Source organism: Uloborus diversus, unplaced genomic scaffold, assembly GCF_026930045.1.
Source record: "Uloborus diversus isolate 005 unplaced genomic scaffold, Udiv.v.3.1 scaffold_602, whole genome shotgun sequence".
NCBI lineage: Eukaryota > Metazoa > Arthropoda > Arachnida > Araneae > Uloboridae > Uloborus > Uloborus diversus.
The window spans coordinates 29,868-101,956 of record NW_026558794.1 but is presented as its reverse complement, the minus strand read 5'-3'; the positions used below and the strand labels follow the sequence as shown (position 1 = coordinate 101,956).

General features: G+C 33.6%; 1 protein-coding gene and 1 long non-coding RNA gene across 2 annotated transcripts in view; both read right to left on the bottom strand.

Annotated features, from left to right (window-relative positions):
* Window positions 1-2,564, bottom strand: part of LOC129233667 (uncharacterized) — a 9,184-nt gene extending 6,620 nt beyond the window's left edge. Inside the window, exon 1 of the long non-coding RNA XR_008581476.1 lies at window positions 2,390-2,564. This is a non-coding gene — a long non-coding RNA (uncharacterized LOC129233667). The remainder of the gene's footprint in view (window positions 1-2,389) is intronic.
* Window positions 2,565-31,885: 29,321 nt separating this feature from the next.
* On the bottom strand, window positions 31,886-67,766 carry LOC129233666 (serine/threonine-protein phosphatase 4 regulatory subunit 4-like; the record flags this gene model as incomplete). Its single annotated transcript, XM_054867642.1, has 22 exons — window positions 31,886-31,919; window positions 33,717-33,783; window positions 34,713-34,958; window positions 36,683-36,773; window positions 37,934-38,020; window positions 39,708-39,749; window positions 41,338-41,504; window positions 43,232-43,357; window positions 43,516-43,621; window positions 44,626-44,816; window positions 51,727-51,787; window positions 52,299-52,376; window positions 53,562-53,681; window positions 54,081-54,158; window positions 55,768-55,868; window positions 57,032-57,154; window positions 57,861-57,982; window positions 58,350-58,457; window positions 59,676-59,782; window positions 61,294-61,367; window positions 62,501-62,645; window positions 67,697-67,766. Coding segments are annotated over 22 exons (2,344 nt in total), but the record flags the coding sequence as incomplete, so codon positions are not given.
* Window positions 67,767-72,089: the final 4,323 nt, after the last annotated feature.

Below are 72,089 nucleotides of genomic sequence, written 5' to 3'. Positions count from 1 at the left end.
ATAGTGCACAATAGACTATAACACCTATCGTTTGGACAAAATCAAGTTTTAGTACCTCAAAAAACATCGTCACAGAAAATTAAAAAAAAAAAAATAATACTTCGAAGCAAATAGTTATTTTTGACTTAAAAACATTGTATCTCAAAAAGTCCTTCAGCTTGTAAACACAATTCGACTTTTCCACCCTTTTGGAATTTTCAATTTACAGCAGTAAAATATAAGAAAATCTGATACTTGCTGATTAGTTGGAGGTGGTACAGATTTCTCAACATCAACTTCATTAGAATCTGCACAAATAGACTCTCAAAGAAAAGCTTCTATAATCACTCTGCAGAACAAGGACTCACACACCTATTTACTTCTTTCTCAATATTCAAGAAAACTTTCATGCCTGCCCAGTCCTCATCAACAAAGATGCCTCTTAATGATTAGCCAAACTTTGTCATTACACACAACAAAAAGGCGACTTTTGGCTACTTTTCCAGCAATCTAACTACACTGTGCGCATGAAATATTGTAAATAAACCCTTTCATACAAATTGATACGCAAAGCAATAAGTTCAAGGCAAAAAAACCTTTGACTTAAAGGAGTACATTCCAGATATGTAGAATTTTGTATTGAAAACATTAAATTATTTTAGAACCAAATGAAAAAGCTCTAATAAATACTAGAATCCCATGTTCAAGGAATTTCGTTGTTTTAATGATAATTTGAGAGATATTTGTTATATTAGAAAGTTGGGAGAAGGTATCAAACTCCAGGAATCTCCCCAACAAATTCGTAGTTTTGGCAGCTATGGCAATGAAATTTAGTTTTATGTGTAGCAAGATACTACAGTCGGTCAGATATATTGAAGTAGCAAATTGCCGAGGGAAATTCAATATATCGAAACAATCTTAGTTTATCATGAAAATCTGCTAAAGCATTAAAAATAAAGCTAATGGTTGTGTGATGCTCAATTTTTAATTGATACAAGCATCTGATTAAATGAAAGTTGATAATAAAAAAAATTCATTATCTACTGAGTATTTTACTGCATAGTTTCTAAAAAGCCACTTTAAAGCTATTATTACGGCTTTGCGATTTCTCATAATAGCAGGCCCTCTGCTTGCGGAAATACTAAATTTTCTAAGAATGACATTTCGGCCTCTTCATACATCCTCATTTTTTGGTAATTCAACTTGATGCGCAACATCAGGGGACTTTCGTTATGACAATGTAATGGAAGAAAAAATCAATTTACTTAACTTGAATGATTTTCACTGAAGCTAAAAGGACTAGGAATGATAATTAACAGACAAAAGGGGTAACTTAAAACTGAGTATACTGTATTACTGGTTGCAACTAAGATTTAAGATGAACTTGAGGGAATTTAAGAGAATGGAACAACGAGCTATCCACACAATCCCTGAACTTCAAATTCTTTCTGAGTTGCATATGAACTTATAGTGAACATAATTTTTTCCACCATCCTTCATTTTTTATAAGACAAACAGTCGGAACTGGAAAAAAAATCTACGAATATCTGAAGTTTTTTTGGATACTACATAGAGACTTTTTCGATGTATAGAAACAAACTTTCTATGTAATGGACATGGAAATTTGCTGGGATTTCGATATATAAAAGTTTGACTGTATTAGGGAAATTGATGAAAAATTCAGGGAAATAGCCATTTTTCAGGAAACTCTGGTTCTACGACATTAAAATTTAATAAAAACACAGGATACAAATATAAGCAATGCAAGATAAAAAAAAATTCTATACATGCTTAACTTGCACCATAACAAACAATCAGAAGCTTTAATCAGTCAATTTGTGCAGTGGACTTAAATGAAACATGATAAAATTTTGAACTAACTAGGAGCATTTTTATAAAAATTCCTAAATGGGTTCGTATTAACAATAAAAAACTAAAAGAGAAATGCAGCAAAAGAGAGCGCTAAATAAGCTCAACTGTACAAATAATTGCTAATCACATTACTTTTAAAAGTATAAATAATACTTAGTTTGGATCTACAATCTGTTATTTTCATAGAATATGCAGATCTCAGTTATAAGCGTTTGTATTATATAAAAGGAAAGGCACTAATAATAAAAACTTAGCAATCTACCTGCATGTATTACTTAAAACTACACACTTAGTATAAATTACTTAATTTTAATTCTTTTAATCAGATAGACTACACATCTATGCGGAACGAAATAAAATCATTCCCTGACAAAGTTTAAATCTGGAACAGTATTGAACGATTTATGAAGTCACATATAAAATCTTGCAAACAAATTAAATGTCAGCAAATAATTATCTTGCAAACAAATTCATTGAACATATTACTTACTAATCATGTTATCACAAATTAACAGCTAAAATACAAAATTTTACTTACACGGCGTAAATATCTCCACGGCATCCCACCTCAATATGATGAAATTTTTCGAAGAAAACTCAAAAAACATGTTAAACAATATAATTCATACAAGAAATTTAACTATTAAAAACGTAAAACTATAATCCTGTTTAATTATTCACAAAAGCAACTGCAAAATTCCACCCTTCGTGTCTTCGTCAACATCCAATCCAAATAGGCCTAACCTATCGGTATAATCCACACTACATCAGTAACACGTGCAAACTTGGCGAAAAAGTTAATATTGGCCTCTTCCTTCTTCCGTAAGCTAAAGGTTGCTATAGTGCTCAGATAACGAGCAGGGGGGGGGGGGGTAGGAACGGGGGAAAGAACGGCAGCCCCTCAGGCGTTCCTTCAATCGGCAAAAACCTAGAACGCTGGGGTTAGTAACCGGTCCACCGGTGAGGTTCGGCGAACTCAAGGAATGCTTGCGTTCGCCGAGCTCAACTGGTAGCTACCGGTTAATCGATCACGTGCTTCATATTAATATGGTAACCGGTTGATGATAGAACGCAGCGGTTAGCAACCGAATACTAAGTGGTCGACCGGTTAGCATCGCCGAACAAAACCAATTACAGTACATTGGCGAAATGAGAAATTAAAAACGAGCGCGTTCTATTAAACAGCATGGTAACCTGGATACATTAAAGCAACCCCGAGTAAAATGTGAACAGAGCCGCCCCTTTAAATTGTGATGTAGAAATTGCAATGCGAAATATTGCTGTTTAAAGTTTTAGTTCGTTTTAATTTCACGATTTACTGTTTTTTGTGTTGTGAAATATTTCCGTTTTCGTAGGATTTCTTCTGAATCTTAATTTACGTCTGTATTGTTGTTATGTTTGGAAAATTCTGCTTGCTGTAAACATTCGCAATAAACTCACATTGAAAGAGACGCAGAACAGATTTTAACATGGTAGATAATACATGCTGTTTCAAAATGAGTTTCTTTGACTGTTGATTTTTTTTTTTGTATTCTTGAGAATAGTAACTGAAATACAATCTGAGTGCGCTTCTCTTATGTTGTTGATGTTTTAATTTATTGGTTTTCTCTGAACAATATGTTGAAGATTTTGGTTATTTCATAAAGTTTTTTAACAATAAAAATGTCGTGAGAAAATCTGTAAAAAATACTACCATTTAATGATCTAAGAAATACATTTTATCTCAGGAAAGAATATAATCCTTTTCATTTAATTTAATTTCACCTTCATCTGTCTCAGTTTTTAGTTTTATAAAAAAAAAATAATAAAACGGGGAAAGGATAGGTGGGAAGATGTTGAGTCACTGCTCCTATGCTAGTGGGGCTCATGAGAATTTGAGCGACCAGGGTCATCCTTTGCACACTCCCCCCCCCCCCATTTCCTAGAAAAAATTAAAATGACACGTTTGGCTACCACCAACTACTCGCAATCAGTAGTCATTGGCCCCAGGAACTGTAAGCTTTTCCATTTCGATTGTTTTATGCTCCGAGCTTGTGTCACTCCTTAACTGTACTAAATCATTATAGTCTAATAGGTGTGAGTTCATTTGTATGCTAATGATAATGATATATTCAGAGCTCTGAAAAAAAAAATTTTTTTTTTCTTTGGCCTTGTTAATTTTGCCTGAATGAACTGATAATTGATAACAATTTGCAGATTGCACCAAAATCTTAATTATATTAAAATGTTCCCTATCAAAGGAGTTTACAGCAAATATAGTATAATTGACTTTGAATTAATAGCACCTGTGATAGTTAAGTTAGAGGGGAGAGGGGAGTCAAAGTGAGTGCCCTTGGCTAGTGCATTCTTGCACCCTTTGAACTTGTTCGTTTCCGTTTTTTTCCCTTACATTCATGGCATGCGAAAAATCCGGAAAACTTGCAGAAGGGGTTGCTATTCATATTGTATTGTAATTAACTCTGAATTTGTAGCACTTCAGAAGTGATTGGTAGTTGGGGGAGAGGGTTCCAAACATAACAACAATACAGACGTAAATTAAGATTCAGAAGAAACCCTACGAAAACGGAAATATTTCACAACACAAAAAACAGTAAATCGTGAAATTAAAACGAACTAAAACTTTAAACAGCAATATTTCGCATTGCAATTTCTACCTCACAATTTAAAGGGGCGGCTCTGTTTACATTTTACTCGGGGTTGCTTTAATGTAACCAGGTCACCATGCTGTTTAATAGAACGCACTCGTTTTTATTTCTCATTTCGCCAATGTAATTGGCTTTGTTCGGCGATCCTAACCGGTCGACCACTGAGTAACTGGTTGCTAACCGCTGCGTGATCATTAGATGTCACGTGGTTAACTAACCGGTAGTTACCGTAACGTAAGCATTGAGAGCGTTTCAAAATTCGCCGCCGGGAACATTGGGCGCCGAGCATTTTGGACGCCGGAAACATTGGGCGCCGAGCATTTTAGGCCCCGGGAATACTGGGCACAATATGCTCGGTGCCCAAAGTTCCCGGCGCCCAAAATGCTCGGCGCCCAAAGTTCCCGACGCCCAATATGCGGCGCCCAATAGTCGGCGCCCAATCTTCGGCGCCCAATCTTCCCATTTCGAGTTGCGAATAAGCGTAAATTAATTTCCAAAGGACTGAAATGAGATGCTTAATAAACTTGCTTTCGATGGGGGGGGGGGGGCTAATTATTATGACAATTTTCTTAATTTCTGCGTAATATTTATATACTAAATAGTAATAATTAAGTTAAATAGCCTTAAGGTATCTTAAGAAACATTTGAAAATTTCCAAGGTCCCCAGACATCTAACCCCAGGGGGCTAAAATCGCAAAACACGATGTAGTTCTGATTTCGTAATATTATGTTTGGGTCAGTTATGGTAGTGTAATAAGTTTACAGTTTTCAAAAACCTGTGCGTGTTGCGTGATTCGCGAAAAACTACGAAATTTTCGGACATTTTTAAAGTTTTTCCTTTTTAACTCCAAAACTATCCAAGTTTTGACAGTAAATGTGTATACTCGTTTTAAAGCACATAAAATTTTAAACAATTTAAGCTCAAGCAGTGTTCTTTACGACGAATAGTTTAGGAGATACCGTAATTCAAATATTGGCCATTTTTGGCGAAAAATAAAAAAATTATACTTCTATCACAATTCAGGACAAATATTGATATAAATTTCTACTCTGCAAGAAAAAAACTGGATATACCGTTACAAAAAATTTAATTGGCTTTCTTTTAAGCCAAAAACGAAGTCTGTAACACAGTAGTTCTTTTACAATCGCAAAACAAACAAATAATCAAAAAACTCGATTTTTGAAGAAATGAGAAAAAAAATGCTTCTCAAGACAATATGAAAGATTCTAATCTGAAAAAGGGGGCAAAGAATGATATAACAAGACTCCAGTGTGTGTTTATATAAGTTTTACCTGTGTTGGGGAAACATTGCGGTTATGAAAAATACAAAAATAAAATAGACCGATCGTCGACACCCCTATGCAGGTAACGCAAACGTTCCTTCCCTCCGTAACTGTACATACCTTTTACATTGATAGATTTTCAGCCGTATTTCGTTTTTCGACTTGAAAGTTACCTACCGAGCTTGATTTTGAATATATAATGTTTTTGATCAAAAGATTAAAAAAAATTCCTCTTGGAATAAGAGAGATCTGAGAATGAAAACAGAATTATTTCAAAAGGGTGAAACTGTGATTACATGTTACTTTTATTATTAAAACAATTTAACTACACATCATGTCTTGATTTTTATGGTGTCCTTGATGGTACGATCGTACTCTCGAGCAGGGGTGGATTTATAGTCTATTCAAGGGAGTGGCGGTCGATAACCGTAAAAGCCCTAGACCCACCTCTTCCCAGTAAGCAAAATATCTTGTCTCAGTATTGCATAAAGGTTGACATGCAAGAAAAATCATCTTGCATTAATGCTGCCTCAATATTGTTATGTTACTTCCATTTATGCTGTCAGCAGGCTGCCACAATATTGACTGACAAGGAGTATGCAGCATAATATCAGAAAAATATCAAGGTAGGCTGCTTTTGTAATATTGCATACGTATTGATATGACAGGATAATATCACGATGTTGTCATGACAGCATGAAATCAAGGTCTAGGCAAGATGATCTTGCTTTTGTAATCTTGCATACGTATTGATATGACAGGATAATATCAAGATGTTGTCGTGACAGCATGAAATCAAGGTCTAGGCAAGACGATCTTGTTTTTGTAATGTTGCATACGTATTGATATGACAGGAAAATGTCAGGATACATTGACATGACAGTATGAAATCAGCACGTTTGAAAGGTGTTTTATCCATTTATTTATTTGTATTATTTTCACTTTAAACTTGAGAATTAAATTTAATTCTTTAATTATTTCTGTTATTCTTCAAAATAGTTTTCTGGTCTAAGAATATTTTCTTAAAGCTGACATATGATTGGAAATTCATATAAAGGTATTAATAGTGTGGGATTCGATGGTTTCTGATCTTGACACTGTCACTCAACGAACGATTCGCATTAACACTCATAATGAAATTTTAATTAATACTAGAACCTATGTGCAACAGCTATTTACATTTATGAAATCAAATATCAGTTCTACATCTACAACTACGGCATTTTCACAGCGAACTATTCGGGCGGCCTTTTAGCGCGTCCGTCCATTCTCATTCCCTTGGCTCTTTTTTTCGCTCGTCGCGCAGACTCGTGGGATATGTTATGTCGTGGATACTCGGTGGCGGCGGATCTTCCAGCCATCTCAAGGTAGTCTGAGCGCCCCGGTCTGAGCTCCTACACTCGGCCGTGCTGACAGGCATTGCGCCCTCGCAATGGGCTTCCTACGACAGGGCCCATACGTCAGGATAATCTGAAAGAACAAAATAGAAAAAAAAAACAAAACAGGAGGGAAAAAAAAACAAGGTTTTTTTTTTTGTTGTTGTTGCAAGAAACTCGAGTCTCTGATGATGCATCTCATGACAGATGCTCTCGTCTGATAGAATGGCCTATCTAATTTTTACTTTCTTCTATATCTAATATATAGAAGAAAGTATTGGATTCGTGCAAATTTTCGAATTTCGAATTTTGACGGATTCGAACGTTTGAAGGTGTGCTGAGTCCATTTCGACTATTTTTGGAAAATGTCTGTCTGTCTGTGTGTGTGTGTGTGTGTCACGTCTGTGTGTGACCAGTTTTTTGTATCCGCTCTACAGCAAAAACTACCGCATGAAATCGAACGAAATTTGGTACACATATGTGCCCTTGAACTTGTGCCCATTGGTTTTTCGCATGAATTCCTCCAAGGGGGGTGGAGCAATGGGACGCTTTTTGAGTTTTGCGTGACTGCTATTCCCAAGGAAGTAAATGGCGGAATCAGACAAAATTTAGTCCATATGTTGTCCCTAACAGGTGCAGATCCTGATTCAATTTTGGTGTCAATAGCTCAAACGGGGGTTGAGCTATAGAACGCTTTTTGCCGTCAATTGTGACTGCTGTATCTCAATAAATAATGAACGTAATCAAACAAAAATTTATCGACAAGTAGCCCTTAGAGGGTATAAGAAATGATTCTATTTTGGTGTCAACAGCTGAAAAGGGGGTGGCGCAATCGAACGTTCTTTTTTTCCATTTTGAGTGCCATATCTCAAGAAGTAATGCTACGTTCTGGGTGAAATTTGGAATAAATATGAATCCATATGTAAACAGGCGTTGGTTTAATTTTGGCGCCAATCGCTCCATGGGGGGCTGATTTTTTTTTATTTGTGTGAATAAAAATAGCTTTTTAATTGCAACAATAAGAAAGATAAATCGTAACAGACTGTCGTCTGCGTTCAGCTCGTGCTTTTAATTGCATGGAAATGATCCGAAATTTTATCTCAATGATTTAAAATTTTAACTGTTGCCATCTTGATTTTGTTAACAGATAAATGTTGGTAATTATTTCAAGCAAGGCTTTTAAAATAATTTTCAATTTTCATTCTTTGCTTTGCTTTTGAGATAAATTAGGAATTGGGATGGTCATCAAGTTTTGGCATGTGTAATTTTGTTTTCGTTGGGAATATTTCTTCCTCGTTAAGCATGGGGAGGGATCAGAGTTATAAGAAAGATATAGAAGAAAGTTTCGTGATGGCCACAACATACTAGTTTTGGGTGTTTGGGTGACCTTTTTTTTTTTTAATCTTCCATGTCGAGATAACACGCTTCCTCCTCCTTTCTGTAAGACGATAATCGCCTTTATCTTCAGTGTCATGGTGACACTCTTGTTTTCCTCTTCAGTGCCGTGGTGACACTCTTTTTTCCCTCTTCAGTGTTGTGGTGACACTCTTTTTTATTCTTCAGTGTCGAGATGACAATCGTTTCTCTTCTTCAGTGTCGAGATGACACTCTTTTTCCTCTTCAGTGTCGTGGTGACACTCTTTTTTATTCTTCAGTGTCGAGATGACACTCGTTTCTCTTCTTCAGTGTCGAGATGACACTCTTTTTTTTCTTCAGTGTCGTGGTGACACTCGTTTCTCTTCTTCAGTGTCGAGATGACACTCTTTTTTCTTCTTCAGTGTCGTGGTGACATCCCTTTCTCTTCTTATAAAGTCAGTCGCATAGGGAAGGAAAGAAAAAAAAATCCGTAAACTTAAAAATCTTCTTTCAATTTGTGGTTCTTCAATTCAGATTGAGCTAGATTTCTTCCGTCCAAGCTTTCATGTATTCAGCACATGAGCTTGTATACATTGGACCGTCAGTGAAACCAATTTTTTGAACATTGTACGTGTCGTTTTTCTTCACTTTAATAATCTTGTAAGGTCCTAGAAATTTTGCTTTTGAAATTTTTCGTTAACTAAGAACAATGTAAATTATCTTTGCGATAAAATGAAAAAAAAAAATTTATACGATTTCCGGGATGTTTTTGTTCAATGTTGAACACATATCATACATTCTATAAATAAAATATTTCAAAACCAAAATCTTCAGTAACAAAATGTAAACAATTTTTTTTTAAATCTTCAACACTGATATTGGACATATCTAATATCTTCTCTAAACAAAATACTTCAATTTTAACGACAGCAAAACGAAATGTACTTTTCTTTAAAAGTTCAATGTTGAACCACACATCATAAATATTCTATCAATAAAATATTTCAAAACCAAAAGCTTCGGTTGCATAATGTAAGTAAAATGCTTTATCTTCAATACTATATTGAACATATCTCATATTTTCTACGAATAAAATTTTCAATTTTAACTAAAATGACATCAAAATTACAAAATGTACTTATCTTCTTTCCGTTCTAGCACCACTTCTGACACCACTTGTGAGATTCGATGGGATCTTGACACTGTCACTCAACGAACGATTCGCATTAACACTCATAATGAAATTTTAATTAATACTAGAACCTATGTACAACAGCTATTTACATTTATGAAATCAAATATCAATTCTATATCTACAACTACGGCATTTTCACAGCGAACTATTCGGGCGGCCTTTTAGCGCGTCCGTCCATTCTCGTTTCCTCGGCTCTTTTTTTCGCTCGTCGCGCAGACTCGTGGGATATGTAATATCGTGGATACTCGGTGGCACCGGCTCTTCCAGCCATCTCAAGGTAGTCTGAGCGCCCCGGTCTGGGCTCCTACAATAGTACTCGCAATTTAATTTAAAAAATGAAAGTTTCTTCGTTTTGCGTAATACTTGACTTATTTTTTAAATTCATGCTTCTAATTGTTTTATAAAGACATAAAACGCCTAGATAGGAGTAATTGCGGAAGTTTTTATTGCACATTTAAGAGTAAAGATAGCAAAATAATAAATAAATACAATAAATACAATAAAGTACATTTTCAACTGGATGTCAGCATTGAAAATATCCCATGGACAAAACATATGAATTTATCTTTAAGAATAACATAAATAACCATTGAATAAAATTAATCTTACGTGAGATTGAACTGATAATACGAAATTCTGGGCTTCACGTCCTTCGTTTCAAAGTCTAGGGACGAAAAAAGTAGTTTTCTGCCATTTCTAACATTGATCGCACATCGTCTGCGATATGACTTGTTTAGTACTATATTAATAAAAAAATACAGTTATCAGTCATTCATAAGTTTTTTCCTAAAACAATACTAATCCACACTAATAACTAAGTAACCAACTTAACGAAGCCTAAAGAATGCAACGCCACGTGTAGCTCCTCTGAACCGACTGAATCGAAGTACGAAGCAGGAAGATGTGCCAACAATGCGAGGGTAGAAAGAACTGTGCGCATGCGCAAGTATCAACGAAGGTCCACCTGTTCTATTGTGTATTAATTACCTCGACGGCGACAGCATGAAATCAATATCATCTTGACGGCGTCAACATGTATGCAATGTTGTTATTGTAAGGTAATATCAATATTGATATTTTAAGATGAATGCAATGTTGCATACGTGTTGTTATTGTAATATTGCTTTTTAATCTTTATGCAACTTTTATGCAGTATGAAACACGTCAATATTGACGCCATCAGTATAATATCAAGATCTGTCTAGGTTGATGCAAGAAATTTTGCTAGTAGGGTTAGAGGAGGGGAGGTAAGGGACCAATTGCTCCCCCCACTCGTCCAGTAGGGCTTTGATAACAAATGTTTTACATTATTGCCGAGTTTTCGCTATGCATGGTTTCGCTATGCAAAATACGATGCTTCATATATTTTTTACAACGTGAACATATTTTCAGATACAGGGAATACATTCGGACATAGGAATTAGTCCTATACTCTGAATGTATGCAGAAAATTAGTGAAACCATTGTTAAATAAGCCCCTAGAAAACAAAGATATGTTTTGTTGGTATTTTGAGTACTTATGGAATACCCCTTATGAGTCTCCCAAATTGATCCAATCATTCATGCTCTTGAACTTTGCACCTCCCTAGTCCCTCAGAAGAGTGTTAATGGCTAATATATTGCTCCCTTTAAATCCAAATAAAAATAATGGCTATGAAATGGTCGAAAACTGAAAAAACAATTTTTTCATGCCATTTCCAAAAAGTGCGACTTATATTGGGGAAACTGCAGTCGTATTTGGATTCAGGGGGTCATTTTATGTAAGAATCAGAAATAATTATGTCAAAAGCATTTTGATTTTTTTTTTGAGCAATCACGATTGCTTATTGCTTTTATTTGACCGTCCTTGATGTCCAGTTCCTTTTCCAGAATGGACCAGGGGCCTCTGCAGCAGGCCGTCCACCGGAGGGCGGAGCTGCTCCTTTGGTCCTAGCCTCCACCAGCAGCACTGTTTACCGGAATCCCCTCCTACAAGGCGGTGGCGTCCATGTCCTGCATACACACTCCTACATACACACACACACGTCTACACACAAACAAGTCCTTACACACATACACACACGTAACCGCCCAGGAGGAGGGGCAGGCTTAAGAGGACATGTGAGCCGTTTCTAGAAACAATAGCCTCCAATGAGTAGAGTCCTGTCTCAACTCGTGATTGCGAAAAACATAATTCGAATTCAAAGTGTCAGAATTCAAATTAGATACACACACACACACACATATATATATTAATATCTTTTTTTAAACTTTTGCCGAACAGTTGTTGAAGTTTGAAAAAGGGGAAGGGGACAAGCTTGGGTTAGAATTAAAAAGTGTTTAAAACGCCGTTCATCCTCGACTGAACTACTGCCTAAAACTAATTTAAAGCAAATTTATGGAATTCACTTCATTGAAATATAGTAGCAATTGCTGGTATTTTCTTCAATTTAATATTATTATTTTTGGAAAATGACGGCTAGAGAGAGGGGAGTTGCCCTCCCCCCCCCCCCAATTAATCCGCCACTGCTCTCGAACAGAAAAAAAAAGAAGGTAGTGATAGGTCAATTTTATTATTTTTCTTTCTCTCATTCTTGTCGATTAGAATGGCTAGGATGTTGTGGGAAGTCTTTTCAAATCACAGATCGCCAGGGGCGGATTTACAGTCTATTCAAAGGGGGGGGGGGCGGATGAAAATCGTTTCTGTACCTCCCCCAACTTTTTACTATCTCTCTCTCTCTCTCTCTCTCTCTCTCTATATATATATATATATATATATATATATATATATATATATATATATATATATATATATATATATATATATACTAGCAGTATCCGCACGGCGATGCTCGTGCTACAAAGTAAAAGGAAGTCTATTGAATAAAAAAAAATCCGCAAACCCTGCCCCCTTCTGATGGGAAATGATCTTTTTTTTTCAACTGAAATGCATACACACCTTTTCAAGACCTATTAAAGTCTTTTTAGAATTTAAAACCATTCGCCAAAACATAAAAATACTAACAGTAGCTTTAAAACTCAAAATAATCTTTCAACTACCTAGTTCATCACTTAACGCGCCAAGCAACCACGCTACCGTAACCCTGCCCTTTAGCGAGTGAAGCAGTTTTTTCCCCCTGCAATTTAAAGTGTTTCGCCAAATAAACAATGGTGTAATAAAAACGCCATAAAGAACAATCACAATTGAATAATACGAAAAATCATTATTTACTTAGATAAGTAACTATTTTCAACTATGAGGACAAAAACAAACGGTGAAGAAATAAAGGGAAACAAAACTCAATAGAAAAATCCTACAAAATCAACAAATTATGTACCGTATTTTCGGGAATAAGCGCCGTGGCGCATACAAGAAAAAAAGTAAAAAAAATTGCCGGTGCGGTGCATTAAACGGGTGCGGCGGATACAGTGGTTTTTTTTTTCAAGTTTAAAAAAAAGTTTAAAATGCTGCTAACAGATGGCACCACATCGTTTGCTACCATTTTGCGAAATCCTTCGCCCTTGGGCTACAAGTAAAGCAAAGAGGGGGAGGGAAGGAGAGTCAGCGATTGCAGGTGTTTCACTGAGGAGAGAAATGGTGATCCACCTGTGCGAGCAAGCCTTATCGCGTCGGAGCGAAGGGACAGGAAATCCTTCGACCTTGGGCGACGAGTAAAGCAAAGAGGGGGAGGGAAGGTGAGTCAGCGATTGCACGTGTTTCACTGAGGAGAGAAACGCTGATCCAAGTGGGCGAAAAATCCTTATCGCGGCGGAGCGAAGGGGTCAAGAAATCTTTCGACCTTGGGCGACAAAAGCAAAGAGGGGGGAGGGAAGGTGAGTCAGCGATTCAACATGTTTAACTGAGCAGAGAAACGCTGATACACGTGGGCAAAAGTACTAGTAAGAGAGAGGGATGGATGTCCAGTTTGTAAAGAGAATTTACCACCTCCCTCACAAAAATGGGTTGCTTGGTCAAGCAACCTAATGGGAAACTTGTCTCCTATCTCTAACCTTATTATTCACTCACATCGTCGTGTTGCATCTTTTGCTGTCGTTCGTGCGTTCTTGGCTTATTATTTTTTGCGGAATTTTTTCAGAGTTGCTTTTGAAAATGTCTCCAAAGCAATTGAAAAGTTATACTGCAGCCTTTAAGTTTAAGGTATCAAAGCAGAAGCAATTGGAAATCGTTTTGCTGCCAGAGAGTTTGGCATTGATGAGAGATGCGTTTGCCGTTGGAAATTGGATAAATTAACCATCGAAAGTGATGGCCAATCGAAGGATGCCGAAGGCAAAAAGTGCAAAATGGGGATTTTTTAAAGTATTTCATTAATGTTAAATAAAAATACTAGCGAGAAATAAAAAAATATTTTTTTATTTACATTTAATCCAGCTTTCTTTACTACTCATTGTGCTTTTAAGTTGTTGAATGCTGTGTGCGCGCTTATGAAAAGTGCGCCGCTTACATTAAAAAACTTTTTTCTTTGAGAATATATTACGATGCGGCGCTTATTCCCGAAAATACGGTACCTAAACATTGAAAAAAAAAAAAAGCATTCAAAAATCTGTTTGCCAATCATAGCAGCGTAGCATGGACATGGTTCCCCAGAGCTATCGACACTGTCGGCCAGCGCCCTCTCGAAGAGTTAACTTACCCCGCCATATATTAGGAATTCATAGAACTAAACAATTAATTAAACATTGAATTTGCAATCACAAATATTTTGGTCAATCTGACTTAAAAAATAGCCGAAAGCCTTCCTCAACAAATAGACTGTTCAACACAAAAATAATTTTTCAATTCAAACCAGTAGTTCCTGAGATCAGCGCGTTTAAACAAACTCTTCAGCTTTTTTTATTAGTTAATTAATAAGAGAAATAAGACAATGATACATATATATATATTAACAAATCATTTTTTGCGTCGTTTAGGATTTTCTTTAAAAAGTGCCCTCGAGATTTGCCTCATGGCTGACTCGAACCTACGTCCACTGGATCACGAAGCCCACATTTTCAGGTCGAGCCACCGTGGCTACGCGTATTCTGCGTTGCAAGCACTTTATATTATAAAATTTTTCTGTTTTCATAACATTTTTTATTGCTGCTTCACTTCTATTAGTCATAGCGTGATGTTACGAAGTCTACAGCCTTCCTCTATGAATGAACTATTCAACACAAAAATAATTTTTCAATTCAAGCCAGTAGTTCCTGAGATCAGCGCGTTTAAACAAACTCTTCAGCTTTTTTTATTAGTTAATTAATAAGAGAAATAAGACAATGATACATATATATATTAACAAATCATTTTTTGCATCGTTTAGGATTTTCTTTAAAAAGTGCCCTCGAGATTTGCCTCATGGCTGACTCGAACCTACGTCCACTGGATCACGAAGCCCACATTTTCAGGTCGAGCCACCGTGGCTACGCGTATTCTGCGTTGCAAGCACTTTATATTATAAAATTTTTCCGTTTTCATAACATTTTTTATTGCTGCTTCACTCCTATTAGTCATAGCGTGATGTTACGAAGTCTACAGCCTTCCTCTATGAATGAACTATTCAACACAAAAAGAATTTTGCAATTCGAACCAGTAGTTCCTGAGATTAGCGTGTTCAAAACAAACGAACTCTACAGCTTTATATTGTTAGTATATATATATATATATATATATATATATATAGTTATACATATACATTAGGGTGTCCCAAGATATAATGGCGAAAAATAAATTTGTGAAATCGAATACGCATACCCTCCAAATTTTTTCCTTTTCACCTCAGAAACATGAGAAAAAAAGTTTTATTGCAATAAAATAACGGGAACCCGTGCCGACTTGAGGTCAAAGTTGGACCTGAAATCATGTACAGCGACTATAGCGGAAATATTGCTAACTGTATTATTTCAACGTTTGCTTTTTGCAGTCAGGATAGAGCTTATGGTGCTCTTGAACGCAACGTAACACAAATTGTTTTTGTTCCTCATCAGCTGTAAGCAAACCAAGCATCATTTTTACCGCTTTTTTAGCTGCATCGTGTACTGCTTTAAACATTGAGACAGTCTTTTTCACATCAAAGACTGAAATATTATTGACCATACCATAAAAGCTGGATGAATTTTTGTAGAGCAACTTTTGAGATAATTGGGTCCACATTTTCGTACACCTTTTCAAAAAGCACAACTCTTTGTTGGGTGCTTTGACTGTCAAAATGCATTGAAGGCATGGTTTCACGTATATTGTTACTACAAACAAGCATACCTCAAACAATGTTTCATTTTCCTTCGTATCTAATTTTAGTTGTGAACTAAATAGTAATAGTTTTAAGGAGTAAATCGCTCAAGCCGTCCATCGAGCTTGGTGCATGGCTCCCGGTGGTCTTATTTTAAATTCATTTTCTGTATCTCCACCTAAAAATATGATAGACAGTTCTATCAACCCTTGATAGTCATCCCTGACCGTTATATTAGTGAGTTCAGCACGGTAAAAGTCAAGTAAATTTTTAAGTTAGGGTACAGTTCGGAACAACTCCGCAGCTTCTCCATAGCACTGTATTTTAGTGGGATAGATCAGTTCATATATATGATGGCGGCAAGCAAAGGAAAGCATTTCTCTATCAAATATTTGCTCAAGAATAGCGCAAGAACCACTTAAAGGACCTGTTTTGGAAGCTGTAGTATCACAACAAAGAGTTTTGAACTTTGTCTTCGAGATTCCAATCTAAAACTGCCTTTCAAACAGCCTGTATTTGTTCTTTTCCTGTAGAATTATCCAGTTTAGACTTAGCAATGAGTTGTTTGTCACATTCTTATGAAATAACTATAGATAAGCGATATTCTTTTGATTATTGAGCACTCAAAGCTGGCAACAGTTTCATATCCCAAGGTAAATTCACTACATGTGGTACCTCGTACTGAAAACCAATTTTTATTCTTTCCTCGTGCTCCTTCCGCTTTTCGGTTCGAATTCTTTGAATTGAAGATACCTATGGGAAATTCATCAATGTTACACTCAAGTGCGTCAATAGTAGCTTCAAGAATCAACACATAATCTCGTATACTTGGACACCTGTCCAATGCAGCAACTGACTTTGGAGTAATAAAATCGCTCCTCATTACATATTTACTTGTTCCAGGTTCTGACAATTCTTGTTCCAGGTTCTGGAATACTTGTTCAAGGTACTGAAATACTTGTTCCAGGTTCTGATATACTTCTTCCAGGTTCTAATATACTTGTTCCAGGTTCTGATAAACTTGTTCCAGGTACTGCTTTATATGTTTCAGGGAAATCTTCTGAATTAATATTTTCACTAGAGCTCGAAGAGGCATTTTCTTGCACAGGTTCATACAATTCCGAAGATGTTGAAGCGAAATCGTATTTCATGCGCCTGTTTCCTTCTTTGACAGCTCAAAATCGAGCCCTTTCCTCTTTGTCGGCCAGTTTTTTTATCCACTCCACCTAAAGTGACCACGTCGGCCGGGCTCTCTTTGGAATTGCAAGAAAATCCCGTCTTCCTCTATTTTGATTAACCGAAGTGCATCAGCATGTGCAATATTGAAAAAAATGTTTAAATTACTCTCAAATTCATGTTGGCTTTGCCAGAATACTTCTTGCAGTTTTTTTGGATTTTTTTGTAAGTTTCTCCAAATTTGATACAGCTTTTTAAGTTTATTCACACAGTTTGGCAACGATTTGGTGGGAATGCGTGCCTTTTCCCAAAAGATGATGCATTCCCCAATAGCGAGATTTGCACTTTCACTGATGGTTAAATTTACTTCTCGAATGTTATAAAACAAAACAAACAGAACTTGTCCGTTAGAGGGAAGTTTCAAACCCCTAATTTGGTGTTTTACGACTCCTATTAAAAATATCTCTTTTTTCGAACTCCGCAATTCTAGTGCCATGTTTCGTTCCCTATGGATCGACTATTCTGCACTCGCTGACCGCAATGTATTCGTACTGACACGTTTGACGGTTTGCAAATTGCCACGGAAAAGCCCCCCCCCCTCCCCAACATATGTTTTTTTCTGTTTTCATTTGTTTTCTGTGCACTATTTACAGCTGTTTTGAGATTCGCAAAGTATCGCGTCGCGAGCGTTTTCTTGCTTATAAATACACGTGCTATTTGCACATTTTGGCCTTTAAGCTCAAGTCGGCACGGGTTACCGTGCTTCAAATTGCATTAATTTTTTTTACAACGGTTTTGATGTAAAAGGAAAAAAATAAGAGGGTATGCGTTTAAAAAAAACGACTTTCATTTTTTGGGACACCCTAATATACATATATAACAAGAGCCAAAATAAATTTAAACCTATTAACGCACTTTGTCAATTCGCATACATCCCCTTAAGAGCTATTCGCTAACGTCATAAAATCTTCAAAAATCTTGATTTTTCAAAACTTTATAACTCGGTCAATTTTGGTGGTAGAAGAGTTATTTGTTTTTAGTTTTAAATGTTAGTGTGTCAGAATAGGACTGGGGAACTGTACAAAAAGTTAAATTTTGTATTTTTTTCAAAATTTGATTTTTAGACAAAAATTTCATGAATTTTGATTCTTTACACAATTTAGAGATTTTTTCCAAATTGGACTGTACAGTTATCTCTAACAGTTTAAAAATTAGCTATAGATCCACGATTAGGGTGGACAGCCTGTATATAAATGTATATACCTCAGCCCCACCCCCTCTGGGTGGGCTGGAGATGACAAGGCCAGGATCTCCTCCCTGGCCTTATCACTGAGCATGGCCAAGGCCGACTAGAGGGGGAAAAGGCCACCTCAGTCCAAAATGACGTCACGAGAATCGTCTGAGGGTGTTTCGCTTTTCATCTCTGATTTGACTTTCGCTCTGTGTTCCCCATACAAATACAATACGCACAAGTGTGGATATATGTAAACACACATATATAAATGCATATAAACACACGCACAAACAACACATGAATATACATCGTTTCAGATTATTTTTTGTAAGCAAATGTGCATTTTTTTCGAAATGTTTTATCATTTTTAACCAACTTCAAAAAAGGAGGTTATTAAACAATAAGTACGAACACACTGCTCGTACCATATTTTAAATTACCAATGCGACTGAAATTTTAAATAAAGAGCGTAGAATAATGCAGGTGAATGGGATATAAATAACTATATCATTCTATCTGTTCAGCTATCTCTATCTCCATACATATACACACATTCAATTATGTACAAACTATGAAATGCATTTTTAAAAAGAGCTCTAAAATTACGAAATTAAGATAATAGATTTTCTAATTCACTCCAGAGTAACAATTTTTCTTGCTTTAATATGTGTTTAAATGTCGATATGATCTGCTAATATTCAACAAGTTTGTTTTCAAAAACAACACTTACTGTCAGATCAGTGCTAACTTTTATTGATTTGTTTGAAAACGGAATTGGTTCCCAGCTAAAGAGAAACAAATAAATTCCTTATTGCCTTTTATGACACACAATATTTTCAAAGCATGCAAAATTACAAATTTTTTGAAAAAATTCAGAAGAAAAATCAGCAAAATTGTTTACCTGTTCACTTGCCATGAATTTATCCAAAGTTATTTTGTCAATAGTCTCCAATTTGTCATCTCTGCTTATTCTTGATGGAAGTTGCTTTTCTGTTAAATATTTCGGACAGTTCTGGAATATTTTTGGATAAGCGCCAGATTTCAATTTTGGAATTGATCTTCGTATTTTCGTTACAGTTCCATCTTTATTGGGTAGTTCGTCAAAGTTAATAACGTCTTCATCTGCGAAATGGTTTTCGAACACAACACTCCTAGCTGAAGAACGAAGTTTTTTTCGCGGTATTTTTCGAATCCATGTATTACGAAGTTTGGGCTCCTTAGGAAATCGGAATACCGAGAAGTATTCATCAGCAATCAGCATTATCATAATTTGTTTTACATCCAGTTACACAACATTTATCAGGCATTTCTTTTTGATAAAAATGAAGGAAAGATTATTGTTTTTATCAAAAAGGTTTAAATCATTATTGCACACAAATAAAATAACGAGAAAACACTAAGTATAGTGATGTCAACAAAGACTAAGAAAAGAACGACCGTTGAAGAAAGGCGAATCAGACGTTCTTCGTGACGTAACGTCACGTGGTTTCTCGGACTGAGGGGGCCTTATCAGCTCTAGTCGGCCTTGGCATGGCCCCACTGTATACTTAACGGCCGTGGCCAACAAAGAGGGCGCCACTGGCTACCCCTGTTTTTGTTTCCACTTGGCGTGATTGTGAGCGTTGGCGTTTTGGCATCTGTGAATACGTGATTTCTCGACTTATTATCGGGCGTACGTCATTTGACGAAAATTTTAATTTCAAAAGAAGGAATGAAGAGAAAAAGTGCTGAATAAACATTGTATTACAAAGGTGAAGAGCATTTCTTATTGTTATTTTAATATCATATCAAAAATTACGTGTAATAAAAAATTTTAACTAAACACAGAAAACATATGATTTTTTTTAATATTAATGCGTAATTCTTAATATATTTTTCAAACTTTTTTTTTTTTTTTGAAAGCTTTGCAAATAATTTTCAAATTTTTATTGAAAATCCCCTGGGGTTTCCTTTTTGGATACAACAGTTCTAAGATTGATGATGTATGGCAGGCAGCCCTCATTTCTAATTTTACATGCTCATTTACATGCGAATTTTTTCTGCTCAATAAATTACATCGAAAAAAAAAAAAAAAAAACACGCTCCGCAATCTGTAAATACATTCATTTTTCAAAACTTGAGAGGGTCATTCATTGCCCCTTTTGACCCTGATGGGGATTAGAGGGGGGGGGGGGGTATAGGAATTTACGTTAACAATTGCCATTATTTTCGCTCGTAATGTAGTATATGTTTTACAACGAACATAATCTAATTAAAAACGTACGAACAGGCCCGACATTTAAAAACGACGTGGGGGGGGGCAAAGGTTTTGTGTAAGGGAAAAAACAACAAAATACGAGCAAAATGCCTAATTTTGGTATGTTTGTAAAATTTAGGGGTGTCATAATTGCCTCCTCCCCACCGTGATATCCCCACTTGACAGGCCTGGTTAGGAATATTCTTTTTCAAATGAAGAAGAACAATAGAAAAGTTTAAAATATGATGGCAATTTAAGAAAATGAACCATTAACATAATTTTAAAAACACTAAAATCAGAGTGTGACTAATACATGGTTCTACGACGGGTCCGTGGTTCTCGCACCAATATTGTACGGACACCAAAATAATGTCATTTATCTGTTTCCCCTTCCATTTTTAGCACATCTCATGTTATAATAACTTTAGTGTAGATTTTAGTAGTATATTAGTGCACAATACGCATGAGATGCACAAACGCTTAGTGCACAAGAGCTATTTCGAAAAAGTGCAGATTTTTTTTTCTTACAAAAGGAAATTCATAGCATAATCAAAAAATAAATAAAAATAACATGGAGCTAGAAAAAACTTTCATTTTCCCGAAGCTTAGTTTTTAATTCATCATTTGTGATGTCATCGGCAGAAGCGTAAACAATGAAAGCGCACCGATTAATGCATTTTTTTTAAATATTAAACTTAGTCAAGTTATTTTAAAAAATGATCAGATCCTATGATTTTAAAAATGTTCTTTAAAAAAAAAACCCCTTAAAATTTCGGAAACGACCCTGTTGCTTCACACGCTTTGAGCATTAAAAAAAGGTATATATATATACACCCAATCCTCTTTTTATGCGGTGAATAGGGACCGCATAAAAAAATCGTGTAAAAAAAATGCTTGAAACTTCACCAGTAGCTTTAAAAAGTTTTCGCAACTGAGTTAAAAAATATTTTTTTATGCGGTGGATAGGGACTGCATAAAAAAAATCTCACGTAGAAAATACCCAAAATATTATATTTAAACGAAATCAAAATAAACCAAGCGATGATAATTTTGCCGACTCCCGAAAAATTTCCCGAATTAAGAAATTTTTGGAAAGTCACAGTGACTTCCCATCGGATGCCCCTATCGACCCTTGATGATACTACCAAGCACTCGTTTGATAAATAGTTTTCGCTCGTTTTATAAATAATTTTTATAAACTACACAAAAAAAAAAAGTCTGCATAAAAACAGGTTTGGGTGTACACACACACATCGGAAGGCGCACAGACCGGAGAGCGTTCACTTTAGCTCAGGTTCTATCCCCACCCCCAGGCTCCCACCTTACCTATAGCATCCCAGGTGCTATTACTTCAATATATTTTTCAATTGTTATAAAGTGTTCACGCAGTAAATAATTTTTATGATAAGGGTCAGATTCGGCCATAAAATATTTATCTTTCTTACGGCCTCGTATTACCTATTCTAAAAAATCAACAGTCATATTATGACGGGTGCAAATTTCTTGATCATTTCCATTTCATTCCCTTTGTAGAAACAAGAAACCCAACGAGTAGGATCCTATCGCAATTCATGATCGTGAATAACTTAATTCGAACTCATCAAGCAGCCAAAATTCAAATTATTATTTTTTAAAATTTATTTTTAACATTTAACAAATACATGCAATAGGGAAAGAAACTCCTCAATTATCTACACATGAATTTGTGAAACTAATTTTTTTAAAAAAATGGGGAACAGATTATTTTACAAAATATCAACACTGTTGATATTTTGTAAAATCCTAGCAGGGGAGAGTTCCGTACAAAATTTATTTTGTCCTTGCAAAAGAAAAACAATGATATGATTTTTTTTTACTTGCCATTTCTATGATATTTTTAAACATACATTCGATTTGCGATAGCTCGAATGTAAAAAGACCGACGGAAAACTTCGACTTATCGAAAGTTTGACTTAATGATAGTTTTGGTTTTTGATATTTTAATATTAAAAACCATCGAATACTTTAATTAATATGTACATATAACAGACAAAATTACAGAACTTAAGTTTTTTAGCACAATATGCACAGTTTAATCAAATGTATTGATAGAAAAAAATCAAAAGCATGCTGGAACCGCTTGAATAGAGCTGATTCTACTTCAGGAAATGTGCACATCTTCATTCGTTTCAAATTCGGATTGCAAGTGAAGGTGAAATACTTATTCTCCCATAGTCACTTCTTTTTTTTTTTTCTTTTTTTCGTTCTTTCGAAATAATTTCGAGTAATCTTGGAAAAAACTTCGAGTTGAAAGAAGTTAACTTCGAGTTATTCAGAATAATTAGAATGGAATTAAAGACTAAGTTGTCAAGACTTGATAAAAATTTCGAGTTATAGTAATATTCGATTTATCGGACTTCGAAGTATCGCAAATTTACTGTACTTTTAAGAAAATTAAAATATTTAGCGATGTAAAATCCTGTAAACGTTGAATTCGTCATAAAAAACTATTTTCTATACTTTAAGCATGAATGAGAAAGGAGCTTTGAACTAGAAACTTTGCAGGAAATTTGATCGCCAAGTTTGGCGAAAATTAGGATATGAATTTTCTGTTGGAAAAATAAAATACACACACACAGTAGACCGTCAAGTATCCGCAGGAATCTAAGATCTGCTTACAAATTTTTGTAATCCTGTTCTAATAGTATAGCATTAGGAGCAGCTCTAAATATCTAGCATTTCTTAAAATAAAAAAAGTGTGTGTGTGTGTGTGGGGGGGGGGGTAATTTTCCGTGATAGGTACGTAGCGGAGCATTTTTAATCTGGCGATTAGTTTCAATTTTATTTATTGTCGGGGACTATTTCAAGTTACATATGAAGTATTTATTTGGCGATACCATAAACTATTTTGTCTTTTTCAAAGACTTGTACGCGAAGCGATAAGCCCTAGAAACAAGATCTAAAGGTCCATTAAAATAAAAAATAATCCTCTGAATAATTATGTTTCTCCATTAAGCGTAAAATAATCCATCAAATGATACACAAGCTATAAATGAACATGTAAAATTAAATTAAAAGAAATTGCCTAACCAACTTTACATCCACCATTTACGCATTAAATAATCAGCTAAATAACTTGACTAATTCGATTCGAATTGGTTTTTACTGTATATTTCTGAGCATCTTCCGAAATATTGATGTTTGTTACATGTTCCATTTATTAATTAAAATAAACAAGCTTTGAAACTTGTCTTTGATTGGTGGATGCAACCGTGGCTTGTGGCGCCTCCTTGCGGTCAGAATGGACAAATATGAAGTTTTGAAGTTTTTCCATCTAGTGTGGCCATGTTCAAGTGCAAATAGTTGCCCCGGTTTAACACAAGAAAGTCAAAAATTGTCAAGGCCTGGTAAGCGCCAGCGCATTCAGTGGGGCCATGCACTGAATAATAGAGAGATGGGCGCCGTAAGAAAGTTTATGTCAAAAGGCACCTTGGTTGAAACAAATCTAGGAACCACAGCATTTGTAAAAAAATTTAATGGATAGGTTTATAATTTCAACAGAGTGCAAGTCGGAGCTGAATGGTTACTTATTGCTGTCTTTATGATTCGCGAATTTATACTTCAATTTAAAAAAAAAATGTATGATGCCACTTTTGTTTTGAAAAAGGAGGGGAAAACTCCTCCAACATTTTATTTTTTGGGTGAAGGAGATAGATTTGGATGGGAAGGAGAAAAGCATTTCACATAAATGATTTCAAGAAACCAATGAATGGAGGTAGTGATTTTAAAAAGGGATATTGCATAGTTTTATATAGTCAAGTCGTCTCACTTGTTTATTTCATACAATAAATCTTATGGTACCTGGCGCCACAATATAAGGTACAAAATCCTAAAAAAAAAAAAAGTTTAAGGCATTGCCGCACTAAGGCACCGAGAATTTTCCAGGTATCCCGGCGGCTCAATACGCCACAGTTGTCCGGTAACCCATTCCATCAAAATGTAAGTTAAAATTTTGTTTTCAGAACTCAATATCAAAAAATTTCAGAAGACAGCCCCCGAACTCTTACGCCTCTTCTAACTGTTCAAGATAAATAAAAATATGTTTTAAATTTTGAAAAATTCTCCGAACCCTCACTCTTTTCCCAACATTACTATAAAATATAGTACATAAATTGTCTTTAAGATTTTTCAATTTCCAAATTTGGCCGAAGAAGATATCTAAATTCTTCTCGACACATTTGAAATTAGGACCTCCACTTTGATAAATTTCCGGGGGTTCCCCCATGCACCTGCCAAGCCAGAAAGCTTTAAATTTTGTTTTGGAAAATTCCATGAGAGAACGCCAAAACCCTTCCTCTTCACATAATACAACATTTTTCGAACTTGAAGGTCAAAAACATCCTGGGAGAGAAAGAGAATACGTCATCATATAAAGTAAATGAAAATCTTTTGAAATGTATGAATGAAATATCATTTTGCAAAATTAGTATTCCCAAAATTGCGAGCAACTCTCTTTCGTTCAAAGTATCTGTCAGTGTTTTACAAGCTTCCAGAATTTGACAAAATGAATGAAGAATGAAAGTTGCAATCGTTCCATGATGGAACTTGTTTTAAAATGCGTTTCTGCTTTTTTAAATATACTTTTGAACAAACGGAGAACGAAATGCAAGTACACGATTGTAAAGTCTATTGCTGAAGAATAATATTTTTTGATAGTAACTTATCCAACAAGGGAAAAAAAAATCTAGTTACATTATTGAGGGATGAAAAAAATCCTTTTTACGCCTAATAAAGTCTCATCATCGAATTCATTAGAGAGAGAGAGAGATAGAGGAGGGGGGGGGTGATTCATTAGAGAGAGAGAGAGGAGAGGGGGGTGAGAGAGTAAGGACCAACCATACCTTCCCATGGAGCCTCTCGGCAACACTATATTTTTTTTTTAAATTTTATGTAGACAAACATGACTGTGGCAAATATGAACATAATTTAAAAAACACAGGTTTTCTATTCAAAATAACACGTGTAATTTTTTATTTAATTCCAGGAACATAAAGTTCACAAGAACAACAATTGCTAATTATTTAACTGAAGAAATTATTAATAGAACAACGAAACTTTATTAAAACGTCGCTCAATGAAACGTACAGTTCCATCGCTTAATGAATTGCACGTTTTGCGAGGACCAGGCCCATAAGATTTCCCGCCCTTCTCTCTAAGATTCGCAGCGGTCCCGACCCTTCTCTCCTGCAGAAAAGGGCTTGAGGCTTAATTACTTCCTTTCAGTACTTTCACAGAGAGGAGAGTGAGGAGACACCCATTCACACTGTAAATGCAGTGCCATCTGCATTGGTGATTTACTGCCATTGCAATTACTCAAGCATGCTTTTCACCAAAATTGCCTTGCCAAGCTATACCTAGATGTTGTTTCTTTTGATAAGAACTAGTTCCGACAAGGCTTATGAAGTGGGGGATGGTTTCCGGGGTGCGGGGACAATTGCCTACAATCGGACAAAAATAAAGTATTTCTCTGATGCAATTAGTTTGCATTCCGTGGAGTAAAAAAAATGAAAAAGTGTTAAATCATATAAAACATCAAGTAATTTTTTTCCTAATTTATCAAAACTGGAGTTTCGAGGCACACGTATAAGACCATACTGAGGCTGACACACAATGGACACCTTTAAGCTATCTTTTGGGCAGTGAAATAAAACAAGCAAAAGCAGTTTGAAATAATATTTATTCAAAATATTTTACAAAGAAATATATATTGCACTTCATTTCTTTGATATATTATCTCAGAAGTTTTATGATTAAAAATAACATTGCCTTCAACATTACAATGCAACAGTAAATTTGCAAAGCTAGTGAATTAATATAAAGCACTCACTAAAAAGGAATAGTTTCTGCTCAAAGGTTTTTTTTTTTTCAATCATGACTTCTGTGTAAGATCAATCCAGTCTGGGACTTAAAACTAGTGATAAACAGACCACTGAATCACTACTACTGATAAATGATTCTTTCCTTTCACTCGTAAGTGTGAAGAAAGGATACTTATAGCAGTATTAAGAAATCAATTTTAAAACTAGACAGCAAAATTTTTTTCATATTCATCAACGTTGAGAATTTTAAATTTAAAAAAAGCTCAAACTGAGTTGTGTAACAAAGGCTGATTGAGATTTTGGGTTTTGAGGGTCATAAATGGTGAACACACAAACATTGGGGGAGGGATTCTTGTCTGAAAAAAGAACTCCCAATTCTTAGGAATTTTCAGTTTAAAAAATGTATTTTAACTTATCTTTGGTCAAGAAAAAATCCTTACACTCCCCTTTTGAAAAAAAAAAAAAAAAAAAAAAAAAACAAACAAACTTTGCAAGTACATTGTAAAAACTTTTGGATCCAGTAGAAATAAAGCTAGGGCTATGAAACTTGGCATGATTGAGTTTATAACTCTGATCATAACTTGCACGAACTTGGTGGACAAGAGGCTCTTCCCTGGAAATTAATGGAAGCCCTAAAACCAGTTTCAAGCTATCTTTGGTTATGATAAGAGGAACACACAACACTTATGTTTTTGTGGATCCAGGGCCGGATTTAAGGGAGGGCAGGTGGGGCTACTGCCCCTGGGCCTCCACAACAAAGGGCTTCCACAATAAAATTTTTACAAAATATCCCAATTTTCACGGGTCAAAAAAAAAAAAAAAATCGAAAATATCGGATATATACATATATATCAAAATATTCAAATATATATCAAAGTATCGGATACTTTCGAAAATATGATGATCTTTTCGAACCCTGATTAAGGACCTCCACTCCTTTGTTGCCCCGGGGCCTCCACACTTCCAAATCCGGTCCTGTGTGGATCCATGCTTGCTAAGTAAAGGAAGAATTGATAATATTGATGTTCTTTACAGGTTCAGAAAATGACAAAATCAGGATATAAACTCGATTCTTGCTTTTAAAAAATCTAAGCATTAAAATAAAAAGAAGAATCTTTACAAGTATAATTTGAATAAATTAGGGAAGTTTATATATTGAATGTGCGGCATTACCATAAATTGCTAAAGCTCTTAAGTCTTGAGGTTCCCATATGCATACTTCTCCTCTTTGAAACTATGCTTTATAAGCCCTAAACATAGGTCTGTTCTTTTTTTTTTCTTTTCATTTAATAAGCAAGAAAGTTTAAAAAATAAAGATTATGAGCATGCCTGAACAATACTTCACTCCACTAAAATAAATGCGTTTCAAATATAAAAATAAATGCAAAAAATTTCTCCAATTATTATCCAATATAAAATTTTCATCATAAAACTTTTTCAAAGATTAAACACAAGAAAGAAAGTACTTTACAATATGAACACTTTTCTGAAGCAAGAAAGAGCTTCATTACTAACAAGTAAGCATTTATAATGCTCAGACACATCAACATCAATAAAATAAAATAAATATTACAAATAGAAAATTTAATTTTTCTATTGCCCATTGCACAAAAACATAATTATTTGGTTTAAAAAGATTCAAAACTTGCAAGAGTGATCCAGAATCCATGAAGTAAGCAGGAGATGCTCTTCAATAGGAGCAGGTCTCATTTGTGTCAAAGAAGAATGGGGAGGGGGGGGGGTCGAGATTTTTACAATTCCTTAAAATTTGTTTTAAAAAGAAGTACTCTAAGTATTTAAATCAAATAAAATCAATATTTCAATATTTTTAGTAATACATGAAAATAACCCAAAACCCAGATCAAAGACTAGAAGTTTGCCAGAAATCACAGAAAAATTTATCTTTTTTTATCGTAATTGAAGCGAGTGGCAGGATGGTTTTTGCGTTAAAACCCCTCCCAGAACCCTTGGTTTTAACACATATTGCCAATCTTAATACAGTAGTTCAACTACAAATATAAAAATGAATGCTTATTTTTGTGTGTGTGTTTGTTCTTTATACAAATCCAGTTTACGTTAAGATTTTTGTGAAATTTGGCACAGAGGTCCTTTGATGCTCAGTTCACATAGGTTTTTTTTAAACCTATGTGGATGGTTAGGTGACCCCCCCTCCTAAGGGGATCAGAATGGAATAATCAGAATTCCCATGAAATGGAAGGTTTTCTTATTAACTAAAATGACTGAATTTTTGGAACTTAAAAAAAAAAACCTTAAAGGGGACTAAATTTAATTTTGAGTCGTTAAATTGCTTTTTTCAACACCTTGAATGGAAATTTTACACTTGTTTCTCCTTTTATTTAAGCCTGATAGTTGAATATGCACCACCTAATGCAACTTTTATTTCCAAGGCAGACAGTGCAACACCGGGCAATGCGTAGTACACATATAAGGGTGGTATTGGTCAAAATCCCTACCCAGAATATAAAATTTCTGGCTGGTTGAGCTACTTATTGAGGTTGAGATGCAGGGCTGATGGGAGACCATCCCAGCCTAACCAGAAACTAGACTCAACTTGGAATTGGTATAGTATAAATTTAGCAAGTTTTAAGGGGGGGGGGACCAAACTGATAAGGGGCCCACCTTGGTTCTTTGCCACCCTACTCAGAAGTATCATGGGAGCAAAGGGAAGATGGTAATGCTCGGAGGATTTCAAACTGCATTTAGAATCCATCAAAGAAACTCACTTTCCTTCTTACTCCATGGTACAGATAATAAATAGTAATAATAATAAAATCTGATCAGTCTAAAAATATATACTCAACAAAAATTTGCACCAGGCAAAAGATCACACTTCACTCCTAAAAATAAGTACAAACAGTAACAACAACATGCTAACAGAAAAAGTAAGTACATTAAATGAAGCAAAAAATATGCCAACATAAGCAACGGTCCTTTCACAATTTGGAAAAACCAACCTTCTCACAAAATTTTTAAAGTTTCAAAGCATTCATCTCTTACTTCTCCAATGAGTTTTCTTTGGATTTTTTTTACTTTTTTAACTGAATAACCAATTAATTTTATAAGAATATGTGATTTACTTTGTGAAAATACTACTAGCCTTTTACTTGTGTAAAGGACCTGAAATGGGTTCTGATAATTTGAACCTTTAAAATTTGTGACACTTAAACTGAATTTGGGTATGAAAAAGTTGCTCTCTCCTTTCTCCAATGTTGCCAGATGGTCAAATCCAGATTTCCCCAATTCCCTCCCAACTTTTCCCCAAAAAGCAATGTTTTCTATCAAAATTCTCCAAATACAATTTTTTCCTCCAAATAGCCATATTTTTTTATAAAATTCCCCAACTTTTTTTTCTTCCCATTTTTGCTTTTTTTTTGTCTTTATATTTTTTATCTTTACTAATAATAAAGCTGAAAGTCTCTCTCTCTCTCTGCCAGGATCTCTGTGACGTGCATAGCACCTAGACAGTTCGACTGATTTTCATGAAATTTGGCAAAGAATCAGTTTGTAGCGTGGGGATGTGCACATTTAAGCGATTTTTCAAAAATTCGATTTTGTTCTTTTTCTATTCCAATTTTAAGAACATTTTCCCGAGCAAAATTATCATAAGATGGGCAACTAACTACCAAATTATCATAATGTGGAACCGTAACGTGGGCAAGCCAATTGGCGAGAAATTCATCATGCATTATTTGTAAATAAACAGGGTTTCCGAAATACCTTTTAATTTTCTACTACGGGCAAAGCCGTGCAGGGGCCACTAATCATAAATACAAGCGCCTGACCGAGAGATAGGAAATAGACAAATATTTTTTTTCTACTCGCATTTACTACTCTGCTTCTGTATGTGCATTTAAACTATGATTTTTGTATATAATCCAAGAACATTCTTCATACACTTATTTTTGCCTGTTTCACGTATCAACTAGTAACTCACGCAAAACTATTAATGCAAATTCCATAGCATAATATTCCACCTAATACGAAATGCGAATTCCATAAAGTTGAGCAAAGCTGCAAAGCTAAACCAACGCTGTTTGAATGTAACTACCAGATGTCAAGATGCAAATTTAATCACAATTTCTTTTCCCCAGGTTTTTCCTAAGAAAAAAAAATTTCCCCAAAGAATTCCCCTCAAAACCCATTTCCTCAAAATTTCCCCAGAGAGCACCAGATTTCCCCAAAATGGGGAAATTTCCCCCAATCTGGCAACACTGCCTTTCTCTGTCAGAAAATGTACAGATAGCACTAAGTACTCAACTCTAACTTACCCTCTCTCAGCATGTTTTTCTTTTTAAAAATTGTGCAAAAGTTCTTTTGTGAAAGAGAAGATTTTCCAAGATCTTGCCATTTAAAAAAGATTCTGCTCTAAAAATTGCACCGAAGTTGGAAAGATGCATTTTCAAAATAAATAAATAAAACTAAAATTCTTTTGTAGCTTTATTTATATTCTTTAACCATCCACAATTCAGCGATTTCGTCGATTCTATTCTTCCTCACGGTTGAATAATAATTCAACTTATAAGAGAATGTGATCGAAAACATTAGACTTTCGGCATCTGATGTTTTTGTTTGCCTCATGACCAGTCTAGATTTTTTTCTTTTGAATAATGCAAAGGCATTTTTTTAATGCATGTTCTCTGTAAACATGCAAGCCTTTTCATTACTGAACTTTATTGCACATAGTGTCTAGGATATTGTTTTGTCAAAATACAATGTATTTTTTTCATAAGAGAAAATACAATACAAAATACTTTTTCAAATTAAATAAACAAAATAAAAGCTAATGACTTTAAAAAAGTACTCTCTGTTATATTCCACAAGACCAATGACCTACTTTCATATATGAGGACTTCAATACAGCTACGGATTTGGTCATAGTTTTCATAAATGAATTAATAGTATTAATAGTCTCTATATGCAATCACATTCAATGCTAAGCAGTCTAAGGCACTCTTACTTTATATTTACTAGATCACAGTTCTTAAACCCTTACTACATTTAACTAAACGGTGCGTGTGATTGTTATCAAAACCATAAACTCACATTTGTGCAGCTAACACAATTGCGCTGAAGGCCTGTTTTCACATTATTGGGTAAATAAAGTATTTATCCTTCCTCCTCAACCCCCAACCCTTTTTGCCTTTTCCAACTTTTACTACTTGCCCTAAAACTCAAATTAATCATCCTTGTCTTTTACATACAATAACATAATGCTATCTCAGTTTATTTTTCAATAATGTTGGCTTATTTTTGTGCTTCATCAACATATGAGTCAATATTTTTGGTACATTGATGGAGTACAATTTCTTGCACTAAAGTCAATGAATAAATGCAAAGTATGTTGATATAAATAATGTTGAAAAAAATATATATATGCCAGAGTCAATATAATTTTGGCACATATGGTGAGAGATGTATGCGAAATGAATAAAGGCAAAGATGACAGAAGGCTAGGAATCTGTTTTCTCTTTTGTAGACTTTCTCCTAGAAAGGGAATGAATGTAACTGATTGGGCATTTTGCATACATAAAAAAGAACAATGTGCACATTACGTAATGGCCTTTTTTAAACAATGATCATGCTGAATTTAAAAAAAAACACTAATATTTGGAAGTTGTTTAGAAATTTAGATAAAGTTGGATTAATTCTGTGATACAGTGAAACCTGTCTATAACAATATTGTTGGGACATAAAAAAATATTGTTATAGACAGGTTTATTGTTATGCATAGGTTTCACTACATTATTATTAAATTTATAAAATTCATTTATTTATTAATATTTGTTGAAAAATGTGAAGCTTCATAACATGGAAGCAGTAATAGTATTAAGTATGAAAAATTCAATATTTTTTCCTTTAAATTGGTCTCGGTGCAAAAAATGACAAATGATTTAACATAGAATAAGACATATAGTAATCTCCCAAACATGTGGTACCTCTTTTACACATGTCCAACTGTAAGTTGATTTAAAAGTCCGGCTCAAAAGTATACAAAACTTGTTAATTACCTTTCATTTATGCACCCGTTTCAGAGGTATCTCACTCAGTTATGCGTCAGTAAACTTTTAACCTCATACTTTTTTTTTCCTTTTATTTGTCTCAAAACTTTTGTTTTTTGAATTTTTATTAAATGAAAAATGCTGATGCACCTGATGCAACACATAAACATTTGGACAAGATCATAAAGGTTGTTTTGAATCAAAATAAAAAAAAAACATTGAAATACATGAAAAAATTGTATAGTACGTAAGTTATGTTACAAGATTTATTTCTACCATTATTTTTTTTATGCATAATTTTTCACTATCTAATTTACCACCCAGCAGCTAAGCAGTACCAAGGTTACATGTTAAATGGACGAGATATGAAGTCAAGAACAGCAAAGTAGCTTATCTATTAACCTCTTTGTCGTTCACAACGTGTCTAAAGCGTCTTTTATAAATTCCCCGTGGACCGTCGAGGACAGCAAAAGGGTTAAAACAAAGCAATAATTCTTTCTACACTTTTCTGCTATTTATTTATTCTTAAACTTTGTTTGATCTAAAACTATGTTGAATTTAATTTATAGATGTCTTTCATGTATGCCTCTTTACTTAGTAACTTGAGCCAATGTATTATTGAGCACACTGACTGAGATGATTGTATAGACATCAATCCTGCATGAAGATTGGTATTATACAGAGTGTGTCATAATTTCTTGCAGAGTTTGAAAGCATCTAAACATGACATCTTTACCTAGAAAATGAAGATTTTCATTGTGCAATCTGTTGATTAGGATGTGGTAATAAAGATATGGTTAAATATATATACAGATATAATGAGGACATTATGGTCACCCATACAGTTATCATAAAGATTATATTTATGGCATATACTGCAAAGGTATTCGAATTTCTTATCAATTTTCAACAATGTTAATTAATAATCTGGGAATTTTGCATTTAGATAAAATTTTGGCTATTTAAGTTTATCTACATAAGTGCTTTTCCCGAAAAAATACGATTTTACACGCCCCCCCCCCCCCCCCCGTTTCTAAAATTTGCTAGATTTAGGAATTGAAAAAAAAAAAAAAAAAAACAAATGAGAGCAACTGCAGACAATTTGTATCCTCGCCAACAAAAATTAGTCTCTCTAATAAGTATTAAAAACAAGTTAGACTTATTCTCGTCATTTATGGTAACATAAAGAATCAAAGGAATATTAGTTTCAAATACGGTCAAGTGAGGATAATAAGCAATTCATGATGGCTCAGAAAAAACTTACTTAACTTGGAAAACTTACTTAAAGTGGGTAGGAATCTTGCTTTCCATGTGTACAAAAGAGGCAGCAACAGATTTCCTCACAATTTCTGGGAAAAATTAAGCAGAAAATCATTATTATTATTCTTTTTTTTCAAAATGGAACGCATTGAATAAATACAATGCATATTAGTATACATTTGTTGGTTATGTTACACAATGTTAGTATACATTTCTGCTATTACATTAGTAGCAAAAAAAAAAAAAAAAAATCAATAAAGGGGAAAAAAAGAGCCCATGAACCTTTTATAGATGGATACGCATGCATGTTCCTATAGGGTATACTCCATATATGCCATATACTCTCAAACATTGTTTAGACATACAATGAAGCACCAGTTATACGTTTTGCTTTTATACGTTTTTAAATTGGTCCCTACAGAGTCTAATACACATTAATCTATAGCTATTATTCTATTTTTTCATTTGGACGCTTTTTTCATACAGTCCCTTCGAAAACAAATAAACGGTGCTTCACTTTTATGTATATGATCGCATACACATATTGTGCATAATAGATTTCTGGGAATATACCCCAGAAAAATTGAAGGAAACATCACTGCTCATGCAATTTTAACTTTATAAAATTTCGTCCACAAAGCTAAAAAGGATTTTTCCAGCAAAATTAAAACTTTTCGTGAGAATTTAAAAGAAAAGTAATTTTAAGAATTAATACTTTTGATCAAAATTTATTTCGTTTTTGCCATTAAAAACAAATAAATTTATATATTTACAAACACATCAGAAAAATGCAACTCAGAGAAGGATATTTTTTTCAATTATTTCAGTTAGCATCAATATAAAACGGAGTGATTATTACCATTTTTGCAGATTCAGTTATTACAGTTGTAATTACAACAGGATTTAAAATCATTATATATATACATAAATAAATATATCTATATACATATATTTAAAAAATGAAGATAAAATATACAAAAACTGATCACATTTCCTGCTTTCTAAATATTTTCTATACCTGGTGAAGGAAGAGGAGTCACACAGAGCTTCCTCCTGATTGTGTTGGAGGGCTTCCTGTCTACAGAGGATGAGTCCTCTCTTCTGGATTCCCTAGAGCTTTTTGTGCTTTCGCAGGTAGGAAGCATCATTGTTGCAGATCTAAGATGGCCCGAAAGTCCCTCATGGAATACAGTAGAACGTTTCTGACGAGGCCAGGTGTGCGTGGAAGATGATGTACTCTCTCGGCTGGAAGAAGCATTGAGGACTTGAAATCATCACAAAAGATAGACTAACAACTTTATAAGGAAAGGTACACATTCATAAGGAAAGGTGCACAAAAGTGTGAAAGAGGGGAAAAACAACACATACACAACTGGCAATTCATTAGGGTTTTTCTAAACTGCAAGCTAATAAATTTTTTAAACACTGAAAGCAGATATAAAATTAACGGTCATTTAAAGCTCAGTGTTAAGATAAACTAGAGACACTGCAAATGAAAACCATTAAAGTTCCCTTTTTTGTTTAATTTTCATCAGACTCTTAAATTTTAATCTTCTAAATCTTTCCACTTATTTCTATTTTGCAACAATACGTTTTTATAAAATGGAAGCAATAAGTTTCAAAAACAATAATTAAAATGTAAATTACAAGAAATAATTTACAAGTCAAAAGGCTCGGGGGAGGAAGGTTTGTTAGCTAAGCTGAAAAGTAAATTTACCTAGAAACTGGAATACCCCCCTTCGGAGGTTGAATTTTAGAGGCAGAGGAGCTCCGAACTGAGACGTCATCCTTTGAAAATTCACGGTCCATTTCAAGTGAGGATGTTCTCCTTTCTTTTTTGACACCTAAGTCACAAGAATAATATGAGAAATAAAACATGCTGAATAATAAAATTAAAAACAACCACAGATAAAAGGTGGGAAAAAATATAAGCAGGAGAAAAATTACATAATTATTCAACAATAGTACCAATACAAACCAGGAAGTCACTGTTAGAATTCAAAGCTATATTGGGAACTGCAAACTCCTGAGGTATGTTTTTATAAACAATTTGGAATTATTAGTACACTTGAAAACTAGTATAACGCTGACCTACATAACACAATTCCCAATAAAACTTGCAACTTTTAAAAGTAAACAATAAATTTTTCTGTCTAAAAAAGTTATCTATGCTGACTAGCAAGCATAACAATTCTTTGGCAAATTCAATTTTGAAACTGTTTTTTTATCTTTCCCTTGTAATTCAAAGCTTTTAAATGACAATTAGTATTCACAGTACAAAAGTACCATATTGTTTTTGAAAATGCAGCTGGCTTTGCAAACCATGAAGTCAGAGATAGTGAATTTTGTTAAGATTAAGAACATTTTTTGACTGATAATATATTAAATTACATAGTTAGAGCTTTAATATAATTTGCAGTCAAAACTCATACACACAGTCTGATGTTTATTGATATATTCAAAATATATTATAATAATATTAGAACAACTAGTCTTTTGTTCCCATAAATAAGCCTGGTGAATTTGACTTAAATCCTAAAATGAAGAACCACATTCCTGGAATTTGCTTTGGATCTGTTTCAGAGATAGTTGTGGCAGTATTAGGTCATTTTATTTGAACTATCTACAGAACAGACGCTGGTACAGCTTACGACTTCCACATCTTAGGAAATGGATTTTACATGATGCTGAAAGTTTAAAACTGAGTGGCATGTATCACTTTTGCATTAGACGTAAATAGTAGCTGCTATCATTAAAAATCTAACCCTCATATTTAAAAGTATAAACACAATATTGTTCAGTATTATCTTGACGGTTCGCATTATTTTCACAGTGCTGAAATTGAGCACTAAAATGAAAAGAGAAAATCAAGCAAGCTTGACTTTTATACAATTTTGAGAGAAATTTAGTCCTTTCAGTTTTTAAGGGGAAGGTTTGTTGAAAGTTCTTAACTGCATCATACACACACACACAAAAGAGAAACATTACTTTTTAATATAGGTATTTTTCCTCCTTTGCCACTGGTGCCTGTAGAGGGCTTTGATACACCATTAGTCTTCAGGAGTTTGGAACTGAATTCCTAAAATGATACAAAAGAAATCACTATACCAATGAAACTTGAAGTAAATGCCATAATACTTTACAAAATCTTACTCGAATGTTAATATCATTGCAAAAACATACATTATACAAAATGCAGGAAAATAGATAAGTGTATGAGTTGTTGGAACTATTTTAAAAAAATCTAAGTAAATAGTTTGGATTTATATTTTGCTCCAGTATTTTTTTTTTTTGAAGTATATTAATATAGCACAAAAAATTATCACACTATTTCTTTATACCTCAATAATAATCAACATTTCTTAATAACTCTTAAGAATGGGTGCAAGTACTCATGAATGCGCCCACATGTAGAAGTGTATAATTTTTTACTTTCCTATATCTATAAAAGTATGATAAACATAAAAAATAGCACTTTCAAGTGTCAAGAAATTTGATGTTTTTGTCGGCACCTGAGATGCGAAATTGTAATGACAAAACTTAAATGTGACAGTTAAAAATAACAAAAATACAATATATGAGTGCCTTAAGTAATCAGAAAAACATTTAAAATAATCATGCCTTTAATTTGTTACAAACTTATATAAAAAAAAGCTTTTTTGACAACTTGAATTCAAATTATGTTTTTTGCAATCACGAGTGTGTGTGTATATAAGCATGTGTATGTAGGCATGGTTGTGTGTGTGTCTGTATGTAGGTGCGTCAGTGTAGGATATGGATGCAATCGCCCAGGAGGGGCGGATTATGGTGGACAGTGCTGCTGATAGATAACCAGCACTACAGGAGCAGCACCTGCAGGGGATGGTCGACGGTGGTGGAAAACAATTTCACCGTTTGTTCTATGGGAATATTGCTAAATATTGCCAAACTGACACCAGATTTCGCATCTCATTTTCATCAACGGCAACAAAAAGCTAGCCACTGTAAAACTTTAGTGCCAATTTATCACATGACTTCAGTCTGCATTGAAATTAATATTGATTTGTCATAAAAAAGCATGTAAAGAGCCCTTTTAGAACATCGGATTGCAACTAAAAAAGGAGGTAAATGTCCATTATGAATATTTTGTTCATAAAGGGTTTGTATACAATGTGGACAATATTATTGTCGATGGTTTAGGAGGGTGGGGTCATGACCCTCATGATCCTTTCCTGCCTTCACGCAAAGCATGTAACTGACCTTCTCTAATTGTCGCCGTTCTTCATCTTCTTTGAGGCGGTCTTTCCTGTCAAGTGCTATTTCAAAACACGAGGATCTCTTGGAGATCTGCAATAAAGGGACACATAAAAATGCAGACAAACATGATAGATTAAAATCTTCTCGCTACAAATTGGAAAATTTCAAAATGTTTATGGATACTAATTAATAAACTAGAAACATCACTCTTTTCACTAATTTCAATCAAATTCAGGAAGACAATTTTTTCTGAGATAAGATAGCCACATTGGCACAGATTTTGCTTTACAATAGATTATGGCAAAGGTTGGTACATTACTCAACACCTACAGAAATATTATATTTCGGGTATATTATAGGTTATTATTATAGGTTTAACCTATATTATAGGTTAACAGAGAGAGCACTGAAATGCATAAACATCAGCCTAAACAACCAGTTAACAATACAATATTTTTACCTTATTGTGCACGTTTTCGGACAAAATAAAAATGCCTAAGATATTGAACTCATATTCACATTGCAATAATTTCAGTAGACTGCGATAAGAGATGCAGTTAAATTTATTGGAAGTGGAGCTGATTTGGATTGACATGAAAGAAATGAAAAAGCATATTAAATAGCGATAGAACTGGATTTTAAGTAGTTTTATTGCATTTTGCATCTGAAAATACATTACTATTTGTCTATTTGTACCTTGTGTATAATAATTGTTAATTCTGCTATTTTTTCCCCACACATTTAAAATTTCCAGAAGTTTAAAGTAAAGGAAAGATGCGGAAGAAGCAAATCAAGTTAAGTTTGGAATTTTACACTTGTATTCTAGATATTCGAGTTGAAAAGATCACAGTTCTCAGATTTCTGCAGTAAAATAAATTTGCTCGAGTTTGCTTTTAAATAAACCCATCACTCTAATAGCTAATGACTGATAGCATAAGTTTAATTAGTATTCAATATGAATCAGAAAAAGAAACCCTCGCTTTTTGGGATTGAGAGAAAAGCAAGAAGAAAAGTATTAAATATATATAAATAAAACAAAGAATATATTTATATGTGTGTGTCTATGTTCCCTAAACAAATCCAGTTTACGTCAGATCTTGACCAAATTTGGCAGGGAGGTCCTTGGAAGCGTAGAGAGGAAGAACATAGGGGGATTTTCAAACACTAAAAACGAACCAAACTGTTCAAATTTTAATTTTAAAGCCCAAAAATGGCCTAAAATGGCTCTTTGTACCCAAAATACTTATCCGATCAGTTCAATTTTGGTGCCATTTGAAAATTCCCGAAAAAACCCAAAGAGTTCTTTCATCTCCAAGTTTAAAAAAAAAAAAAAAAAGGCTGTGAAATCACAGGAAAAAATTAAAAACAGTGCTAAGCCTAATGGAATCGAAAGAAGGTTGCCCCCCCTTTTTTTTCTCTTTTATTTTTATTTTGAGGTAAAAATTTCCCTTTTTGATTATTATTCGGCAATTTATCTTATTTCTTTTTTTATAGGATTTTAGTTGTATTTATGAAAGGTTGCGTTTAGTTTTTTCGGGAACTTTTGATTTGCCGATTTCTTTTTTTGAGAATGATGATTTTGACAGGAAATTTTGTAGTAATTTTTTTTTCTCTAATTAAAGCTTGATTATTGAACATGCGTCATTTGACAAAACTTTTATTTTCGAGGTAGACCGTGCAAAGTTGGGCAACGCAGCTAGTAAATAAATAAAATAAAGAATGATAATAATTAAAAAAAATTTTCTTTGCAGTAAATAATAATAATAAAAATCCTTACCACATCAGTTGCCACTTCTATTTTATCCAATTTTTCAATAGCCTAGAAAGAAAAAGTTTTAAAATAAAAGCAAAATAAATGCATTCAATATAAGTTTGTTTTTTATAGTACATTGGTAAAGTTATTGGAACAAATATTTTTGACTAACTTAGGTAATTTTTGATGCTTTGAACAAGGAAAGCTACTGTTAGTTAGACAACAGACTGGCATTTTAATAGACAAGTTCTATGCATTTTTCTGTTAAAAAAATTTGGATTGTATGTAATTTTAAATATTTAACACTTTGCTTTTTTAGTTAGACTATAACTTTTTGAAAATTACATTTTAATTTGTAAAAAATCAATTATTCCACCCCCCTCCTAAAAGAAACCTCATTTTTTTCTACACCACCTCAAAATTGCCAGAAATTTTACATCTCTAAGCACAAGTATTTTTTATCTGATTCAGAAAGATGAAACCTCATAAAAAATAAGTAATTGTTTTCACTATTTTCACAAAAATATAATACACACAAAAATATCTGATAAAATGTATGATCATTAGTCATAGAGAATGGTCAAGTTGATTGCATGCTTCCATTGCTGCTAATGAACAACAATAACTACTGAAGCTCTTTTCTTTACCTCTTAAGATCTAAATCTTACATTTGTGTATTTATTTATTTATTTTGGATTTTTTTAGGAAGCTGAAGCTTTAAATAAATAAACAAATAATAATAGGGGTAAAAAAAACAATATATGGCAGAATCTGGAATTAATTACAAAACAATTGCCTTCTCTTATTTCTGAAAATAGCGTCAAGTTGAAAGAGCAATAAAGTAAACAGTTTTCATTATCTTAAAACTTAATTTGACAAGTTTTACAATGAAATTTTTAGTATTTTCGGCTGTTAACTCCGATTTCTCAGATTGAAAACAAATGTCTTGAAATTTAAGAATTTTTTAGACTATGAATCCTGGTAAACAACCACCAATATTTAACCCTTCATCTATATGACCTCAGTTCACGCAATGCAGACATTGAACACTTGAAGATGCTTAAGCTCACTTCATGCACAAAAAATGTTGGTCTATTAAAATAGAATAGAACTACCATCAAATTATCAAGTTATTTTAAGCATTGTACATATTTTCGGTTATGACTAAGTTTTTTGACTACTCTTTAGTTAAATATGATAGCTTATTAACCCTTTTGGCAAACTAACAAAGCCTAAGCTTTTGATTTAAAAATAAAGTTTAAAATTAAGCATGAAAACAAGTTGCATTTTTGATACTTTCTTTTTCTTTTTTTGAAGCATTTTGCACAGTTAAGTAAAAGAAAGACTGACTATACTACCTTAATTTTTTAACAATTCTTAAGTTAAATACGATAGCTTTTTTTTCATTCTTTATGAAAACTAACAAAGCCTAATCTTCCATACTAAGATGAAATGTCAGGAATCAGATGTTTTATTTTCAGTAAATACGAAATAAGCAAGCTTGTACGAAAAAGTTAATGTAAAATTGATGACAAAAATGCAAAAAAACTAAAAATGAACAATTTGCAGTTATTGCCTTTTACCAGCCCATGGCAGTATATCATGTCCTTGTAAAATGACTGTAGAGAATTGTCTAAGAATGTCAGCATCTCACCTCACGAACTGCAAAGATAACATCCAGATCTTTTTCCCCAGTCATAAGTTTCTTGATACAAGATTCCAATTGTTGCAGCAGGCTGCCGTCTTTTGGTAGTTGCAGCAACCCTTTGAGGGAGGGCAAAACGGAGCAGAGTCGCAGGCGGATATTTGGAACAGGGTCGGCTAGAAAATTATGAAATACAGTCAGTACGTTACACCAGAGTTAACTTTGAAGATCTTAAACTTGCGTGATGTTTAACAGGGTCTTACCATTGCTGTAGTTGAGGGTGGAAGAATGCAGGAGAATGTTATTTCCCCAATTATTTGTTTTATTATTGTAAAAATAATGCATATTCATTGTAAATTGGTTTCAAACTATTTTTAAAAAAATAACTGTGTGCTTTTTTGAGTTAAAGGTGGCATAAATAATCTAGACAACTAAATTGGCTACACAAAAGTTTGTCAACTATAACATCTATCCTATAAAAAGGTGTGTTGTCTCCTCAAATATTTTTTTCCAACTACAACACAAGTTCTATTTTCAGCTTTACACACCAAAGTAAGAAATACGTACAATAAATGAAAATCCAGACTCTTCTCCCACCTTTTCAATTCCTAAAAAAATTCCCCGACTTTTTGATTTCACCAAGTTTTTTAGGTTATTTCCGAGAGCAACCCTCTTTAAGATGTAAACAACGAAACATACTGCAAAGTGGAGCAAAAATTAAAAATTGCAATTCTACTATGGAAGGTAAAAAAAAAAAAAGTTTTAAAGTCTATTTCCTATGTAATTTTGTATATTTATTTGCTTTTTATGCTATCATGTAAAAAGGTCACCAGAACTTCACTTTTAAAATTATTTTTTGCTGTACTATACTGTGTGAAAATAACAGCCTTCACTCTTATTTTTTAAGTAATAGAAAATATGACAACACAAATTCGATTACTTCTATGAAAAATAAAAAGGGTTAAGAGAGAAAGAGATTATAAATAAAGATATAAAGAACAGCCAAGAATTCAGGAGTCTTCTACCAAGTTTGAAAGATTTAACAAGTATAGTAAAAGATACATTTTAACCATCAAAATGCTCATTCAAGGTTTATTTCAAGTTTCAGACATTGTCTCATACAGTAATGTCATACTTGCTTTGGACAATACATTTTTTTTCCGTTGAGGAACATGAGCGATCACCTGAAGACCAACGGCGCCAACTTGCAAAAACTATTGAAGTGGCTGGACTTTACCGGGGGGGGGGGGGGGGTCTAGGGGGCATAGAATTTTTCCCGGTGATCCCTCAGAAAATTTTCCTTCACTTGTACCCAGAAAATGCCATTTCATTTATTTTCTGACGAGTATAATTTGCATAAACCAGCAATACGTGACATAGGGTTTTCAAGATATAAGAATCTAAAAACTGGTATGCGAATTTTATGGTTCAATTAGACCATGTTCCTTGTCTTAAGGGACATTTTTACAGTTCCATTTTGTGGGGAGCCATGCAAGCCGTGGTGGGGGGGGGGGGGGGGGGGTCTGGTGAGGTCTGAAGTTTGGGAACTTCTGCTCTAAGCAGTCCTCTTAGATCCGGAAAGGGCATGTTTAGGCACACAAGAACATCTTTTAGTAAATTAAATAGGGTCTTTGGTTTGATATTTAAGAATTTCATAAATGCCTACAAATTCCTAAAAATTTAGCAACTCTCATTGACACGCAAGCAAAAAGTAACTCTTCCTCAAGTTAAGCACTGGCGACTTCCACTAAAAAAAGACACACCTACACACAAATTATTGGAGAAGGGGGGGGGGGACACTCCTCAAGCCCTATGAAGTCAGCACGAGTGAACCTGAGGAAATTCAAATTGATGTGGCACAACTAAGAGAAGGAATAAAAATTTGTGCAACAAGGACACTCACCAGAAAGATCGAGCAGTGGTAGGAAGAAATGGATCTTAAAGAAGATCTTGGAGAACAGTTCCATCACCAGTTCACAGACTCGGATGAACAACATCCTCTTGTGACAACTCTTTGCATAACAGAGCTCTAGAGAGGGAAGAAAATTACATGAATATTCTTTCTTGCTTATGTCCAAGTGATAAAAATAATAGTGTATAATTTTTATTATCCAAAACCTGTAAATGGCCATTTCTGGACTAGTCATGAAGTACAGATATATTTACAATAAAAAAGAACAAACATACCTCCGATAAGTTCGTTGATGATACCTTTCCTCCTCTCCAGGCTGGGAGTGTGTCTCAGAATGACTAACAGGCTGTAAACAGCTGCCGTTCTGCAAGGCACAGGACGCTGCAAAGAAAAAGTCTTTTAAAAAGCCATTCCATGTTTCTTAGAAATTGTTAAACATGTTTTACACCTTAAACTATGCTTTGGACCAATGAGCTACTTATGTGAGCATTTCAAAGTGGGCATAAAAATTTACATGATGATTAAGAAAGCAGTTGAATGTGGTATCAAAAAAGCAATTATTGACACATTAGGGAATGTTGAAAGTTGATGTTGCTTATGTGAATTCTTAACTGCACTATTGATCATGCACAGTAGTGTCAGATGACACACACTGAGTGATTCCCCAAAATATTATCCAGAAATCGTTTCAAGTGATTGTTAGATGAAGGTTGGTATTTTTAAATGTCCAATAACTATTAAGGTTATTTTTTTGTACACTATATGTGAATGGGAGGCAATGAGCTTGGTTGCAGAACTCATTTAAAATTAACCAGTGAACAATATGATTTATTTTCCTAATTAGAAGTTTCTGTTTTGATTTCCTACATTTGAGCTACCTTCAACCCCTTAACAATTGCATAGTTTGTAAGAAAACAATAACAAAAGTGACTATTTTTCATCCAACAAAATTGTAAAAAAAAGGGAAAATTTCAAACAGACAAATTATGCCCAATTACATTTTACATATAACTTATAGTGCTGTTACATGGTAAGTAAAATAATAAATAAAATATATACACATAAGAATAAATAGATATTTTTTGGTGAATTTTTTGAGCTTGTGTTGCGTCTAGTATCACAAGTAGGAGAAATAAATTGAGAATTATCATCTCATAATGTTAATCAGAGCACGAAGGAAGGATTTAAATGAAGTAATTTTATACATAAATACTACATTTTCAAATAATTCTTCACTCTCTTATCCCTGCTTACAACTTAATGTAACTTTTTTTTAATGGAAGATTTTTTTCATGCTCTGATGAGTTTACGTTTATGTGTTGTCCACGTTTATATTATGTTAGTCTGGAGCTTTTTCTGACACAAAACAGCAAAACGAAACTCACCGCAGTGTGCATCTTAAGCAAAAGCAGCGGTACAAATGTGGTGAAGACAACTTCCGAGGATAGAGAAGAGGGCAGGCAAGAGAGACGAGATAGGAAGTCTGCATGAAGGCGCCAGTTGGTCGTCACTGAGGTCCTCTCCTCACAGGCCAAAAGGGCTTTTACCAGCTCTTTCTCACGGAGATCCTTGAAATAAAAATTTATTGAAAGTATTCCCATGCAATGATATGCTTGTAACAACAATTTCAGTCTACAATCATTCACAACTTATTTGAAAATTTTAAATATAAGTAAAAATAAGAAAAATTCATGAGATTTTTGATAATGAGAACTTATCAAAATCCAAAAGGTTTTTTTCCACATAACAGCTTCAGTAAGCACCATGCTTATTTTACTTCTCAATAATACAGTAGGCTCTCTGTTTTAACGACTTTTTCTATTTAAAGACTACTTTTCACGGTCCCAGATGGTTCACTATAGTGTTAAAAGCATTCTATAAAAGGACGCTTTCTACTTAAGGAAGATTTTTTGTGGTCTCTTGAAAGTCGTTAAACAGAGAGCCAACTGTATTTCCCTCTGAACACACCCTATTTTTGGGCATTAGCCCCAAGGCGCTTTTGAGAAAACAATTAAAAAATTGCTGATGCAGCAGATAGGACTAGTGTGGCACATGAGGTTTTTTCTTCTATTTTCTTTTTTTTATATATTTTTATGAGGTTTTATCATGTTTTGAATAAAATTAACTATTTTAAATGAAGGAAAAGGACATGCAACAAACATGTTTCAAAAATGATCAGATATGTGTCCAATTTTAAATCTTGCTTTTGAAATGGTTTTATTTTTACAATCTTGAATTTTGAAATAAGTAAGTTTCTGCAATTTGTATATTATGCTGCTTGCTGATTTTAATCTGAACTGATATCAATAAAAATTTCTTAATTAACTTCTCATACCATTTACTTACATACATTTTTTTTAAGAAACTCATTTCCAAGTGATGAACTATGCAAAAATTGACAAATTCAGAATTTGGTGTTTCTTGCATTTTTTACATTGTCAAGGCTTTTATTGTAATTAAAGTGATTAATTAACAGGAGGAAAATTTGCCCGAATGTGGCAGTATTTATTCTTTTAGTATTTAATTAAAAGGGTGGTACTAAAATCGGTAAAATTCAGGAAGGTGATCACTCGATGTTTTTACTCTGCCATGTTGAGATTTTCGGTAGTGATCCGAAATTTATCCAAGTCCATGGTTGGCGGACTTAAGGCCCTAAACTACAAGTAATTATATTATCTTAAAAATATTTAAGACATTTAATCTGTTCAAAATACATTTCATTTTTTTTTTAACTATTACAACCCAAATTCAAAATTATAGAATATCAGAACTGTTTGAACAAAACTTGTCCCTGAGTCAGGAAAAATGAATGCATTCAAATTAAAGAGTAAAACATGTTATTCATGAATGGGTAAACCAATTTCAACAACTTTGCAAAGATTATTTTAACAACTTATGGATCATTCACACATTGGAAAATTATATTGATTCTTTATACGAGTCAAAAAATTAAAATAATCTATTCATTCAATGTAAATTTTAAAAAGTAGAGAAAATACTTTCATACCTGTTAACCGATAGTTAGTCACAGGTATGAAGCTTGGCGCCCAAATAATTTTAAGCACTTTTAAAACCCTTGTATTGCTCTAAATGGGTCGTCAAGGTGATAAATAGGGGAAAAAAAACAAAAAAACAAAGTATTGTATCATTATTTAAATTTAGAAAAAATAACAATCCAACTCAACTCAAATGTACGTTTTACAATCTACGGTATGTAATATTTTAAAGGAATATAGAATGCTTGACCAACTAAAAAGTAACCAAAGTAAATGAGGTAGAAAAATTTTAAGAACTGGTAGAGATGAGCTCAAATTTAAGTAAATTGTCCAAAATAATTGTTGAAAAATGCTTCTTAAGTCCATTAGGGTTGGAAAGAATCTATACAGGGCCGCGCCAAGCCTGATCGGCGCCGTCGTGCAAATGTCTTGTGAGCGCCTCTATGCTCTGGCATTCAGAGAAAATATAGTTAACACCTGGAGGAAGGTTTTGTAAACAAATATAAAATGAAAAAAAAAATACGTTTGTCATTAATTTATACAAAAAAAAAAAATGTGTGAATATTAATTTTGGAATATGGTGTAACATAGCTACCAACCTCAAGATAAAAAAAATAGGAGCACTGAAGGGAAAAAATAGGAGTAACGAGGGTTAAAATAGGAGCAAGAAATTGTGGCCTGTGCTAAGCCTTCCTTCTGTACCATAAGCTTCTATAAGTATTAAGCACCATTATAATGCTTTTCTGAATTTTCATGTTTGATTTTCAGCAAAACTACAACCAAGATTAAAATGAAGTTATTTTACCCCCCCAAAAAAAAGCATCGTTACGTAGCTACATATTGAAAAGTAAAAAAACATAAATGTTTGATTTAATAAAACTGCAACCTCTTTTTAAATATTTTTAATGCATATACGTGTATTAAAAATACATTGCATAAGAACATATTGAAGAATAAAACACACAATTTACCTATCATGCTTGGAAGTAAAGCTCTTATGTAACTTCATAGTAAAGGTCAATTCTCAGGAATATTCGAAGTGGCCACTAGACCCCAAAATTTTAGTGGCCAATACTGTCGCTAAATTTTGAAATACAAACGGGGGGGGGGGGGGAGTTTTTACAACTTTCACAAGTAAATAAATGAATAAGACTTTGCACATTCTAAAAGAGTATTATTCAATACTTTTTTTACACACGGAAAATTTAAGTTAAAATAGGTTTCTGATCTTTTCGCAAAAAAAAAAAAAAAAAAAAAAAAAAAAAAAAAAAATAAATGAGAAGTCAACAGGAAATGGCAGTTCAAATAAAACAGTTTCAGTTTATAGCAAAACCTCCAAGACAATGAGGATCAAATACAGATAAATTTTCCCTTAAAAAAAACATTTTTTTTCCATTGTATGTTATTTTTAATCGTTTGTATTGAGATAAATATCCAATTCTGTTTTCGGAAATTTAGGCAATTAATCTCGTCTACTTACATCTTGCGGATGACCAAACATGGCGACTACGCAAAAAATTAAGGTAATAGATTTTTGAATTAGTTGCATGAAAGTAATTATAAATAATTAATAATCCTTAAAAACTATAATTTAGACGAAATATAATCAGTATTTAGTAGTTAGCATCTAAAACAATAAAGATAAAATAATATTCTGGAGAAAAAAATTTGCATATTTCAAGAAAATAATTAAGAATTTTCTGAAAAAAAGGCCCATTTTGAATTATTTTCAATAGTTTGCATTGCAATAAACATCTTATTCCGTTTTTAGAAACTAGGTCATTAAAAGAGACTGAAGTACTTAAATCTCACAAAATGACCAAATATGGCGACTAAGTCAAAAATTAGGATAGACATGTTTGAACTTGTTGCATACAAATAACTTAAAATCCTCATGAAACTACAATTTAATTGAAAATATTTAGCACAACAGCTTCCAAAGCAGTGAGGATAAGATGAAATTTTAAATAGTATGATTTTTTTTCATTTCTCAAGAAAATTATTTAAAATATTGATTAAAAAAATTGTAGCACATTTTACTTTACTTTAATGATTTTTCAGTTAAGAAAAACACCCAAATCTGCTTCGTCTTTGAAAACTTAGGCGCTTAGCATCGTCGACTTCCATTTTGTGAATGACCAAACATGGCGGCGATGTTTTACACGCGTGCAGCTGAAATGCTCGATCAAAAACTGATGTTCTCCGATCGGCGCTCCCCTCAGTGTTTATCCTGACACTAATGCTACCAAAAATGAATTGTCAAAAGAAATTGTCTTCTCTTTTGTTGAGTTTGTACATAATTCCTGCCTTTAAGGATAAGGAAATTTCTTCTGAAATCAATAGGTGCAGAAAAGTCGAAAAATCGGAGTTTTTTGGAATAAATCGGATTTTCGGAGTACGCAATAAAAATCGGAGAAACTCCGGGAAAAACGGAGCACTTGGCAGCTATGGTGTAAGTATTTACTTCATACCTCGAAATTATTTCGAGTTCAGCCTCCTCTGATATGCTAATAATGCGTTTTGAAAAAGGAAAATATTTTTAATATCCAAGTTAATGCCACTTTGAATCATTGCAACTTTAAACGATCTTTGGTGGTGTTATGGGAAAAAAAGGTACAAGGGGCTCCACCTAAATTTGTAGATGAAGTCTTAAAACGCGATTTTAGGTCATGTTTATTGACGTTACAACAAAGGATGGAACTCTGGGATTCCACCTGATTTTTTTTTTGAAAAATAAACAGAAATCAATTCCTCCTCTCCCGTCCAAATTCTTAAAATTGAGCTTCCGAAAACGCAATTTTAAGCAACTTTGAGTATTTTTACAGGAAATGGATTCCGAAGCTCCCTCCTGCAAAATGTTTCAAAATTCAAGTCCTAAAAACTTAAGCAATTTTCTATGATATTAGGGGAGAAGAGGCAGAGGCTATTCCTCTTAAGTTGTTCGTAAGTCATACCTAAAAAACCTATTTTTTGGTGATATTAAAGGACTGCGGTTCAGTTTCCTTTGTCCAAATATTTTCTGAAATGAAAATTTTAAAAACGCGATTGTAAGACCATATTTGGTAACATTAGGACTGGCATTCTTTCGAAACTGAAGCTCCAAAAGCGCAATATTAGGTGATTTTCGAACGCAGTTTCAAGTGATGTTGTTTAGTATTCAGGGGCTTTCCCTGGAAATTTTGCGAAATTGAGATCTGAAAACGAAATTTGAAACGCTGTGTAATGCTTTTGTCCGGGGAAGTGGGGAATATTTGGAGGAGTGGCATTTTAGGACTTTTCTGTTTTCAGACGAACTACAAAAAGAAAAGTAAAAAAGAAAAGAAATAGGATGGAAGGAGACGAGTAACTAACTAGTTAGCTGTAACATTTGAAAACTTTTAATTCAAAGTTTTCATTAATAGAAAAAATTAAAATTTTACCTCAACATCATTATACTTTTCTTATTAAAATCAATTTATTTTCCAAAGACGCATTTTTTTCCCACTCTCTCTCTCTTCAATAATAAAGAATATTTTTGAAAAACATTCAACTCAGCATTCTGGAGGGAAGGGGCACTCGCTGGAGCAACCAGAGGTGTGCCCTGTGAACCCCCCCTCTAGTTGCACCATGGAACAGGAGGGTACTGATTATGTTTCAAAATTGAAGGATAATATTGTAAAGGATATTCTACCTTAAAATCTAAAACTTGTCAGTAAAACGAAAAATTCTAAATTACAGAATCGTTAAAAAACGCATTGAATTTAATATCTGTAACAAACACATTGTCTAAAGCTCTTTCTTTAACTTAATACACAAATAGTTGAAGAAAAAGGAGGTGGGGGAATCAAGTAATTATGGTCAAGTTGTTACTCTTTCAGGAACTAAAAAATTAACTTTAATTATTGTCTACAATATATGTGTGTTATGCACTAGTAAATGATATGCAAATGTGCTTACCGCATTTTTTATGTATGATAACCTAAAAAAAATACTTTACAGTTAAATTACCACGAATAATAGTTAAAAATCACAAAAAGACATAATGCACAAATTATAATACAACATACTCACTGTAAGAACTAAAATGGGGAATAGCAAATTTCTTGCGCATCGTATGTTCAACCTTGTGAAGTTATAGACATACCGAAATAGCATTCAAGGCTCCAAACATGAAGAAAAAATGCAAAAGTATTCATTAAGTAGCATCATGTTACTTCACTGTAAAGGATGTTTAGACACAACACGGCAATATTTTTTTCCTTTTAGATACGCAGCTAGGAGGATTGCTCATATTAATGAGCAGTGTAACTTCACCACCACTATTAAATGAAATGAAAAGCTTAATTTTATTTTTTTGCTAGGAGATCCCCCCTCCCCATTTGGAGAATTTTTGATTGATAGAGCTTGGCGCCTTTTTAACTCTTGCACATAGGGACGACGTGGCCCTGAATCTATACTTATCGTGTCCACGCCAACTACACGTGGACGGTTGCATAAACTGCAGTTCCAATTAATTGCAGTTCTACAAAGTAAGAACAAAGATAAACATGAAGCAGAAACGTGCACGACCCTCCTGGAGCAAAGAGAACTCATAGATTTGGCATTTAAAATATAAAGCGTATGAGAAATCTTACGTAAGACGTTCTCTCAAATTTGAGACACCCTTTATGGTGGTATGTGGGTGCAATTGGGCTGATGGAATTAGAAAATAGTATGTATCTTAAAATAAAACAATGTGTGACTTTTGCTGTTTATCAATAATACTGCATGATACTTCATCTGAGGCACAGCAGTGACATTCATGAGACATTTTATCTTTCAGCAAGATTCTACTCTGTGTCATATCTCTAAATCGACTCATACATTTTAAACAGAAAGAGGAATACCAGTATTAAACTGGTCAAGCAACCGATGTCAATACGATCAAGAATTTGTGGTACCGTTAAATCCAAAGAAAGCGGTTTAAGACCTAGTGCCACCAACAAAATTGAACTCGTTGCCTTATTGAAGAGGATATGGAAAAAGTATCAGTAGCCTTGAATGTAAACAGCTGATGAAATCTATGTCTAAAAGGAACAAAGCTGCTCTCTCTCTCTCCCTTTCTATTCTAGCAAAAAAAAAAAAAAAAATGACGCATTCAAGTTTTGATATTGTTCCTTTTGAAAATAGTTTCCCCCCTTTTTTTAATGTTCTAATTTTTTGAATCAATGTAAACCCTCATCACTAGAAAACTTTGGATTATTTTGTCCTAGATTATTTTATATTCAGTGTATTTTAAATGCTATGTACACTTTAAGGTCTAAGAAAGGTGGTATGTTTATTTAAATACCTAATTTGCACTTATATTTGGTTAGAATAAACTTTTCCCCTTAAAGTGTAAAGTATTCTATTAATTTGAATTTGGGTTGTAATATTGCTTTTGAACTGTTTAACTTTGGGTGCTGTGAATACTACATAATAAGAGTACATAAGAGAGTAACACTCAACGTACATCACACAGCGGACGATTTTCGGAGTCGACACAGACAGCTTTTAGAATCTCCATGAGCCTTGGAACCAGTCCTTTCAACACCTGAAAACAGATGTCATTGTAGTCGATGTTTGAAAAGACAAGGCAGAGCATGTAGTTGAGTGGTTTTGACTCAAATAAATAAAGAAATAGGAATGCACAAGCAATTACATAACAATATCCGATAACAGTATGCTCACTTTACACTTGCCACAATAGCTACAAAATATAAATCAATAAATTATGGCAGTTAGGGTTACAATTTATTTTTGGGGCAAATTATTTTTAACCATAGAGTAGTTAACAGCCAAGCAGAAGGGAGTCTATACATAAGGATGTGAAAAAAAAAGGAACCAAGGATAACATTTGAAGATTATTGTTTGTTGATATGCTCAATATTCAGTTTTGAAATCTACGGCCATGGTGACAAATTACAATATGTCTTAAGCACTAGCAAAAGAACAGCAATACATATTTAGTCATTGTTGTGATCCATAAAAAACATAAGTTTCTTTAAAATTCAAATATATGCACATATAGGAAAGTGAATAAATATTAGCAAGTAGAATGTCACCTCAATGGAATCGTCTCGTAGCAAGAGGACCAGCTCTGAATGCAGGAGTGAGGAACTGGGACCAAGTAGTCTGCAGATCTAAATAGTAGAGAAAAACTTATAAGGACACTACTTCACATTTCATATCAGATCTGAGTATTTCACTTCCAACTTAGAATTTAAAAAAAAAAAAAAAAACCTCATTCGGGAAGCATTGTTTTCCTATATTTCTCTCATGACTTTATATTGCTTATTGCTTAAAGACTTGATATTGCAGCTTCCTGAAGTACTCATTTCAATTTATGGCAACACAGCTCTTTTTTTATTTACAGAAAAAAGCAGAAATCATGAATTAGCTATCTCTTACAAGCAAAACCAAAATACTTAACCCATTAGCAACACCTGATATTTGATTTTGCATATTCTTCTCATTCAGCAACTACTTACCACAAACACAGTTCTTGCACACAATGTCAAAAGTGCAACAATCTGGGTAAATCTCTTGCCAGTTTTACATGTTCGCCATAAGTGTTGTCCACTAAATGACTGACATTCAGTGCAGTCTGCCAGATTCAGTCGAACTTGATTGTGGAAAGCAAAAAACTGCCTTGTTTGGGAGCTCCTGGATCCATGCACTCAAGGTCAAACAGTTTTTGGGTGTGACTTGTAAAATAATATTTATTTTTAACTAAATTATCTCATTAGTTGCATGGCAGGCATACCTTCTGCGCTGATGAATGGGAGGCGTAAATCTGCCTCTTAAATCTAAAGCCCTATCTGGACATACATAAATGATTTAAAAAAAGAAATAGTTTTTTCCTTATATTCTTTCTCTACACTAAAATTTGAAATATGATCAATAAATAGGCATTTTTAAGTGATAAAAAAAAAGAGCAAAAACTTGTGTAAAAATAAAGATTTTTCTTTTTTTAAAGCGTACATTTTAAAGTTTAAAACACTTATTTAAAATTATTTGTTCAAGTTTAGTGACCCTTTAGCAAACATGTTAATGCTTAGATATACAATTCTAAAACAATGAAATAAGAAAACTTGCATATCTTTTGAATGTATTAATTTTAAATTAGTCAGTTTCAAATTTTTAGGACACCAGACATTCATTTCTTGCCTCTGCCCAATAAATGCTAGTGCACTAAATGCAGCAATTATAATACCAAATGGTTATTCAAAAGCATCCAAAGTAAAGCTTGTTACCATTTATCTTTTTATTACCTTTTGTATATCAAGATATTTAGCTCAATAAAGTCATCACAAACTTCCACTCACTTCATAAAAACTGCATGCCATGGTGCGCCTGACATTGGGAAAGGGATCTGCACACAGCTCTTTAAAACACGGGTACAGCTCCTTCTCAAAGCTCTCCGCTCCCACAAAGAGGACCATTGCCTAAGGAAGAGAATTTCAGTCAAGAGTGAAAATCATGAGAAAATAACTACTTGAGGGTAAAAAGCCCTATTTTATATTCATAATAAAAAAATACATATTATTATTCATAAATTTCATACACTGAGAACAATATCATTAGTCTTTTTTTGTTAATTTTGAGTCAGCCATCAGGTACAGAGACAGGCCATTAAATTTTTCAATTTTGATTTACAGCCATAAGCAGGGGTGCCTACACCCCTAAAGAGCAACAACATCGCTCCCCCCCCCTCAAAAAAAAAAAAAAAACCTCCTAAAACCCCTTTAAAAATATCAATGGCACAGTCTGCACCATGATCCCTCTAGCTAGGCACCCCCGGCCATTAGAAACTTTTGGCTCATAAAAGTGACAGATGTACTCACCGGAAAATTGTAAGCACAAGCAGACCTGCACTCTCGATAACGATCTTTGTGGTCAACTTCAGGTAACAGATCAGGCATCTGAAGAAAAACAAAATGAGAAAATAAAGATCATGAAACATGAATGGAGATTTAAGAAGGATACACTAGGAACATTTTCCACACCTGGAAGCAATAAGAAACACTTTCTGTTGATGAAAACCATATTAATTACCTTACAGTTAGCCAAGAAATAACTATTTTCAAAACATGGTGATTTTCACGAAAGTACTCATGCAGGTTAAAAGCCAATTCGCCATAGTTTTATCTCATGTACATCAATTCACTACAAGCTTAAAAAGGAGTGAAAATATTTACGATCTATTTTTTTGTGATTTAAGCAGCATTACTAAGTAATTAAAATCACATATTTTAACTCACAATAATTATAATAAGTAGACTTGACAACTTTACAATTTAAAAATATTCAAGAGACCATACATAAACAAACTCTGTGCTATTAAATAGTAAATGAAAACAACTATAAATATGATTTGCAACAAATGTGTCTTATAATAAATCAACACGTAACAAGCGATTCACACCTCTCACTCAAGGTCACTTTGATATTTGCGAGCACTGGGAATATTTCTTGATGTAATTAAACTGCCTTGCCTGCTTTGTTTTTGCGTGGATACCTATGTATTTTTATACATTACGCTATTTGTAACTTAATAGTGGATATTGCTATTTTTTACACAAATAAATGCAAGTTTGAAACAAATTTTTCGGTAACTTTTTGTAATTAAATGTGCATAATGTGATAACAAGTATCTGCTTCTCTATTAAGTGTATAACTATGGATAAGCAAATATATGTAAGTTGCAAACTGACATAGTAGATCTAGCTACTTTCTTTGATGTTTTGCACCTACTTGAAGAAAATAATGTAAAGAATTCACCATTGCATTTAGGATTTCACTATGACAGTAAAAGTCTATGGTTAAATTTGTCTACAAATGGTTGAAGAAAAAGATAATGGTATAAGAATTTAAGAAGATAAAGCTAAAACAGCATGACACAAAATAGAGAAATCCACACATGCCATTTACCCTACTATAAAAACTAACTAGCAAAATACATACATCTGCATAAGCATTTAAAAAACAGCATTAATTGAAAGTTTATGTCACATAGAGTGGGAAATTGACCATTCTCGTTTTTAAGTTGGAATTTTATAATCTATTATCATGTATTACTTCAAACACTTTTTGGAAGGGGGGGGGGGGACAAAAAAAAAAAAAAAAAAAAAAAAAAAAAAAAAAAAAACTCCTCACTGACTTGGAGTAAATTTTAAGGAAAAATTACAATTGAAGTACAAGAAACATCATACCTTTCCCCAGTAAATGACTATGTTGTAATTTGTTTCTTAAAATCAGCTGAAACTACTACAAAACTTTTTGTTGGTAAAATAGGATAAAACATAAGGTGCACTTGCTGTAGATTTTAGCTTTTTAAAAAAAGTATACAGTTGAACTATCCAATTCTGCCATTTTGCCTTTTGTTATGGACCTATTTTTGTGAATGTTTCATTTTAGTACTAAAAAAGATGTATGTTACAGAATGTCATCTGTTTTACCTTTCTAATGGTAGACAAAAGAATATTTTTTTGAAAAAAGTAAAAATTGCAAAGAATTTTAAGAAACACTCACTGGAGTGAAATCTGTATTTGCTTCTTGACTAGAAAGGCCCAATTTTGCAGACCCTCGGAAGAACCCCAGGAACCAATCTTTCTGTTCTTGGCTGAAGTTGGCTACAAAATTAGAAAGTTAATTTGCTGAAACATTCCGAGAAAGGATAAATTGTTACCAAGATTTTTAATGATGCATTATTAACAACCATCTGAAAATTTAACTTTTCAGTTATTATTTCCATTGAAATTCAAATTTTCTTTTGCACAAGTATCAAAAAGAACCGCTGAATGACAGGTGTTTCATACTAACAAAAACCTCAGCAGTACAAAAGAAGTTGTCTTATGGATAGGATTAAAAGGCATCTAACAGAAGCCACTTTCCATTAACTTTGAAGCTAAAGGGGTTGGCTTTTGTCAAATGCTATTTTTAACACATTGAATCTTTTGAATGCAATAAATCTGCGACAAACTGATGTTGAAGATATAGTATAATGATAACAAGTGCTGATGTTTTCATTTATTAAACAATTGATTTGGCTATGTATGTAAATGCCAGAAAATTTCTTTAGCTAAATATTTGTATTATCTTGGGAAAATTACAGTAACAAATACATTATTTAAACTGAAATTTTTGAAGTTTTTTTTTGCCCCAAATATTTTTACTATAAGTTTATTTATTTTGCACTTATAAAAATCAAATTAACATTTATTGATATTATTTTATCTTGAACTTTCCTATCTTAATTTATTAATAGTTGAGGGTAATTTCCTCAATGGTAATTAAGAGCACAACAAGAATTTGAATCAGATGATAAGTAAGTGCCGTGAGGAATATTTTAAAAGTAAAATATTCTGATTTTTTCTCCATGATTTGAATTTTGTCTTACTTTTCCTAGACAAATACTACCAGGTTTGCACTTTAATTGTAAGGTATGTAGCTGATATTTTTTTCAATATTCAATGTGACAATTGATATATTTTCTACCAATCTTCAGTACTACAACATGCTGGAAATCACAGAATAAAAGTGTCAGTACACGGTTTCCCTTCTATTTTAGCAATGCTACTGGTATCACAAAAGAGAAAAATCGTTCTTAGAAACACTGTACATACTAAGCAGAGCAGGAAGAAAACATTTTTTCCTGGTACAGCAGTTGTGACAGTACAACAGCACAAAGGTTAAATAAAAGGCAATTTTATACATACCACAAGGAGTGGTACAAGTTTTGCAGAAAAAGAGTTCAAAGAAAATTAAATGAAAATAATCCAGTTCAATGGCTCACCCCATAATCCATGACAAAGTTGACCAGACTGCTTTGTGATGACTGGGAGAGTAGAGTCTTTTAACTGCAAGGCATTCTCACAAAATTTTTTCATCAGTGGAATAATGATTTGTGTGCAGGTGTCTGTAAAAAGAGGAAATACAATAGAGGACAGTAGCACTCCTAATTAGCTATTCATTCCGCTTTGTTAACTTTAAAATACAAATAGGTAATTTTTTCTGACACCTTTTTCTTTGTAAATGCTTTTAATGCAGGGTCAGTAAAAACCATGACCTCTTTCTAAGAATTCAAGGAAAACCAGACTTTAAAATGTTAATTAGAATTTTTAATAATGCAATTCAGTATAGCATCTTCTGTACAAACACATTTTAAATTGACAGAGTAATTGGAACTTAAAAATATATCATGCATTTAAATGTAATTAAACATTAAACTGGTGCTGTCAGCAATTATGTGTTGTCTGAGCCAAATCTTACTTTCTCCCAGAGATCTAGCTAAGGTTTTTTAGGGTTAGGGCTGGGGGTGGAGTGGAGGGCAAGTCTTCTAAAATGGTTGTAATTCTACACATATTTTTGGTTTTGCCTAACAATTTCTCTTAAAAAGCCTTTTTTAATTTCCATGTTATGCTTTTTGTCTGTTACTAAGTACACTGCACCCAAAAGGTACAATTCAATGCTCCAAAAAATATCAATCCCAAACTACCAAGGAAAACAAAAGCATCAATACTTTGGCACTGATGCCTTTTGCACATTGACATCATGCAAATATACAACATCAGTACACGTGATTAATGCTTTCAATCATAATCCTGAAGGGCTCTGGAACTCACCATCATCCAAGAAGGGCACCATCCGCACCACAGTCTCGATAGCTGTGAGACGCACAAAGTTCTCCTCGTCATTTGCCAGCTCTACAAGTTCAGGGAGAATAGAATTTTTTGTGGTTTCTAATCTGCAGGATATAACAAGAATAGATGCATTTTGATAAAGATTTAGGACTTTTGAGGAAAATAAATTTTTATCATGAAAATACTCTAAAATTTTGAGCACAGAATGATGATCAGTCAGGCCTCATAACTTGAGTGTCAGTCCTCAGACTGGGGACTTTTTATCGAGTTTGAACTATATATCTCTCGGCTATCGCATTCATATTTATATTCTTCAGTTTTTTCAAATAGAATAAATAAATACAACTATCTCATTTAATCATAGAATATATTCCGTTTGCACAGGGAGCAAAAAAATTCCTCAGAACTAAAGAATGAAAAAATGTTTTGGAAGAATGCAGAGAACAATGGAAAGCATGGATAGTCACTCACCCCAAGCCTTGAGCAATGATATCGAGTCGCTCGCACATTGAGCCCCGGACCTCGAAATCTACATCTTGGCAGAGGGACAAGACAACAGGAAGCACTTCTTTCTTGATCCTAGATGAGAACAAAAGTGAACAAGCACTTTATTATTATTATTTTAAATATAATAATAAAAGCAGTATTGAAAAAAAAAAAGAAAGAGCAGCCATTTTTTTCACAAGTATGAAACATTTGCCCCCCCCCCCCCTCTAAACCCCTATGTTTGTGTTCATATTTAGGTCATAAATGTCCACACAAAAAACAGAAGCTGTATCTACCTTTGACAAACTGAAACACTGTTCAAATTTTTTTTGTCAAAAAAAAAAAAAAAAAAGTTAGCACCTTTTACGGATACTGACCCCCCCCCCCCCCCACATTTTACAGATAATTTTTTTTTTTTGCCAGTTAACTCTTGATACTTAACATCCACATTCATTTGAATGTCAAAACAGAGCATTAATACTTAAAACGTTTGAAATTATCATCCCAACTTTATTTAGTATAACACACCTTAGCCCAAGCAGATTTAATTATCAGCAAAAAAAAAACAGCATTACAACAGAGGTCCCTTAACTTGTGAGAAGCCTTCCATTTACAACTTGGAAACATTATTAAATCATGCAAATTAGGTGTACTTAAAAAACCGATAACTTTTTAAAGATACTTGATTTATAAAAAAGGTCCAAAATTTGCAATCTTGAGCTCTGTAGCCAAGCTTTCTAACTACACAGTTGGAAAATATCTCATCTCTTTTTAAAAGCTTGGCTTTCATTAAACTCTCTGCTTTTAAAAGAACCCACTCTTGCTTGCAAAAAAAGAAGCTGCAAATGTCCCTCTTCACATATGAAAAGCGGCTTAAGTAACTTCAATAAGTGGTGTAAACCAGTTTGCAAACTGCATTCTGGGTAGAAACTCGGAAAAACACAAGTTGAAAGCAGGTGGCAAGTAAATCCATATTATTAGTAAAACAATAGAATGTGTGTGTCTACAAGAATGCCATGTGAAAGCAGATAAGGTAAGGTGACTGCTTTTGGTTTTGGAATGTGTAACAGCGGTTCTGCATACACCATGTTGGTTTAAGTGGGAGCAATAGTAATATAAATAGGACGAAAAAAATTCAACTTTCCCTCATGTAAGTTTTCCAGACAGTTTGACTTCCTGAAAGGCCAGCGCATAGTAAGATTTCAGCTCTACTTTTTTCTGTTGATTCAGCAACTCTATTTGGACTCACAAGCACATAAAAAGTGACAAGACAAGGTAAAAAAAAAAAAAAAAGAAAAGAAAAATACTAACACATAAGCATCAAACTTCTCACACATCTTGCCCAACAACTTGCAGCAGAGAAGACGAGAAGGCACAGGCTGGGACATCTGACCTTTGTTCACAGCCAGAGATAGAATCTAGAAGTAAACAAAAATGAACATACAGGTATGGACAAAGTAAGGTAATAAAGAAATGATGAAAATGCTTTTGTGAGAACACAAATCAAACTTTTTGTACTTTCCTCATTAATTTCAAATGAAAAACACACATTACTTTAAATATGCTTTCTAAATAAAGAAATACTATATGTTGTTAACAGCTATTACTAAATAGAAACTTTTTTTTTTTTTGCCAACTTCAGTTGTTTGATAAAACAAAACTAATAATCTCAAACTTTACATCAGAGCTCTTTACAAGGCATTTACTTTATCACTGATTGCACTTTATTTATGTAAGAGAAAACTGAGCTCTAGTTTTAGAAATTATTACTGGACCATTTACCTAACATAATCAATGTATGGCGGAAGTTTCTTGAAATCAGCATTCACATAATGCTCGGAGAACACTCTTTTACATGTCTGCATTTAGCCCACCTTACCATACTTTCAGTTAGAATTTTAATGCTCCTAGTTATGGGAATTAAAATAAATGATATAATAAAAATGCATAAAATATTTCTAAAAATTACCTTTTTTTGTATTTTATGATTGTAAGAGGAAAGGTGATTCAACCAAGAAAATCATTTCAAGATCAGAAGAAAACTCAAATTTTCAAAATATCTCAGAAAACTACAATTAAGTTAAGATTAGCACCTGTTTGTTTGCTGTGTACCCTACAGCTGAAGGAAAGAGGAGTGTCATTACCTCAAGTGGAGGGTGGAATACTGATAAAACAGCACACAGTACACTTCTTTGTTTAAAAACAGGGTAAAACGAGAGAAGAAACAAACACCAAAGGCGATCCATTGCAGGAATCGAAACCATGACCTCAGGCATACAAAGCAAATATTTCCACAGCTTGAATATAAACAAATGTTTTTAGGTTCTTATAATAAAAAACAAGCCTCCAAATGATTTTTTTTGTTTAAAAAAATGATGGGGAAAAATTTCAAACAAAAATCCTGAGAATATCAAAAATACGTATGTCCTTTGGTAAAATTTGATGATTTTCAAAACACCCAGAATAAAAATTCTTTTGCAATTGGGTGCTGTGGAATTGTGCTTGATTATTAAAATTTCAGCAACATTAAAGTGATATTTTGTATAAAGAACTTTTCATCTAAACTACAAACTTCAGGCACTGGTTTGAAGAAATAACACTTTTAATGCAAAATATAATTTTTTATAATTTAAGAAACGTTTTGAGCGAATGGTGTAAAAAATTGCTTTAAGCTGATTTTAAATTATCCCCTCATCAAAAACGATGCCAACCAGGACAAAAATCAATGTTAACTTCTAAAGCTGGGGCAAAAGTAACTTGGCAACATAGTGAAAGTTATGAAGCGCATGATCACACCATTATGAATGATGTCAGGTTAGGTTTGCCCAAACTATAGTGTTTCGGTGAAAAAAGATGACCCTGGCGTAGGATCAAGAGTCAAGCTGCCAAAGGAAAAAAGAAAATTCATTTCACAAAACATTAGACTCACCTCTCCTTTTATCACTTCCTTGGGTAGCAAATCTATCACATCTAAAAGTGTTTCCATCCAAGCATTGGCAACCACTATGAAATAAAAAGAACAACAAGTTACATAAATTTTTCACTTCACTATTTAGTTCTTCTCTAATTAAAAGCCATTTCAGCAAGTTTTAGAACTATACTTTGAGTGTGATACAATTTCTCACATTTTAGTTTTAACTTAAGCAAATATGCACACATATACAACACTCAGGCTTCACAATAGGGTGGGGGGGGAGGAAAGTGCAATTGGCAGCCCTGACCTAAACTTTAGGTTAAACTTTCATTCATCACATCTTTTGTCAAATATTAATTTTTCCACCAACACTACAATGAATTAATGAGGAGACAATTGCGTAGCCGGCTCGTAAGGAGGAGGGCTTTGCCCTTCCATTTTTCAAAGCTCAAAAATAACAAATCTGCCAAAAAAGATAAATTTGACAGATTCAACGTGTTTAAAGAAAAAAAAAATTAACTTAATAAGTGTGTGTTTTACATCTTTCACACAATACTACAATTCATACAAATTAAAATGGAGCTTAGAATACGAAGGAGGATGGTCATTTAATAATCAATGATGTTGAAATTCAATTGTTTAATTTTTACACGATCATTTTTAAAGGCATGGCCCACATAAACTGCCCCCCCCCCTTAACTTTTTTAGTGCATGATACATGTATAGACCTTAGGGTGGCTTAAAAAAACTTTTTTTCAGCTAGAGTCCAGGATACCCCCTAATTTTTTTAGATTTTCTAATATTATTATGCTGTAAAAGTTTTAGCTTCTTACTCAAACTTTAACACAGTGCTTAATGATCCCTCAATTTAACATTAGTCAAGCATAGAAAAGTCACAAATTTAGAAATATTTTAATTTTCCATGCTGTTTTTTTTGTAAATAATTTTTTTATTGCGATGTTTATGCATAATACTCGTGTATATTATAATATGTAGCGTTGTTTTTTCATTTCAATGCATTTTTTTAACCCCCCTCCCCATACTGATGAAGTTTGGGGGAGGGGGTTAAGCACCCTCTTTCAGTTGAAATAGGAAGCTAAAATTCTTCCAGTATATTGCTATTCACAGGTCTAAAAATATTGAGAGGTGTTTTGGTATCTAGGAGAAACTTTTTTTTTACATGTGTTTTTGAACCACCCTAATGGACTATGGGAAGACGAACCTGGATCAGTACTGTCCACACTCAGCAGGATGCTCTGTAGGAAGGTCTGTGTGAAAGTGTTGACTGGAAGCAAGTCTTGGCCAAGTAAGGAAATGAAGTTCTTGCAGGGAAATCTCGACTCTCCTATGCAGTCAAGGACCTCACCCTGTAGCAGCGGAAAAACAAATTTTTAGTCAAAATTGCAACTTAAGATTTACACCAACAAAAAGCGAGCCTGGTACTCCATTATATTAACCATAAAAGAACAAAGTGCATTGCTAAGTTATGCAAATGAGAAGGCAACTAAACTTTAGTGAAAGCACATATCGCTATATCGAGAAAATAAGAACACACGTCCAGGCCCGCGCCAAGCCTGATTAGCACTGTCGTGCAAATGTCTTTTGAGCGCCTTTATGCAGTACCTTTTGGCGAAAATATAATTAACAGCTGGATTGACGTTTTGTAGACCAATATGACATAGGAAAAAATACGTTTGGCATTTAATTTATTTAAAAAAAGTGTAAAAATGTGTATTTAATTTTGGATTACAGTGCATGTTTTCACTTCATATCTCGAACTTATTTCGAGTTCAGTAGCTCCTCTGATATGCTAATGCGTTTTGGAAAAAGAAAATATTTTAAATATCAAAGTTATTTAATGCTGCTCTAAATATATCTCTAATCCCTAATTGATGAGTAACGAATCAAACTTTTATGCCTGTTAAAATATGACCACAGGGTACTCATTATATTTCTAAATTGAAGTATAGAGGACATCCCACCTTAAAATCTGAAACTGAAAAACCTTCCGGTAAAACCAATAATTCTAAAATACGGAAGTCATTGAATATGATATCTAAAACAAATACATTGTCCAAAGCTCTTTTTCTGACACACAAATAGTTAAAGAAAAAAGAGGGGGAGAGGAATCGAGAGTAATTATGGTCCAGTCGTTACTTTTTGGAACTAAAAAGTTAGCCAAAATTGATGTCTACAATATACAAATATTACACACAAGTAAAATATACGCAAATGTGCTTAAAATATTTTTTATGTATTACAAAATGAAATAGTCGAATTTCCGCGAGCAATAATTAAAAATCACGAAAAGATATATTGCGTATTATAGTACAGCATATTCTCCTCAAGATCCAATATGGAGAATAGAAAATTTCTCGCGCCTCATATGCTCAGCTCCGAAACAGCATTCACGGCTCCACATGAAGAAGAAAAAGGCTAATGTACAAATTAATTAGCATCATGTGATTTCAGTGCGAAAGATTGCACGTCGCGGTCCTGCACAAGTTGCTATATTCATCTCTTAGACAATAGAATGACATGCTTGCTTACTTCAATTATTTTTCTTTTTAAAGGAAGGACAATGTACGCTTTAGAAATAGTTCATCCTCTTTTCAATCCGTGTGTACTGCCTCTTGCATAATTTTGCACCCCTCAGAATATGGTGCAAATTTACTTACTGTAAGTAAAAATCACTCAAACACCATGCATAAAAGATCTAGGAATTGTGCGACAAGTGGCATGCATAGTAAGATAAAAATATAAAGTATCTGCGCGCATAACTCCAAACTATCTGCAAGTATTTAAAAAAAATATACAGTGCACAGGTAAAATTCAATGCTTATCATGCTTTCAATCATGTATCCATGAAAGCAAGCAATTAATTTTATTAATTTATTGACAAATTTTCAAGATAGTTGATAAACATAAGTTTATCCTAAATATATTATCAGTAATTTATCTTATGTGTCTCATTATTTACAAACAACTATAATCATGTAAAAGTAAACTTACTGTGAATGTTCGCGGTGTAAGGCTAACCTAATGAATTCACTTTGCTAATCAATCTTGCGATAAAACAACTTCGGGTATGAAGGAAAACAAACTGGGAATTTTTCCTTTCGCCTTCTGGCATCGGAAGAGAAGATGACATTATGATTGTTCTATCGTGTTCTATGAAGTTCTCGAATGATTTGCACACGTCTCTTTCTGCATGTGGCAGACATGTGACGACACAGTTATGCTAATCAGGTACGCAGTATTTATAGAGACTTCGGCTTTTTTCTCTTTCTCGTGTTTGGTTTTAATTTGCCTGTTGTTATATTGCAGTAGGGGTTTTCAACTCTCTGGTATTATCAAGCCCATCGAGTTCCCCATTCATATTTTTTAGGATGTATTAATTGAGACTTAGTTTTTGATTGCCAATAGATTAGAGACGTACCGAGTACTCGGTAACTACTCGGTACTCGGCATACTCGGCCAATTTGCCGAGTACTCGGTACTCGGCCAAATTTTGATCAGATACTCGGCCAATACCGAGTAGTTGCAAAAAATTGAATATTGTCCAAGACAGATGTTAAAATTTATAAAAAAGCGCAAGCATATTTAATATTCTGCAATCATTTTACAAGTCAATTTTAAATTTTGAGAATAATGAAGTTTTTAATGCTTTAATGGAATAAATCTTTATTTTAATGTCCCCAAAGTTAATAAAACTTATTTATTAAAAATTGTGCAAAAAAATTTAAGTATAGAAAATATGAAATTTTTACATAAGAAATAGATTTTTGCTACAAACAAAAATTAGTTATAAGAAATATAAAAATTCCTTTGCTTAAAAAAAAGGGAAATAAAACAACATTAAAAGCGTAGTGCAGGAACACTGCAGACACGTGTTTTGGCGTTACAGGAAATTTCTTTTTCAATGCACAAAATGTGAGCTTGTAGATTTAAAGGCATCCGACGAAAGTCAGACTTTTTTGTCGAATGTCTTAACATTCTTTAGCTCACATTTTATGCACTGATAAAGACGTTCCTTCTAACGCAGAAACACATGTGTGCAGTGTTCCTGCACATTTGCTTTATTTACTTTTAAAAATTATTTATGTTTGGCGGACTAGAACTAAAATAGATTGGTATAGTTTGTCTTAATTCCAACTTGATCAATCATACCTTTTATTTATTTATATTTAATTTTAAAAATATTTTTTTTGTAAAATTTTTGACGTAAACAAAATTTTTTAAATAATACGAAATTAAATTTCAGCAGGAATTTAGTTTTAAAAACTTTTATATGGACAAAGAGGTCTATACTACTATTCCAATAAGTTCAAAATTGATCACGTGTGTGTCAGTGGTTCTTCCTAAAACATAATTGGTACTTGTTAACTCGGCCAAGTGGTGAAATGCCGAGTACTCGGTAACAGGCCGAGTAGTGAAAGGCCGAGTACTCGGTACTCGGCTACTCGGCCAAAGTGCTACTCGGTACGTCTCTACAATAGATATGATATGATTGAATCATCAACATTATCTGAATTTATATTTGTTGAATATCTTGAGTTGATGTTAGTATCTAGGAATGCAGATCATGGAATCTTTTTCGATACGATCTTTAGTAATAGTAAATTGGAATTAGTAACCAGAGTCAGATAAAAGTATAAAGTATCTGCACACAAAACTCAAAAGTATCTGCAAGCTAATCATTGTCTATCACATTAAAAAAAAACAGGGGGGGGGGAGTATCCGGATTCCCCCCAAAAAAAATAATCATAAGAAATAAATACTTGCAGGTATATGCTTTGAGGTTACAAGGAACTAATTTTCATGCCAATTATGTGAGCCTATGTATGCAAAGACCTAAGCTAAATTTAAAAGTTTTAAAACTAAGCTTCTTTTAGCAGTCTATATTATCTAGCTATGAATACTACGTTTTACATTAGCAATGTTAATTTTAAACAAATTAGAAGTAAAGAAAGAGAACCTGAATGATTGTCCTGAGATGCGTGTGCTCGCAACGAATGTATCTGCACAGCAGCGAATATATCCGCCTTACGCGCTTGCGTACATACTATTTATTAGTATTTTTTACAAATTAATTAAAAATATCAGTTTAAAAACAAATTAGAAATAAGCAGTAAGAATTTAAACGATTATCGCGAGGTGCGCGAGCACACAGCGAATGTATCCGCACAGCAGCGAATACATCCACTGAATGCGCGGTTGTACTATATACATCTTTTAATAATTTTTACAATCTAAATAAAGAATATCAATTTTAATTTAAAACGAATTAGAAGTAAAGATATTGTCTTTACTTCTTTTTCGTTTCAAATTGATCTTCAATTGATCTAATCTTTATCTTTTATTTAAGAACTTTTACGATTATCGGACGACGTGCAACTCCGTGGCGAATGTATCCACACGTCAGCGGATGTATCCGCGCATGGCGTGCGCCTACATTATCTAGCTCTGTTAGTAACTAGAAATAAAATTGAATTTAGAAATTGTTTTAGATGAAGTGTAATTTTAAATATAGCTTTGAGTTAGTAACTTTTTCTTTGATTTTAATTTATAGAATTGTTAATCGTTAATAAACTTGTTATTGTTTATAATAGGATTTTTTCATCACTTAGTTTAAGATGATTCATAAAATAGAAAAATGAATTTCAAATTGATAGTTTGCTACTCTACGCACCACACTTTGCTAATTTATTAGCTTTGAAATATTACTATTCTTAGCAAAACTTGGACTATTACTACTCATACAATATGCTGAAGTATTATAGTCCATCAATAGCCATTGTTTAATACTGATATAAATTTTAAAATTTTGAGCAAAGTGGGCATGTACTTACTTGGTGCTGAAGGGGGTTAACTAAAGATACAAATCACACCACCCTATTAATTAAATTAAAGTTTAATTCATCACAACAGTAATCAAATGAAAACATAACGCATTGGACATTTACTATAAAACAACGCTTTAACTACAATCTTTTGAATTATATCTCAATTAGACTAAAATAACAGTTTTACATGTTCCTCCTCATTAAATTTGAAATGTCCAGAATCCTTCAATATCAAGAGAGCAAATTTAAACAAAGTCAACAGATTCATAGTTTTTTGCCTGAAGGCAAACTGCTATTCTGGAGCACAATAAGAATGCTTTTGTAGCCAAAAGAGTGGTGTAAAGGGCTGCATCTGCAGAAATGAGTTCTTAAGATAATTGAAGAAATGCATTTTAGATTTCATCTTAGTCAATATTTTGGCACAACCAAGGGTTCATCGTGGTGTAGTTAGTTGGTACTTAGTTAAAACTAAGTAACAACTATTTATTTTACATGGATCCCATTATATTAAGAATCTAATATTTTTAAAAAGGTTTTTCCCCTCCTGAAGGTTGATAGAAAAAGTTGTTTACCTGTCGAGTAGAAGATGAGGCCTCTGCATCAGATGTTGGGAGAGATTTGCACTTGTCCATTTGTTCTGGACTGCAAAAGAGCAGATAAACAACATGAGTACACAATGAGAAATAATGAAAGATTAACAGAGAAATTATCAGTCTAATATATGTGGCCGATTCCCCATTAAAACACAAGCAAAACACAGGGTTAACTCCAATGGTGCTCAGAATTAAAAAAATTTATTCCTAATACCCATTTCCATGGTCAACTGAAAATCCTCAGTATGTCCTAATCAGCTAGGGATACAAGGGAGGAGCGATCATTCCTTTAGGAACTCTACATTGGCAAAGTTTCAGACTTGAAGTCCTAAAAACGCTAGTGCAGGCTATCTTTTGATGAATCAGGGGAAGGAATGGGGTTTGATGAAATTCACTCCACAAACTTTTCAACAAAATTGAAGTTTCAAAAAAACAATTTTAGACAATCTTTGGTGATATATGCAGTAGGAGAGGTTTGGAGCCCTTCCCCGGAGATTTTTCAGAATTTCAGTCATAAAGACATGATAATAAACCATAGTAGGTAACGTGAGGGGAAGGGATGGAGTTTAGAGCCTTTCTTTCCAGTAATTTTTAGAAACTGCAGTTTCGAAAAAAAAAAAAAAAAAGTAATCTAAAGTGTCTTTTGACCACTTGATGATGTGGAGGAGGGGGACATCCCCGTGAAGTAAAACCAAATTAAAGTTCTAAGAATGCGATTTTGGAATACTTTTGGCAACTGAAAAGGAAAGCGATAAGTTTGGGGGCTTACTGCCTCCCGCTCCTTGGCTAAACTACTATATTTTAGTTGCATTAATAAAGATGATGTGGCAGCCCTTTCTCTCTTTCCCAAGTACAGTAGAGTCTCGAAGTTTGAGATTATGCTTAATCCGGGGAGCATCATTTATACTTTAAGTTTTATATTTCTTTAGTAGCTAAAAATCTGATTTTCATTAAAATCTGAAAATAGAAATCTTTTGATGCTGTAAAACTTATTGACTAAGTACAGTAAATAATATAAATATACTGAGAAGTTAGTTATGTTTTGGTTGCCTTGCACACATAAATGCATAAGAAAATTTATGTTGAAGCTTGAGTGATAAATTTTTTGTGAAATCAATAGTTCTTTTTCTTTATATAAGGAAGCAAAAGGTGCTCCTCTTTATCTCTTTTGAGTAGTGTAAATTTTAAATCTGGTAGAATTTTCCGGATAATCTGAGTTTTCAGTAATTTGAGGTAAGGTGAGCGCCAACTACCTCAGATTTTTGAGACTCCACTAAATCAGATATGTAGTAAGAGATAAAGTTAAAAAAACTAATCGCCTCTTCCTTGAAAAATTTCTGAAGCCGACCTTATCATTGACCATTCAACGAATTCTAATAAAGTCTAAAGTGTTCATTGATAACATAATGTCATGAATAATGTAATGGAAAGCAAAGAACTTGTTACTTACTGAAGTATATATTTCTTGATGTTTTTATAACTTATAACATCAAGAAAGTTACAGCTTTTTCTTTTGCATGTGTGAGTATAATCTGTATAATTAGAAAAAAAAAAAATACAACTTCAACAGGGTTTTCTGCATTTGGAATAGTTAACAGAAAGCAGCTGTTGCTTGCAATGAGGTGAATACAGGGTTTGAAATAAGTGGTTGTTAGCAGTATTTTCCAAATAAAAACTTTAGTTTGAAAACCATGCTTTAATTTCCACTTTATCACTTTTGAGGCTATCAAAAGATCACTTTGACAATCGTAATTTCTAACTACAGTGAAACCTCCTAATAGCGGTCAGTCAAGGGACTAGAAGTTTTGTCCGTTATTGGGAGGTGTCCGCTATTAGGAGGAACTACTTAATTTACCTTTCTCAAAATGGGCTGTTGTTCCCTTTTTAGAACACAATCGAAACAATTGCAAAAGGTTTACTACATTTTACGTCAAGTGTAATTAATCTGTTTTTTCTTAATAAAGGTATACTGACAGCACACACTTGTCTTAAAAAGCATTTAATCAATTAAAGTAAACGGTTTGACATCTCTTTTTTGCATTACCAACGGCGGCTATTCGGCGGAGCAACCCCTCCCCCCCCACACTTTTCATGGTTAATTAATTTATTTTATCTCGAGTATCACTATTGCATGATGCATGATTGACAGTTGGCAATATGACCTTGAATATCGGCAAATCTTTTTCATATCTAAAAATTAAACAACCCAACAAAACCACAGCGCCATAAAGCTGACTACTACCGGCGCTCAATTGCATCTCCTGAGAGCCCCAGTTAGAAAAAGCGCCCAAATTCCTCTTTTTTATCGTAACTTTTGAATAGTTATTGTGTACAAAATTCATTAAAATCTTAAGAAAAACGTACGTTAATTGTTAGATTGACATCAGTTTTCACTTATCTGCTTCAATACTCTCAAAACTAGCCGTTACAAAATTATGACTTTTATTTTCTTTTTCATTTTATACTGTCCGCAAAAAGTACCATGCCTTTTAGTTCTTTTTTTTTCTGTTCCCAACTTTTAAGCCCCAATCGCTGCCTCTGCCCATTACCACCCTTTTAATTCCAAGAAACAGTGATAAGGAAATGACGGGGGGGGGGGGGGGGGAGATATCAGTTGTGGAGGATGAAAAGCTTTGTAATGCAAGCAGTCACTAAGATATTCTGTGAAAAGAAAAAAAAAACGGAAGTGCTGCGATCGCAAGGGAAATTTTTTGTGAAATAACTGTCCGTTATTCAGAGTGAATTACATAGAATGACCTATATTGAGGGACTGGGACTTGCAAAATGTCCGGTAATTAGAGGTGTCCGTTATTCAGGAGTGTCCGTTAAGGGAGGTTTCACTGTATAACTATTCGTGACATTTTACTAGTTTTATATTGTATGCAGAAAACTTTGCTCAAGATGCCTGAATTATTTTAAAATTATGCCTAAGCAAAACATTTCAGTAACTGAAACAGAAAATTTAGGTACCAATGACACCTAACTTTTACAAATACAAATGTGACGACCAGCAACAGGCTCTGGGCCCAGCTAGGCTGATCCTAGTCAATTAATTAGTCCCCAATGAAGATCAATGGCCCTCTTAAAGCTATCCACTCCCTTGCTCATTACCGCCTCTTCCGGTAAGCTATTCCAAGTGCCCACGACCCTGCTAAAGTAGTAGTTTTTCCTGATTTCCAAGTTAGCCTGAGATTTAAATAGCTTAAAACAATGACCCCTTGTCCTGCTTTCCCCACAAAAATTTAATCCATTTACATCTTTCATTTTGATAAATTTAAATAACTGAATCATGTCCCCTCTGACTCTCCTTTGCTCCAGGCTATACATGTTAAGCCTATTAAGTCTGGTATCATAATCTAAATCTGAGAGTCCCCTTACTAATTTAGTTACCCTTCTTTGAACCCTTTCCAATACGAAAATATCTTTCTTCAGATAAGGCGACCAAAACTGAACAGCATACTCCAAATGAGGTCTTACTAAACTCCTATATAAAGGCAGAAGAACTTTCTTAGATTTGTTTGAAATAGATCTCTTGATGAACCCAAGCATTTTGTTGGCTTTGTTACTAGCAATACTGCACTGTTGACTAAACTTGAAGTCCTGATTTATAAAGACACCCAAATCCATAACATTTTCTGCCTGATTTATGATTGAACCCTGTAAATGATATCTCATACGCTTATTTCCATGATCTAAGTGTAGCACTTGACATTTCCCTACATTAACTGCCATACCCCATTTATCTGCCCACTTAGTAATATGATCTAAATCCTCTTGCAGCTGTTTTACTTGTTCTTCATTTTCGACAATCCCCATAACTTTTACATCGTCAGCAAAACAATTCATGCTTCCAGAAATATTTTCATTGATGTCATTCATAAATATAATAAACAAAAGAGGCCCTAAAACTGATCCCTGAGGAACCCCACTTAAAACATCACTCCAATTAGAATGATTTCCTCTCACAACTACTCTTTGCTTCCTACCAGTAAGCCAATTTCTAACCCAAAGTAAAGTTTTTCCTCCTATTCCAATGTCAGCTAACTTGCTGAGAAGAGCAACATGCGGTACCTTGTCAAAAGCTTTTTGAAAGTCAATATAAACAACATCCACACATTTTTTGTTATCTAAAGCTGAGGTTACCTTGTCGTAGAAATGCAATAAATTAGTAGTACAGGATTTACCTTTCCTGAAACCATACTGCAAACTAGTCAACAGACTATTAGTCTCTAAGAACATCATGATCTTAATTTTGATCAAAGTTTCGAAAGTCTTACAAATCACCGAAGTCAAACTTACAGGTCTATAATTCCCAGCAAGACCTTTAGACCCCTTCTTGAAGAGTGGCGTTATGTTAGCCAGCTTCCAGTCC